The sequence below is a fragment of the Scleropages formosus genome, chromosome 10, assembly GCF_900964775.1.
Source record: "Scleropages formosus chromosome 10, fSclFor1.1, whole genome shotgun sequence".
Taxonomy (NCBI): Eukaryota; Metazoa; Chordata; class Actinopteri; order Osteoglossiformes; family Osteoglossidae; genus Scleropages; species Scleropages formosus.
Window position 1 is genome coordinate 31,256,512 of NC_041815.1, and position 70,808 is coordinate 31,327,319.

Below are 70,808 nucleotides of genomic sequence, written 5' to 3' on the forward strand. Positions count from 1 at the left end.
CGTCTGTTAGTATTACTCAAAAGGGTAACGCTGCCGTTCCCAATCCATACGGGTTTGAATTTTACTGTATCAGTTCAGGGTAAGTCCTTTGGGTAGTACAGCAGTAGTAGAGCAAAAAGTGGGATTCGAACCCAGGTCCTTCAGTAGCGGGGTTCTAACCATTGCACCACCTACTGCTGGCCCAATGGAAAGAAAAAATGCGGACAAATGGTCAGTGTGAAGGAATGTAGACTGGAGCAGGAGCAGTTAAACTAGCGCCCCACACACTTACACACACACACACACACACACACACACACACACACACACACACACACACACACCAATTACCATAATCGCTTCTAAGCACAACCTTTCAGCTCTACCCACTATGAATTAAATATGAAACAGATATGTGTCCAAACGAGCTCTTTCATATGGATATTTACTCATTAACGGCACTACGCAGAGACCTCTCGTCCATCTTATTCTCTTAATGGAGCAACAGCTGACACATGAAAGGAGCTGAGAGAGCGGCCGACACACACACACATACACACACACTGAAATGATACTTCACACACATCAGCCATCAGCTCAAGTACAGTTTGCTCTTTTTCATGTTCGCTTCTTGCTATGCACAGGACGTGTGGAAAGGACACACACACACACACACACACACACACAAGTGTCCGCTCATTCTTAAGCCACCTGCAGTCTGATCTCATGTGACTGACACACTGGGGGGTAGCAGTTGGATGGGGGGGGGTAGTGCTCCAGTCACATGATGATGAATGTCAAATTGTTTAATTTTTACATAGTAATTTAATCATGTTAGACGCAAACAAAATGTTTCAGGAAAACAAGACAATAAAACTGGTTAATTTTTGTAAATTATTTGTATAATTTGACTACAATGCAAGTAAATCAAGTATTTTTTTTTAAATTATTTTTAATCCATTTTTTCATTTTTTTGTGAAAAATGTATCAGAGAAATAGTGCAATGGACTACAGGGTCTGGTCACTCCAGCGTGTGGTCACCTGAGCTCCTGCGGTCCTGAGGTTTGGTCACGTGTCAGTGAACAGCAGCTCACTTTCAGTGATTGTGAAAAACAACATCTCACCCCCCCACCCCACACACCCACACACCCACACACAGGTAAAAATAGCATGTTGGCCCTGGCTGGCGTAAGGTGGAAACGGGAGCTGTTGCCACGGTGAAGATGTCACGCTGCTGGCCGTCACCGCCCGGCGCCACGCTGAGCCGGACCGGAGCAATTTGGAGGTGCCCCGGCCCGTTTGGCTCGTCGGGCCCTAATTGGCGTGCGAGCGAGCGAAGGGCGGGTGGCGCCGAAGAGGCCCCTTCTTGGCCTGTCCGAACGCGGCGCGGCGGCCCCGGTGACGGCTGCCTTCGTTAGTGCCGAGGCCACACCTGAGCACCGGAAGGGGGCGCGCTCGCGAACCAGGTGCGTTCATGTTGAAGGGAGATTCATACGGAGACGCGAGCACCTCCACCGCGCTCCGGTGCCAGCGGCTGCCGAGAGAACCAGCGTTTCCAAAAGCGAGATGCGCCGCTGCGCAAAACCGCCTTCATCCAACTCACTGCCACAGTGTCTATAGCTCCTGTGTGCTGAGTGTCGCCCATCAGCGACAAGATGAGGAACGTTGAGCACGTCTTTGAGACGAATCAGTCATCAGTCAGCCCTGATGAAGAGTTTGTGGACACACTGTCTTTCTCATCTTTTTAGTTTGTAGGTATTGCAGCTACATCTGTGAATAAAGTGAGGGGTGTGTGTGTGTCGAGCCTTTCGCGTTAAGGTGACTCAGTGGTAAAAGTCATCTGTTAGAGTTATGAACAAAACAAGTTACGAACATGGATATCCACGCCCAGGTGCGCCCAAGTGTGTGTGTGTGTGTGTGTGGGGGGGGGGGGGGGGGGGCAAGGGGGCGTCCTCGAGTGACAGGTCCAGCTCATTCCAGTGAAGTGCCAACAAAACTCTTTTGTGTGATTTTCTTCACTCAGCGAAAGTGTGTTTTGCTCTCTAACCCAAAGCCTCGCTCCTGCCGCTCCGCTCTCGCGTTTCCGTGTCTTTTTCGTCTGGAGCGGCAGCGTGCGACCCCACGGCGACCCCTGAGTGACCCCCGGAGTGACCCCCGCTGTAGCTCACTTCTCTTTTATTAGACAGAACCTCCAGACTCAGCAGCTGCCTTGACTGCTGACCTGTGACCTTCGACCTCCGGGGGCCACAGTCCGCCTGCCTCAGCAGGGATGTGTCAGTCTTCGACACAGGGCTGCCGGACTCACAGGAAGACTTGTGTACCGCGGTAAACACACTGAACCTGGGTTCGAATCGCACCTCCTGCTGTAGAACCCTCGATCGAGGTGCTTACCCTGAAGTGATGCAGTAAAACAAATTGGTAATTCAGTGTAAGTAGCCTGGTGTACAAACCTTGCGCTGTAAGGACCTTTAGAGAGACAAGTGCGGTGAAGGTAAATGTAAGTGTGTTTGTTTGTCTGTGTTTCCATGGCAAATGGTGCCTGGTGGAAATGGAAGGTATTTTATGTATCGCTTGAAAATATGCAGCACGTCAACCAGTTGAACTCTTTATTCCCTCTTGAATTGTTGCGAAGGACTGCTTTCTTTTCGAGAAGCACACACTTCTGCGACAGGGAACGTGTACTTAAGATGTCGTTGCTGATGGGAGAGAAAAGAAAAGAAAAGAAAAGAAAAGAAAAGAAAAGAAAAAGGCACAAACAGCCCAAACTATTAGTTTTTCTAGAGACGCTACATAGCGGAGCCTCCATGAGCTGCTCATTAGATTCCCAGAGCAGCGCTCGCCCCCCCGGTGTCTCCGCCCCCTGCCCCCCCTCCGACCCAAACGATTGCCAATTAGAGCAGAAATCAATTAAGCGCGTGTGATAAACGGAGAGTAGCGGAGCGTCGCGTCGCGTCGCTACGGGCAACAAAGTGCCGCCCTTTGCTCCGACAGACAGGTCCGGCTCCCGGATCGGCGACTCTTTATTTATCGCCGACGTTCCGCACAAACCCAAGAGCAAAGGTGAAAAGAGCCCAGAGAGAAAGGGAGAAGAGAGCGAAGGAGAAGCAGCTGACAGGTTTGACCACAAGCGATTCCTTCACGGTGCAAAGAAGCGGTCGCCACACCCAGGACACGCACGTGTACAGGAGCGTGTTCCCTCGGGTCAAACGCTCGTTTTCCACGTGACGGTAAACTGTTGGTCCACGTGGAGCGACTGAGCTGTTAGATCAATGACCAGTTCCTGGAAAACAAAGAGAACAGCGAACGTCTCCCGTGAGCAGCCAGAGTGTGAAGGTGCGCGCTCCTGCATCTCCGTGAGCGTTCGGTGTTGTTAAAGAGCCGTCTCACACACACACACACACACACACACACACACACACGCACGCACCAGGCCCCTCTGCGCTCGGCTCTCTTACCTGTGTTTGCAGGTTGTGTGAGACGGCGTCTTCGGGCAGCGGCTTCGCCGGATCCCCGCCCGCAGCCAGCGTCACCTCCTTCACTTGGGTGCTCCCGGCGCCCCACACCCTCAGCTGTCCCATGATGAGGCGGTCTGCTGTGGCCAGGCCACTGTGAGCCACGTTATTCTGCAGGGTGTTCTGGAGCGTGAGGCAAGCAGACGTTACAGGGTGTTACACACTGCCTTACACACACACACACACTGGGAACAGAGGGAACGCATATACAGCTTCTAAAGAAGAAAAAAATTACAGATTTTTCATTTATCAAAGCTTTACTTTAAATCTAAGTATAAAATAGTGTAAATATGATTCACATTTATTAGAGCATTTTGGATAATTGTTTGCTGTAAAAATACAGTAAAATTGGAGACGTCGGGGGAACTGTCCCTGTGCTACGAATCTCGAAGAGTCTAAATGACAAAATGTCACTGAACGAGTGGATGGAAAACCTGAACTCTGAACTCTCGTGCTTATGAGCATCGCAGCGGAACGTCACACGTCTCCAGCTCCAACACGTGCTCCACATACAGGTTCGCATCTTTCGTTAATCACACGTTTAACGTGTTCAAGCCGACACGCTTTGTTGCTTTTTGCAAATGTATACAGTTGAAAGTGCGGTGGTTGGAGCCATCGCCTTTAGCCTCAACGGACCTGGCTTCAAATCCCACCTCCTGCTGTTGTGCCCTTGACCAAGGTACTTACCCTGATTGGTAGAGTAAAACTGACCCTGCTGTATGAAGGGCTAAATCAGTGCAAGGAGCACAACAATGTAAGCTGCTTTGGAGAAGATCGCTGAGCTAAAAAGACAAAAGTACAATGTTGTACAACACACACACACACACACACACACACACACACACACACACACACACACGTTCTGTGTTTTCTTATTAAGTCTGTTGAGAAAGAGGATCTTACTAGTTATTCACATTTAATGTATTAATGTAGGATGTTGCTGATTACAACTGGGACATATTTTCAGGCCTTCATTTCAAATGCTTTTCAATTCGCTTTTTGGCCTACGACTGGACGGAGCTCAGAGCAAGTAAATGAACGAATGATCTGTGGGGGGGGGGGGTGTGTGGCGTAATAGCGTGGGGGCGGCAAACTGCGGAAATAAGCCCCGTTCAGCTCCGTGTCTCTCACACCACATACCTGTTGGACGGAGAAAGATGTCAGGAGGTACATTCCGTTCTCGTAGGTGTCTGCGTCACAAGGAGAGGCACGGCAGAGGGTGCATGAGACGGATGTATGAAATGAGATTCCTAGATTAGAGTCATACTTGAAGGTCGGCGTTTCCATCTCGACAGACGTGCAAACTTTGCGCCAAAGAGCCGCAAACTCGCCCCTCGTGGCTGTGGTACGGCGCGGGGCGACTCACCGATGCCCTGTCCGTCATCCCAGAAGAAGGTGCCCTGGGCCGCACCGGCGTCGCTCAGGGCCACGATGAGCCCCAGCGGGTTCTTGCGGCTGCGGAAACAGCGCGACGTGCAGAGCTGAGAGGTTCGTTTGGACATTGAGACGGCGCGGCGATGCGGCCCAGGAGGGAGGGATTGAGACGAGCGCCTGGAGGAGGCGAGTCCTGTGCCCCCTGGTAGGGCTACTACCTGTAATGGGTCGTGTTCTCCGGCGTCTGCCAGGGCAGGATGTAGCCGCCGCGGACGTGGAGGTTGATGTGCTCCAGAGGAGTGGGCATGACCATCCAGTTTTTGCTTATCTCCACGGCCATCGTCTGGGAGGAGCCAAAGACGGAAAGGAATTGTTTATAATTATTATTATTATTATTATTATTATCCACGTAACCTTAGCCCCCAGTTACGATCTTGTCTCCACCTCATGTCTTATATCCCGAAAGACTGAAAAACCCCGAAACCTCGTTTTTAAATCGGAAGGCCTTCAATACTCTTACCGTGTTGTAATCGTACCAGCGGCCTTCTGGAACGTACGCCGTAACCTCCCTGGCACCCTGAGGAAGAGAAAGATGAGTGATGATTGCTTCGCAGAGTCATCCTCTCGGTCATCTGCCGAGAGACACAGATTGCTTTGGTTTCACTCAGATGAGAATGAGTCGTGGATCCACCGCGTTCCCGACGCGAGCCCGACGCACATCGCTTTATCGATGAGCGCTGGCGCCCGAACCCGGGACCCGGCTGGCGATGCAGGTCTTACCAGGTCCGTGACGGGGCTGATCAGCAGAGCGGGACCCCACAGGAACTGGCGGTAGATCTCCCAGGTGACCTTGTCCGTCACAAACCTGAGAGAAAAGGACAGCGACCCTTCGGTCGGCGGGCTCAAACTCGCGACCGCGCAGTCCCCCGCCACGTAACCAACAGCAGCAAGAGCACGGTGCTGCGGAGAGAGATTCGGGGAAGGGAGGAAGGGGGAAGAAAGGCCAGGGACAGGAAATTAAGAGAAAAGGCATAAAGAGCCGGATGGGATTAAAAACAGCGGAAAAGAGGCAGAGTGAAGAAGCCGAGGAAGAAGTTCTCCTGAAACGAGTGACAATAAGAGAGATTACGGCAGAGGGAAATGTGAACGAAAGGGTGAAAAGAGGATTAGAGGAAAGAAAGAGGCGCGAAAGGAAAGCGGGGTTACGCCGGAACCGTCGGAGAAGAGCAGCCGACCCACCCCCTTTCCGAAGCGACGCTCTGCGGCTCACTCACTCGTGCAGCAGGGGGCGCACCACCGTGCTTCCTGTGGCGTGGGCCTCGAACATCAGCGTGTATAGGTAGGGCAGCAGCGTGTAGCGGATGTTGAGGACGTTCCGCGAGGCCTCGGCGAAGGTGCTGTTCCAGGCCACCGGGTCCTGCCTCTGCGAACGCGCACAAACACGCACGGACACACGCGGGTCCAATGACCTAGCGTCACTTAGTCCCCTCTCTGGATTTCCGAAAGTATGAAAAATGCAGTATAAGTTTACATTACATGCAGCACCACATCATGTAAATGAGGTGGACACTGGGTGCGTAAATAATTTTTTAAGAAATTATTATTATTATTATTATTATTATTATTATTACAAAGCACAAGAAAGTCAGCAGTGTCCGTCTCACAAGGTTTTTTTAAGGTTTGTGTAACGATTTCTTAGACTTTTAAAGCCGTGTTATTTATTTATTTGTCGTTGTTTTCCCAGGGCCCCGCTGAGAGCTCTTTCTCCTCGTCGGCGATGCGGAGAGAGACACGGAGACCTTTCAAAAGCGTCCATTTGCCTCCACATATCAATAGCGAGTCGAAAATTAACAGCGGCCGCCGGTCGATGCGGGACGCCAAGGAGGAGGAAGCGTATCAAAGACGGCGCTCGCTTCACTTGACACGGAAAGGCTTTCATTGTGTGCGGAGAGAAAGAGCGTCGCTCCAAAATGCACCGCCTCGCAGGCGGCCCTTCTGACCTTCCCGCCGCCACTTTTTCCCTCTCGAAATTATCCGGCCAAGTCCAGAAACGTTTGTTTTCTCGGCACGCCGAAAGAGCGCTCCGCTCGAGCGGTTATCGCAGCGAACGCTCTTCTGCACAAGAAGTCGTAAGACATCTGCTCTTCCCGCTGGGGTGGCAGGTGGCTTAGAGGTTAGAACCATCGCTTTGCGGTCGAAGGGCTCAGGTTTGCGTTCCGCTCCCGTCGCAGAACCCTTGATGAAAGTACTTACCCCGACGCGATCGAGGAAAATGACCCTGCTGTACAAGTGGGCAGCTTAGCGTACAAACCTCACACCGTAAGTCACCTTGGAGAAAAGTGTGAGCGGAAAGAGGAAATAATAACGGCAACGGTTCTCCGCTGCGCGCTAATATGGCCACATGCTCGTGTTCTCATGCGGCAATGTACACGCCTGCTAGCAGCACCTGCTCTTTCCTTTCCGAGAAGAAAGCAAGTGCTGCTGGAGGCAAGGAGTAACTCGTCCCGGCCGCTACCAGGCCGGAGGAGAACCGCACCGCTAATGAAATCCACCGGCGTGCTGAGATGCAGCCCCCTCCTCTCCGCTCCGACTTCCCTCGGCTTCCATCTGCTCGCATCCCGGAAGAAACGAAAACGGCTTCCCGGCATTTGCATATTAAAGCCAACGAGCGATCGGTCAGTTAGAGGAGCGGCCAGACCGGAAAATGAACACGGGAGAAATTATAGCGCTTCGCCGCAGGGCGCAGGAGCACATTAGAACCGAAGGGGTGCGTTAACGACCGAACCGAACGGCTGCCTCCGGCCCTGACCTTCAGTTTACCGTGTTTTTGCCCTCTCCATTACAACATCGCCGTGCCTCGCGGCAAAAACTCACTGGATGTAAAGCAAGGACCGAGCCGTACTTGCAGGTGACCTCATAACTGCCGTCTTTGTGCCCCGCGGCGTTTCATATACCCTCCTGCAGCACAATGTTTATTTTCCTGTAGTTTAAGCATCTATTTGCACGCCGTTATGATTTTATTGGAATGAAAGCACATGCAAGGGTAACCTTGAAAATTCAATTTTGCATGCGCCTCCCGTCAGAGGGGTGGTCGTGTCGTATTTCAGCGAGGAAATTTAGCAACGCCGTATCGATCCTCGCAGTCGGGCTTATTGGATTTTAGACATGCTCCTGTGGCCCTCAAAGGTCAGGCTTTAAACGAACGCCACGGTGAATACCTGACAGCCGACGGGCAACCGAACACCAGGATCACTTTGCTAATGACTTGCCGTGGGGTGGAATTTAGATTTTATTTATTCCGCTTCCGAGGGGGACGGCGAGGCCGCGGCAGCGCGGTGACCTTGCCCCTTGAATGTTCGACAAGATGCGAACGAGCGCAGCCCGTACCCCCGGGAGAACTGTCACTTCCGGGATTTCTGATAAAAAGTGTGCAGCAGGAGCTTTAAGGGTTAATGACGACGCGTAAGCGCTGAGAGATTTATTATCCACTCGGACAGCCTTTGGGGAAAGCGCCAGTAGTTCGTCCTCCGCTCTCTGCCCCGTACTTGCGCCCAAGCGGATGACGTTTGGCATGCGGCCGGCAGAGACGTGGTCTGTTCGGGCTCCGCCGAACAAATCGCTGTGGGGAACATCACCATGCGAGCGGACGCTCTCTGCTACGCACCGGGTTTCCTTTGCCGTTGTGGTTCCGGGAGTAGGGGTAGAAAGCGCCCAGCTGCATCCAGCGGAGACACATCTCGTACTCGGCCGAGTTGAAGAAGCCGCAGATGTCGGCGCCGGTCTGCAGGCGGGAGCATCGCAGTGAAGTGCAGACAGAAACCGCAGCATTGAAACATCCCCGTGTTTGCATTTACACTCATATTTGTTCAGTGGTGGAACAAAGCAGCTTATAAGGGGCAGCAGGTGGCGTAGCAAGCAGAGACACGTCCTCGCAGCTGACACATCCAGGCTCAAGTCCCCGCTCTGGCCCTAGTGCCCTTGATCGAGGGACAAACCCTGAATTGACACAGTAAAATCTTAACGCGCTGAACAAATGCGTGAAGCAGTGTATGTAGCTTCGTGTAGAAACCTAATGTTGTAAGTGGCCTTGGAGGAAAGAGTCAGCGCAATGAATACAAGTACATGTAAATAAATAAATGTACAGTGCAGTGGAAGTGCTGAACTTACATAGGAGATGCCAAACAAGCTGAACTCCAGCATTCCTGAGAAAAGAAAGAACACAGAATTCACCATATTTCTGCACGGACCGTTGAGATGCGGTTTTGGAAAAGACTTGTGTGGAGAAGCACAACGCACACATTATTAACAAAGATGTACGTGCGATGGGTACAGTGAGGATGGAGAGAAGCTCCGCGTACCGATGATGGACTTAAAAAGCTGGTCCCAGCCGGAAGTGTTGTCTCCGAGCCAGTGTCCCACCCATTTGCCGCTGGAGGGGTACGTGGAGCGCGACACCACCACCCCTCTCTCCCCGGTGACAGCCAGCAGGGCACTGATGGGAGGGTTCAATCATTTAGAAGAGAGAAAAACAGGGGCAGCTGGTAGCGCAAGGGTTAGCACTGGTGCCTTTGGACCCAAATGTCATAGGTTTGAATCCCACCTCCAGTTGCTGCACCCTCGAGTGCTGTACGTAGCCTAAATTGCTCCAGTAAAAGTTACCCAGCTGTGAAAATGGGTAGATCACTGTAATTACCTTAAGATTGTAAGTCACTTTGGAGAGAACCATCAGCTGAATAAAAAAATCTGAAGAAACAACAGGAGAAGGACACAAAACTGCTGGCGGTGACTGAGCGCTGTCTGCAGGTCCCCCCGGTACTCACTCGTAGGTGGGCTTGGCGTGGGACCATCCGTAGAGATTGTGAACGTCGAAGTGTTTGACCGGGGTGCCGTCAGCCAGGAACTGCTCGCTGTTCATGCACAGGGTCTTGTGTTTGAGGCCCTCGTTTTTGGACTCCAATTCTGGGTGACGGAGGTTACGGAGAGGGCAGTATTAGCGTCCTTGTCCCGGCAGCGTGGAGCGTTCACGGCACTCGTCGGCTGCGGGTCCTTACGTGGCATGTACGGCGGGTAGTCGTACTTCTCCGGTCCCAGACATTTTCCCCCGACGGTGCCGTGAACGAAGCTGGCTGGCTCATTCATGTCCTTCACAGGAGACAAAACTCAAACAAGGCAATGTAGACCCACAGCAATTTCATCAGCAGGCATCAGGGCAGTGTTTGCCGTAGATTTTACACCCCAGCGATGTGTGCCGAGCCCCAGATGTGAAATCCCGTTTACTAAGAGGATAAGTTCTCGCAAAGTTCTGCTCTAAACTCGCTGCGTGCTCATCGCTGTTGTTCCCGCTCTGGTGTCGCACACTTTCGAGCGCAGATTGTCGTCCTCTGCACTGTGACCTGCGTGATGTGAGGTGAAGGGCGGCCTGAACTCCGCTCACAATCCACAGGCCGTCAAACTTCATTTTCACGTAAAACTCTTTGATTTCCTGCAGCCACCACTCGGCCGTCTGGTTGCGGAAGAAGTCTGGGAACGCCGTGTAGGCCCTGTACAGCTGCAGAGACACAAGGGCGGTGAGTAGGAGCCCCAGAGCTCAGCGTTCCTCTGTGGGGGACAGCTGTCAAAGAAGCATGAGGAGATACCTCCACTTGTGTGTCCCAGTCCAAAGACTCATCTACAGTGACATTAGGGAAGTCTGGCCACACCTGGAAGGCACATCACCGTCATTGTCATCATCACACACACACATTTTCAGAACCGCTTGTCCCTTACGGGGTCACGGGGAACCGGAGCCTACCCGGTAACACAGGGCGTAAGGCCGGAGGGGGAAGGGGACACACCCAGGACGGGACGCCAGTCCACCGCAAGGCACCCCAAGCGGGACTTGAACCCCAGACCCACCGGGGAGCAGGACTGCGGTCCAACCCACTGCGCCACCGCACCCCCTGTCTGTCATCATCATCATAATGATAATAATCATCATCACCAGCACCCGCGGTCTCATCAGTGATATCAGGACTGTCTTCTTCATCATCATCATCCTGTTGACTCTGTTGGTCCCAGAAAGCCCAGACCGGTACCTTTCCCCAGACTATGTCATCCTCCAGCTCTAATGGCCACTTGATGAAGACGTCCTTCTCGTGCCCACGAGTGAAGGCAGGGTAGTCAGTCTCATTCCCTGAAATTGCAGGGTCCTAAACGAGACGAAGACACACAAAGCTGACTGATCGTGCTGCATTGTGTAGCGTCACTTAATGAGAGCTAAGAACGGATATTAGCAGCATCGTACCTTCGGTATCCAAAAAAGTCCATTTTATACAACAGCTGGGAAAAACATCTCGCAACTTTCAGAGTGAGAACTAATTTCAGCAACAGATTTGAGTAGAAGACTCAGATGAACTAAGGTCCATGATATCAGGCATGACCTGGACCTCACAAGTAGATACCCCCCCCCCTTCCAGAGTGCACTTAAAGTTACAGAATTTCAGAATATCGGTACCACACTGAAGGAAAGCTGCTGGGACGAACCAGGATGAAGATGAACCTCATGCCCTCACTCCTCATCGTGTTCACCAGCTCCGGCAGGTCCTGGAAGTCTTTGTCAATAGTGAAGTCCAGCTGCCTCTCCATGTAGTCAATGTCCGCATACTGGATGTCCTGAGTGAGACAGAGGCTCGTGGTCATTTGTGCTCCGATGGAAAGCCATGCTGCAAAACAAATGTAAGCCCTGTGCATGTTTCCTCTCGGGAGAGACGGAGCGGCGACGCTGTGCTGATCTATTCAGTTGAAAAACGTGTGAAATTGGACCATCCTTATGCTGAGTGACTTCCATAGCCACAAATACATAGATTACTACATTCTTCATTTCACCGGCACATTTCCTTAAGCGTGTCACGCTTACTATGTTGACACCGCAATTTACCAGAGAGGGTGACTGAGGGGGGATTGACGCCACTACCTGTGAAAAAGGAACGGGTGTGCTGGATAGGGACGGCGCTTACGTAGGGAATCCCGGCGTTTCTCATCTCGTTGTACAGGTTCTCTATCTCCATGGTGTTTTGGTAACCATAGCGACAGAGCTGGAATCCAAGAGACCAGTAGGCTGGCAAAACGGGACGCCCGACCAGCTGATGTTCCAAAGAAAAAACAAACAAGCGATATTACGATATATTTTTAACAGCTTCAGCTCACTCATCTGGAGGACCCACTGCAGAACACAGCTGAGGCCCTCGCTCAGTCCTCAGTCAGCACACACACGCACGTGTGCGTGTGCGTGTGTGTGCGCGTGTGCGCGTGTGCGTGTGCGTGCGCATGTGTCATGCTCACGATGCTGCACACTCACCTCCGTGTACTCCTGCACCACCTGCTCCGGCGTGGGACCCATCACGATGAAGAAGTCCAGGATCCCGCCCACAGTGCGGTACGTGAGCGCTGGGGTCGGCTGAAGGGTCACGTCTGAAACAGGACAACATGAAAAGATGAAGATGATGGAGGAGCATGATCACTTCAGCACATGGTGGTGTGTTTCATGCATTTATTTTGTCTTTACTGTTGTTTCGTTCTCTGCATTAAAGGCTGAACTAGTACCTGTACGCTGAATACCATGTATGTATGTTGCGTGTGTGAGTGTTTAAACATACGGTGTGTGGGAACTTGGAAAGAGGCAAAGGTACACAAACATTCAGTAGTAATTATAATAGCAATAATGGCAGTATTGTAGAGTCACTCACAAAGGGAAACTGCACTGTTATGTTGTGCTCTAATGTTACCTACTGAAGTTACTGTATCCATTTTAATGGGTTTTTCTGACATTTTACCATAAATGGGTGTCACTTTGGGGCTCAGGAACACACACAAACTTTTACCTTTGAAACTAACAGTAATTATGTCTTTGCGTTATGAGAATCCACTTCACGATTTTCAGGATCGCTTTACCCTCATAAGGTGGGGGAACACAGTATAGACAGATTCTGGGAAATGCAGACATTCTGGAACATTCCAGCGTAAGAGTGTAACACGCAGAAGTACTGCGCAATGTATAAAGACAATCGGCTGTATTTGCAGCTGTACTGCATACAGACACATCTGAAAACACGCTGAGACCCTTTGTAACACGAAGAGACAGGCAGTGTCTGTAACATGTATGGACATCGTGGGACGTATGGAGAGCTTCGAGAACATTTAAGGACGTTCCAGTGGCCCGTTGTTGCTCTGGGCCCATATGGCGACCGGCAATGCAGTTTTCTCGACACCTGCACTCAGGCACTTCGTAGGTCCTCACCCATGGCATTGCTGTTCAACAGGAGCACCCCATGCGCGTCCATCGTGTTCTCCAGGCCCATGTAGAAGGGCTGCACCCCGTAGCAGTTCATCTTGTACTACACATGGGGAAAAAGAAGACGGGGTGGGGGGGCATCACTGAGCTGAGACTTTTAGGTAAGAACTTACCTATTTATTTGCGACAAACGGAGGCATTAACGCGTGAAATATTGGCTTCAAGGCGCCTGTCCTTCTGGAGACTGAAGCTGACAGATGGGTTGAGTTCGAGGAAGCGGTTGTTAGCTTGTACGCTAACTGGGGCTGACAGCTAATGACAGCAGGCGTTCGACGGCGCTCCTCGGGGAGCCTCGCGCACTAGTCGAGAGGAAGGAGAGTTCCTTCTGGAGCTCGCCGTTCCCTGCTACAAACCCTCCGTCCCTGGGCCAAATAGCCGGGTTCCAACGCCGCAGTGCTACTGCTCGAGATCCTTTGCGCAACTGAGAGAGTGTAAAAATGACACTGTTGTGTAAACGGGTGAATCTCTGAGCAGTAAGTACAAACGTGACACAGCGAGTGACTTAGAAAAGAGAGGCGTGCCACAGAAATGAATATATAACTGTGCTCAGCGGCATCTTGTGTGAATTGAGCCTCAGCTACTCATTGGCATCTTTTTAGCATCGACGCCACGGCGGAACTGCTTTCGCTGACCTTTCCGCCACCTGCTGTTATTTATTTCCATAGCTGTAGCAGCGTCTCCGTAGCCGGGAGCCGCTCTCTTAATGGGACATGTGTCCACCGGTAGAGGGACTCCCACAGAGGAGCGGGAGCACAGCCAAAGCGCAGAGGCGCTATAAGCAAGCAGTGTTGTTCTTTACACTGAATGAAACGGCTGAGTAGGTAAGAGCGCTCGCTGTGGGATGGAGAGACGGAGACAGAACAGAGAGGGATTTAAGGCTCGGGGAAGAGTGCCGAAGTGGGAGTGTGAATGGAGGATTAGTGACAGGGGACATGGGATTACAGAGAGCAGGAACTGACAGGGGAATTTGGAGCCCATAGCATGAGATGCAGCCGTGAAGGGAAAATGGCAGATGAATGGAGGCACAACTTAACGGCGGACGTGTGGAGGGATGCTTCGTTGAAAGGGGTCTGAAAGGTGTGCGGTGATGCTGCGGGGAGCAGAGAGGAAGGGCTGAGACAAGGGGCCCAGTGGTGAAGGAACCGCCGAAAAGCGTGTGGGCCAGCAGATGAACCGCAGAAGGTCAGTGAAAGAGACCGGCGTTGAGGATTAAAGATCGATCCCGGGGTACGGGGCAGAAGAGGAGCAAAGCGAGGAGGGGAGACGCTGGCTTCCGGGAGCCGAATCACACACCCCGGGTGGCTGGTCTTTGCTGAACATGCCCCACGTATGCCAGTTGAGGTCATGGTGGTAGCTGCTGTGTTCTGTCTCCCCAAAGCCGTAGATGTAGTTGGAGGGAAGGCGGGTGGAGATCTGGATGAAGAGGTCCGAGAACGTGAAGCCTGGGAGCGTCGAGTCCCATCTTGGAGAAACGAGAAAGGGAGACAAACATGGCTCTCAAAGTCCGTCGTGCTGGACTGAGTTGAATTGGACAGGAGGAGAAGAGAAGAAGACGCATCTGTGGCCCAGGGCAAGACTTCCTGCTCGAGACACGTTTACCGAGAGGAAGACCGTGGGAGACGGAGCCGCGGTGCTGGAACTCACATGACCGTTCCGGTGCTCTTGCGGATCACCTTGATTCCGAAGGGCTGCTCGTTCACCTCAACGTCGTACAGCCTCTTGTTGGGGTCCGCCTCAGGAGTGGGCGGGATGTTGAGGGGCACGGGCACTTCGTACCGCTTGTTTGCAGGATCGTATATCTGCAGAGGGAGGAAGAGAAGGGCCACGCGGCAGGAGCTCTACTGAAAGTGGCAGGAAGTGAACAGGAAATGCGCCAGAAAGCAGAAACGGAGAAACGCACCTTAAACTGCAGCATGTCAGCACTGAGGTACTTGATTTCCACCCGAAGAGTGTTGATGTCGGGCGACTCCAGTCGCTGGCTGCGATACCTGGCATTTCGCTGGATTTCAAAACTCCAACCGGTGGTGTCTGGTGTGGGACTCACTGCCTTGTAGCCGTAGTCATTGGGGTAGAAACACCAAGGCACACGAGGAGTTTCCGATGGCTGGAAAAACCCAACAATTTGCTCCTGGTTACGGAAGTAGACGAGAAGTGCGGCGGCGACAACACGAGAGATGACCACTGGGGAGCCACGGGGGAGCCAAGACCAGTGTCCCCTATGCCAGCGTCTCTCCTGGGAGGACGTTCTCACTCACGTTCCAGATGCAGCCTCTGGCCAAGCATTTGTCTGCATCGCTACCCTCCTCGGGGTGGCAGTCGAAGCGCTCCGTCTCGGATACACTGCCATTCCACTTCACTGTGTAGTTCTGCCCCAGCAGCAAGGTCAAGTTTCTGATGTAGAGAACCTGCAGAGGGACGGACGTGAGCGTGGTCATGTGGGCCGTGGGGGTTTGGGGTGTTGGGCTACGCGTGTCAGAGAGACAGTCCTCTCACTGTTGTCACTCACCTTCTTGTCACCGTTATACCAGATGTTCTGAGAGGGCACCGGGGTCTCCACGCCTTTGTGGGTCACCACGATGGTTGTGGGCATCGAGTTCGCTCCCAGAACTGTGATGTTCTCGAATCGGAGATCATTGGGGTCGACGTAGGTGCTGTGCAGGGCGTTCATGGTCAACAGCCCCTGCAGGACAGCAGTGTCAGGAGACAGCGGGTACAAGTGTGGGAGCAAAGCGGGTGGGAAAATGGCGTCATGCAGTGGAACGCAGTGTCACCGTTCGTGTTCAGTGGTGCATTCACACTGAGCTCACAGTGAAAATGGGCTCTGGTCGCATTCCAGCATCGTGTCTCACAATCAGTGTTGATGCAACATACTTACAGAAACCACAAAGAACTTGTAATGGATGTGATTTCCAGAATTCACTGTATCTGCAAATGAGAAATACATAGTTATTATAATCCGCCTTGGTGAGAACAAAGGGGACATTTCCGACAAAGCCCTTCATCTGCATTGTGACAGTAGAACGTTTTCTGAATTTTGGATTTCACCAGCATCATATATTGCATGAAATACAGTATATATTTCATAAAATATGTTATATAGTCCATATTTATATACCTGTGTATACAAATGGGGACAAGTGGCAATAAGTGGGGACAGCAAGTAGCGTAGTGGTTAGAGCTTCTGTCTTTGGATCGAAAGGTCGCAGGTTCGCACCCTACCTCTGGCTGCAGTAGCCTTGAGCAAGGTACTTACTCTACCTATGAGCCTAACCTGTGCACATATTGCAGGGTGAAATGTGTGTGTGAGCCCACCCTGTTGGTGAGAACAAGACCACTGGGAGAGAAAGAGCCCCCCCAGGGACTGAGGAACAACATCTCTGACAAATATGAGTCAGGTGAGGGATATAAGACCATTACAAAGGGACAGAAAATCCCAAGGAAAATGCTGGGAAATGAAGGACATGTAAAAGTGCCCAGAACCCTTTGAGAAGAGGCTCTCCCCCAGGAGCTCGGCAGGAAGGAACGAGTCCCGCTTTATGCAGCGTGTTTCCGCTCGCTGAAGCCCTACTTGGGTGCCATACTGCCGGCTGCTGCGACCGATTGGTCTAAAGGAATGTGGCTCGTCTCATCTGTGTTTGCTCATCGAGACGTGTTTCTCCAAAGCACTGTAGACCGGGAAGAGTCCCCTACAAGCACATGTGCCTTTATGAAGCGGGGTATTTTTTACCACAACAATTGAGGGTAAGTACCTTACTCAGGGCTACTATAGCAGAAGGCAGGATTTGAACCAACAACCTCTGAGCCCTAGGACGGCGGCTCCAACCCCCGAACGCTTACAGAACACTACCCCCCCGTAAAAATGTGGTGGCGGCTCCATTATGTTGTGGGGTTGCGTTTCATCGACAGGAAGTGACAGGCTCGTCAGAGCAGAGGGTTGTGGATGTAGGACAACAGTAAGGACTGCAGTGTTGACATGAAGTTCTTTAAAATAAACGTTTAAGATTATTATGAAACAGAGATGTGGACTTTGACTGTAAAACACCGTTTCTGTTGCGCAGACTTGCTGTGTCACAGTAAATGAGCTGAACTGTGAACTTCGTCCTCTTAATGACTCCTAATATTGCACCTTTATTACCCTGTTTATACCTTTCCCCATGCGGGTAATAAAACACCAGCGAGGGCAACGCCACGGAAGGATCAGCCTTGCACGTGCACACACACACGCACGCACGCGCACACTCACACTCGCTAATCTACCTCGAGACTCTCCGTCGTCCCAGAAGAGCTCTCCGGCGGCCTGCTCGTTGTCGTCCAGCGCGATGATCAGACCCATGGGGTTCTTCCGGCTGGGGACACACAGCCACACACCACTATTTCACACTTTTCACACCAGTTCCTCCCTTATCGTGTGCGTACCGCCTACGGTGTTGTTCGGGGATTCTGAGCAGAGACACACAGACCTAAAATCAGCTACCAGGGCCTTCTTGTAGAATCACCGGCAGATGTAAAGAGCCTTTATTTTATTTTTGCACATTTAAGAGGGACACACATTGTTATGAAGATGGTAAATATACAGTACAGCGGCAGCACCGGGTTGTCCTGTACGGTAAACACACTCCTATGAACATGTGTGAAATTGCACACCTCTGGATAAACACACTGCCTTGTGTACCTGCGCACAGCGGTTACGCTTCGGGTTACAGCGGTGCAGTGAGATCGCGGTACAGGGTGCGCCGGGTACCTGTACACGGTGGTCACCGCAGGCCTCTGGGTCGGGAGAATGGCGCCGCCTCGGATGTGCAGACCCAGTTTGTCGGCCGGAAGGTACATGTTGATGTACTGCCTGCGGGTGGTCATCTTCTCCTCCTGGTCAGGAGAGGAATGGAAGCTGATGGAAACCGAAAGTCACCCCTCCTGACGATCGATGCACAAGAGGAAGCGGACAGCTCTCTTTCCCCCTGATTGGAGGAAGTCTCGAAATTGACAGTGTGCCTCCTCTCCTGACTGGTGGAGAGGTGTAAATTGCAGGTATGCATTGCAATTAGCCTGCTTCCACTGGCGTGTAGATAGCGACAGCGTCATCAACGCTTTGGAAAAACTGCAGATGGTCAGAGTGATCACAGCCACTGTGGCTCCTACTGAGCTTTAAACCCCTCAAATTAATTCACACCCTTTGAGGGAAGGATAGAGGAAACTTTTTCATTTCAGGTGAACAGGTGCTATAATAATAATAATAATAATAATAATAATGATAATAATAAATGAGTTAATGTGGTTCATGGTACCACTTGCCCTTATCCTGATACGAGGACTCGGGAGATCAGGGAAATGAGGGTAGAGCCATTATCTTTATTATCTTTACACCCCCAACCCATTCACTTGCAAACCCAGAATAGCCTCCAGACATCACTCGGCTAAAATATGTCGTCGGCAGCAATTAATTTCCCGTTCCCTGTGGGCGCTCGAACTGGAAAAGTAACAGAACATTTTGCAAGTGCTCTTTCCCTCTTGGATTATTGTTGCCCGTGGGGGAGAGGTGGGAGCTGGGGGTCGGGGGGGGGTTGGGCGTTCAGAGCAGGTGAGAGGCCCTGGCAGGACCAGAGACGACCATAGATGACCAGAGACGGCTGCCAGCCACATCCCTGTGCGTCCTGGCAGGACCCCCAGCGCAGCAGCCGAGACTAGAGGAAGTCCAGAGCTCTTCCCTCAGACCCTTGCCCTCGTCACAGGACTGTGTAGCGGCACACAGTAGCCAGGATGCACTGGGGCCCCGCACACACCCCCCCTGCATTCACTTGTCCTTTGGCCCCCACTGGCGAGAACAACTCTGCTCTTCAAACAGAACAATCCTTTCTGTCTGTTGTTCTCCTGCTGTTGGTTCACTTCTTCGGGGAACATTGGGTGTCTAGAAATATTATGTTAATGAGGCAGCCAGGAGCAAAATACTACAGTTTGTGTTCTTTAAATGTATAAAAGTGTTTTCTTCTCTCCTCTTGCAGGAGTGTTGCTTCTTAGGCCACTTGGGGAGGTTTCTCGCAACGTGTTGCTTTGCCTCCCGTTTCCTCAGGGTTCAGCCATGGCCAGAGGATGGCGCCGCCGAGCACACGTACCGTTTCGTAGTCGTACCACGGACTGTCTGGGATGTACGCCGCCACCGTCTCCACACCCTGCAAAGAGACAATCATTTACATTTATTTACTTATCAGATGCTTTTCTCCAAAGCGACTTCCAATGAACTCTATGTAGTGTTACGAGCCCACACACCTTATTCACCGCGGTGACTTACACTGCTAGATACACTGCTTACAATGGGTCACTCATCCATACATCAGTGGAACACACACCCACACACACACACACTATGGGGGAACCTGAACAGCATGTATTTGGAGTGTGGGAGGAAACCAGAGCACCAAGAGGAAACCCACACAGACATGGGGAGAACATGCACACTCCACACAGACTGAACGGGGATCGAACCCACATCCTCTCACAACACCGAGGAGCTGCGAGACAGCAGCGCTACTCGCGGTGCCGCCGTGCCCAATCAGCCACTCAAATGTGCGTACACCGGTAAGCGTGGCATGGCCGGGACATTTTCCCCAAGTGGACGCTGAACCTCAACGACAGGTCACCGGGGGTTGGGGCTACGAGATCCTCCTAGCTTACAGCGTCTGAGATGTGAGACTAGCTGCTCGAGGCCACCTGGGTGCTGCTCCCACTTTCACTACTGTCCCTGTACCACCGTTTGCAGTAAATCTCGAGCTCACTACTGTGCCGTGTGAAAGGAGACCCTCTTGGAAGGCCACACAAGAACATTTTAGAACATAGTTAAGTGACTATAAACTAGGCTCTCACACATCTGGAGGATGCTGAGGGCTTCCGCACGTCTCTCCTGCGATAATCCGTTTCACCGTCAGTCACCCATGTGTCCGGCGCTGACTTGTTCCTCCCACAAACGTATGCTTGTCAAGCCATTGCGGAAAAGGTGCGGTACAAACACGGTATCAAGGGGTTCCATTGTAGCTCCATGTGGACGAGAAGCCCCTGGCAGCGAAGGAAAGGGAGCACCAGCTGTACAGCGACCGCAGCCTGGACCACGGTCAGCGCAGAGCCGCCCCGCAGCGTTCCCCTGTTCTCCACAAGGAGCCGGAGAGCCCGTGAAATGAGCAATTAATCAAACACTTTAATGTAACGTCACTCCATCTCCGCTGATAGCTTCTCGGTAATGAGGTCGGTGCTCTCATTAAAAAAATAAGTTTTTTTAAAGGAAAATAAAAAAGAAACATTCTGAGTGCAGCGCCGGGGCCTCTGAGGAAGCAAACGGGACCCGCAGGAGGAGCGTGAACTCGACCGCACTGGGCTCCGCCGCGGAGGGGAGAACTCTGAGCTGTTCAGCGGGCGCCGGGTGGCGGGAAACGCGCTGCTCTCTCCTCGTGGAGGCAATTCCGTGCGGCACGAGAGAGGGTATTCATGAGTTCCGTACATTATACATGCGTCGTGCGCTCCTGTGTTACCAGTTTAAGTGGAGGAAATGCCTTTTAGGGACACTTGGCTCTTCAAGGACAGACCCCACGTGGAGAACCTCAACCCCGTGTGGACCGTGACCTGACTGGACCCCTCCGCTGCGCTCCTTAGCCGGCAGGCCCCCTGTTGGATAACTATGTCAGCATCGACCAGGGTCCCATCGCAGAGCGAAAGGGCACCGCGGTTACCGACGGCCCTCTTTCAAGACAGCTGGACACCCAATAGAAAATGCCTGTCGCCTTCCTACCATTACTCAGCATTTTCCCTGTAGGGGGTGAGGGGTTCGGGACCCAGCACAGCGAAACAGAGTCTTCTGCACAGGTCTTTATTGCCAATGCACCGCACCTCGTTTTTTACCCCGACTGACGCTCTGTCCATCATCTGTTCACACATATCAGAAGGAAAACTGTCCTCGAGAGCCTTTCCTGTACGTGAGAATGGTGCCGAGGCAGGACTTGTTCAACAGGAAGTGTGTGTGTGTGAGAGAGAGAAGGTGTGTGTGCGTGTGTTTGTGATTCCCGGCTTTACCCTGCACAGGGGACACTCACGGGGTCCAACACGGGTGTGATGAGCAGGTACGGACCCCACAGGAACTGCCGGTCCACGGCCCACGTGGCGGAGTCAGAGTAAAACCTGCAGCACAGTGGTGGACTCATCAGTCTCCTCGTGTGAAACTCCTGCGGAGCCAAGCGGAGCGTAATGCTCACGCCACGCGGCGCGGTCCCAGGGCAGTACACGACAGCACACGGCAGCACACGGCAGCACACGGCAGCACAGCACTCACTCGTGCATCACGGGTCGCACCACCGTATCGCCGTACGCATGGGCCTTGTAGAAGAGTGTGTAGAGGTAGGGCAGCAGCGTGTAGCGGATGTTCAGGTAGTGCTTGGAGGTGTTCACCAGGAGGGAGTCCTCCCCGAACCAGGCCGGGTCCTGCGGCTGGGAGACGTAGCAGTTAGAGCTGCAGCCACGGGACTCCTGGGTCGCAGGTTTGAGTCCCACCTGCCGTTGCAACAGGCCTGCGCCAGGCACCTACCCTCAATGGACTCACTGCAAATGCCTGAGCTGCGCAAAGGGCTAAATCAGAGTCGGTTGTTTGGGAGAAAAGTGTCCGATAAATGAATAAGTGCGAGTGGTGCGCTGAAAGGCCCCGGCACTCGGGTGACTTGCACCGTGGGTCTGTGCCGTGACGCAGGGGAGCTCTGGCCCGTACTGAGCGATGAGCAGGAACGGAAGAAGCTCCGGCTCATCGTGTGTCTCTGCCTGAGATGTGCGAAAGCTGCGGCGTTTGCGGTCACTCTGAGCGGCACGAGCGAAGACCTACCTTGTAGTTTTGGGCGTTGTGGTTCCGGCTGAAAGGGTAGAAAGCGCCGACCTGCATCCAGCGGCGGCACAACTCCTCCGAAACGTCGTCGAAAAAGCCACAGATGTCGGCGCCGATCTGGAAAGTGCCGCAGAAACGAGAGAGGCTCAGCGACACGGTCGGCATTAGAGAGAGGACCTGAACCCCCACGTTCAGGTAGTGCGCACACAACCTTCAGGGTAAGAGTTTGACAGCCAGGTATGCTGACACGCACAGGGAGGCTGACACGGTCGTGCTCCTCAGACACGGTAGCAAAGAGTGAAAAGAATAGAGTAAATGAACACGGTGCAAAAGGTGTATGAGCATTACTCATTACTCTTAGTTCAGAGCTGGGTGCCGAGAGCGGAATCGCGCTGTCCCTTCGCTCGCTCGCATATGGACTCTCGCTTGACATTCACATTCGCGGGGGACACGGCTGCTTCTGAGCCTCAACGGGACACGTCCTCGTCCCGCATGGAAGATCGTAGCAATGCCGGCACTGCGTGCGCGTGTGTCTGCGTCTGTGCGCGCGCGCGTCTCCCTCAAGGCCGAGCGTACAAGCAGAGAGTGGCCGTAAAGCCCCCTGGGGTGCGATGGTGCTCACGTAGGGCACTCCAAAGAGGCTGAACTCCAGCATCCCGGGGATGGCCCACTTGATGTCGTTCCAGGTGGCGGCGTTGTCACCCAGCCAGTGACCGGAGTACTTCCCCACGCCAGGGAATGAGGACCTGGTGAGCATGAGGCTGCGGTTGTTGCCAAACACCTTCTTGAGAGCCCTGGGTGGAGCAGAGAGAGATGGATGAGATGAAGGAAGGAAGGGAGGAAGGAAAGGAGGAAGGAAGGAAAGGAGGAAGGAAGGAAGGGAGGAAGGAAGGAAGGGAGGAAGGAAAGAAAGGAGGAAGGAAGGAAGGAAGGAAGGAAGGAAGGAAGGAAGGAAGGGAGGGAGGAAAGAAAGGAGGAAGGAAGGAAGGAAGGAAGGAAGGAAGGAAGGAAGGAAGGAAGGAAAGGAGGGAGGAAGGAAGGAAGGAAAGAGGGAGGGAGGAAGGAAGGAAAGGAGGAAGGAAAGAAGGAAGGAAGGAAGGAAGGAAGGAAGGAAGGAAGGAAGGAAGGAAGGGAGGGAGGGAGGAAAGGAGGAAAGGAAGGAAGGAAAGAGGAAGGGAGGGAGGAAGGAAGGAGGAAGGAAGGCAGGAAGGCGGGAGGGAAGAGGGACAGAGACCAGTGCAGCGGTCCCCGCAGTCGGTAGCACGGACGCGAACGTACACCTCCGTCGCGAGGACCATGGAGTATCCGTAGAGGCTGTGGACGTCGTAGTGGCTCCCCCACGTCTGCTTTGCGTCCATGCACAGGGTCTTGCTGTACATCAGGTTGTCCAGGATTCCTTGGAGGCGAACGGGGAAGGACCGCGGCCGGTTACGCGGGGTGTCGGTACACAGGACCATCGCCGGTCGCTGTGTTCGCGGCACTTACTTGGAGTGAAGGGGGGGTCGTTGAGGTTGTTGATGCTGCAGCCGTTCACGGAGCCCTTCTGGAAGTTGGACACCTCATTCATGTCCTGTGGGGGGAGGAGGAGGCGCAATGAGCGCGTGTTCCTTCGGACCGCCATCCAACGCACCTATTTATACGTTTGTTCGCGGAGAAATTCATTTAGACTCTTGATTACAGTTTAATTAATGCTTTATCAAATTAGAAGAAAGAAGGTATTTATCACCGGGGAGGTTGAGGTAATTTCACACATGAAAACGCTCTTTGTTTCTGAGAATGAAATGATTTACAGACCCTTTAAACAGCACATTGAGAACTTGAAGACGTTGTGATTAAAACACAGGATCGGAGAAGCGAGTCACTTAACACGGTAAAAGGGACCGACAGTGTGTGTGTGTGTGTGTGTGTGTGTGGGGGGGGGGATGGGACAGATGGAGGCAGATGGAGAGACGGTATGTGGGCGGGGCTGAGTGGCAGTGGGCGGGGCTTACAATCCAGAGGGCGTCGTGCTTCACTTCCTGGTGGAACCTCTGGATCTCGTCGACCCACCACTCGATGCAGGCCGGGTTCGTGTAGTCGGGGAACACGGCCAGCCCGGGCCACACCTCCCGACGATGGACCGGATCACACACACACACACACACACACACACACACACAAGGGACAGCAAACTGAGAACATTGCTTTATTATGAATATGTTGGTATAAGTGTTTCATAATCACACTTATCAGGAGTTAATATTAATCCCGAAATTCCCAGTGGCCTTGTGCTCGCTCACTGATAAGTTTCCAAGGTAAACGGACAATCTGAAGCCAAACGCTGCACCGTGTAACCATACACACCCACACACACACACACAATATAAAGCTGCCATTTGCCAGCAGAGTACTTTTACAAATGTAACAACGCACTGTTTTGGCAGAAACGCAGCACTTCCATCTTGCACTGGAAGGTCGGGGTTAATTGCCTTGTTTCCATTTGCCCCCCCACTTGAGGTGTACAGTAAAAATTATGAAATTATGTCCTCTCAAGCTCAAGTCCAAGGATGATGGTATAATTCACTGGACGTACAAACCTGGTCTGATACCATGTTACGTAACGTGATTTTCATCCATCAGGAAACAATGTGTCATGTTCTGTGTGTCCTGATTACACTGATTTACCCATTTATACATCAGGGTATTGTTACTGTATCACTTCTGACGGAGGGCAGAGCTCACGCCTCCTCGCTCGTCACCACCCTCCCTGAGCCAGAGCCCCGAGACGAGTGCTGGACGGGGACGTCAGTGTCCCGGGGACAAAATAGGCCTCATGGAGTCTCTGTCCACTCCAGTCTGTCCAGTTCCTGCACGTTCAGGGCCTGCAGTGACGAGTCTCTCTTTGAAATCCCCAGAGCACAACTATATGGTCACTAAACGGGCGCTACACGAGCACCATATGGGCACTATATAGACATCATATAGACACTATATGGACAGTACATGGACGCTGTATGGGCTCTATATTGGCCCTATATTTACATTTACATTTATTCATTTAGCAGACACTTTTGTCCAAAGCGACGTACATCTCAGCAAAATTACAATGTATGCATTACATTGAGAGAAGAAGACATAGCTGCAGACATGAAAGTCTCAAGCAAACCTAGTTTGTTCCCTACCACTTGCAGCACCGAGGTTCATCGTTCAAGTACGTGCATAAAACACAGGATAGATGAATCCTGATACCCTCCGACCAATTTTTTTTTTTTATTTAAATATTATAAGATACACAAATGAGCAAGTATGTGGACACTGTATGGGCCCCATCTTACAAACGCAACTGGGAGCAGAAATCTGTTCACAGCTCAACATGTTTGCAACTCCCACATCGCTTTTACTACTAAGTCACAGCCAATAAAGGGTTAATGGCACAGCTGTCCCTCATTTCATGTTTTAGGTGATCTGATAAAATCTGTGATGGAGCAATAATAAATGAAAAACACCAGATGACTTCTTAATATTTGTAATAACTTTGCACCACATTAAAATCAGGACTAATTGAGAGGCAGAACGTCACAAAGCGCACAAGTGCAGAGAACGCAATTAAAAGTAAAAAAAAAGCTGGAAAACACAAGTCGAAAAATGAGCGATTTGTCACACGAGGAGCCCGTTTTCTACCCGCGGTCCAACGTGAAGTGCTCTTTCATGGCCTCTGACATTGAAACCACACCCCCCCTCCCAGCCCGACATCCTCGCGGAACCATCTCCACGTCCGCAGTTATAAACGCTGCACTTGTTATCGGAGGACTTTGGGCCGAGAGCGGCGGGACAGACGGACGAGCTGCGTGGCGAGTGAACGTGGTGGCCGAGCGGCACCATTGAAGCCATATTCACAGCCGACCTCGACGGCCACCTTATCGCAGCAGCCAGAAATGCTTCACCCGCCAGAGTAATTTACAGTGCGGTAAAAGCATAAAGATGCCTCTGGCCGCACCGTCTCCACCGCGTCGTCCCTCGTAAAAATAATTAATTTATTTATGGTGCAGCTTTCATGCAGATTAGCGGAGCTCAAAGTGCTGCGCGCTGCAACGACGGGGGACGTCGTCCGAACGAGCCGGGGGACACGGACACGGTGCCCGGGGGGTCGCTTCCAGCCCCCTGAGGATCGTGTCGCCACAAGGGGCGCTATCGGAGCACCGCCGCAACCTGCTGGTGGACTTCCTCTCATGGGGGTTACCATAGTCCAGACCCAGGGTACTTACTTAGACCATCCACCCCCCCCCGTTTGTCCCTACGTGTACCTCTCCTAGCAGCGGTGTCTCTCCGTCCGCCTCGGTGACCCAGGCCTTCTTCTGGGTGCCTCGATCGTACGACTCGTACGGCCCGTTGATGCGGGGCTTGTTGGAGATCGCCGGGTCCTGGAGAGAGAAAGAGAGCAGGTCGTTACGGTGACCTGACACTTTTCTCCAAAGTGACATAAGTTCAGTGGAACAATTGAGAGCAAGTCCCTTGCTCGAGGGTTCTACTAGAGGTGAGATTTGAACCTGTGACCTTTGGGTCCAAAGGCAGTAGCTCTAAGCACTGCTCTCATTCACATAGACAATGTTTTCTACACAGTGACACACAACTCAGAGTAAACAAAGTGCGTCAACAAGAGACAAAGAGCTTTACACACACACACACACACACACAGCTTCTGTGTCTCACACCACGACGTTGCTGGTTCACATCCCTCCAGTAGCTCCTACAGAAGTGACATTCAAATAGAAAATTCATGGTTATAGCAGATGGTGTCAATGGGAGGAATTCAGCAGCTCTGAGGGACACAGGGAGCTCGCTACCCCACATTGGGGACAGAACTGAGAACCAAATGTTTTTGGTGGTGAAGGTGATGAGTTTGGATTTGAGACCCTTGAATGTGGAACGTCAAAAGGCCTTTGTGTTGGATGTTGTCCAGAACACGCCTCCTGAAGGACAGGCCAACGGAGACCAACACTGTGCCATGTCATAGCACAGACCTGTGGTGCCGTACCAGTATGAGGATGTACTTCTGGCCGCCCGCGTGCATGTAGTCGGCAAACTGCGGGAGCTCCGTGAAATTGACCGCATTGTACGTGAAGTCCTTCTTGTCCTCCATGTAGTCGATGTCTGTGTACTGGACGTCCTGGGACACAAACGCACGGTAAATGAGGATTAGAGCCTTGGGGCTGTGTGTGTGTGTGTGTGTGTGTGTGTGTGTGTGTGTGTGTGTGTGCGTGTTTGTAGCACAGACAGGAACGCACGCAGTTTGTCTTATTTGCTCTGAACTTTTGCTAACTGCCCCCCCACCCCCCCCCCCAGCACTCGCCAGATGGTCACACATTCCTGCCAGTTTCTAGCAAATGTTAATGAGTGAAGGATGTATCAGTGTGCTGCGATTACGCCCTCTTCCTCCCAGCTCATCAGTATTCGCCCTCGAATGTATGATCACGCAGTGTGTAATGAGCGCACGACGCAGTGATGCTCTCGGCCTCTTGGTGGCGCCCTGTGGCCCAGTGGCATCTGCAGCCTGCACTTCCTACACAGGTACCTCCTTATACAGTCGTTGTCACCTTGATTTGTGCTCATAAAGATGCACTTTGTTTAATACAGTTACAGTGTGGGTGACACACACACACACACACACACACACACACACACAGTGTGTACTCTGTGTACACGCAGAGGAAAGGGTGCTTTTCTACTAGTGCTGATTGTCCCACTGTTCTGTTCAACTGGTAGCTCATGCTTTTGCTGGTGCTGCTGCTGCTGCTAATGATGATGATGATGATGATGGTCATGTGATGATGACGATGGTGGTGCCGTGATCATGATGGTGATGGAGATGACGGCGGTTGACGGTGCGAACGCCTGTCTCGGGAACTCTTCATCGGGCCGTACTTACGTAGGGCAGCCCGATTTCGCGGTTGCGCTCCACTGTCTTCTTGACCTCCGTCAAATTGCCGTAATCCCAGCGGGAGAGCTGGAAACCCAGCGACCAGTAGGGGGGGATCACGGGCCTTCCGACGAGCTGAGACGTTGGGGTGGGGGTGGGGGTGGGGAAGGGGGAGAGACGGAGGGAGGAGGGATGGTGGGAATCAAAATTGTAAACTGGGCTCGAATCCGTGACCCCTGAGCAGCTGCGCGCACCTGCTCGGGCCACGGGACACCTGTCCTGAGCCAGAAGGGTACTAGCAGGGAGTGAATCGATGGACTCGTTCACCGCGTTTTACAGGAAACCGATGCATTTTTAACGAAGGTGGAATTTTATGCACTCGAAACCCCGGAGTGACGCTGCGTGCAGGACTGTTCTTTACTCTGCCGAAGCCCTTGTTTATGACCTGTTCCTGCTTTACCTGATCGGCTTTACACTGATTTAGCCGTTCGTACAGCTGGCAGCTTTTACCCTAACTGTGAGCACCTTGATTGAGGGCACTGCCGCGGGAGATGGGATATGACCTGAGAACATTCAGGTTTCTGTTCAGATGTGATTTCAAACACACGGGACATCTGAGAAGACAGAGGTTAGCGTTGCTGCTAACAGACCCCATGGTTACAGGTTCGAATCCCACCTCCTGCTGGGGCCCTCCCCGAAAGGGCTCCGGTGAAATGACCGAGCTGTGACACAACGATTGTCAGTCGCTCCGGAGAACTTTGATTAATGTCAGTGATCAATAATTAATAATTCCAGTCATTAGGGGTAGTCATGCTCCTCCCTCTCACCTCAAGGAACTCCTGCACCACGGCCTCGGGGGTGTCTCCCAGCAGGATATAGAAGTCCAAGACTCCCCCGATGGTGCGATAGGTGACGGCCGGGGCAGGCTGGAGAGTGACCTCTGCAGGGGGCAGGTTCGCGGTACGAGAAGACGAGAGAAGGCGAGACGTCAGGAGGCGTCACGCAGCCGTGGACGAGCCGTCCCGAGTTCCTCGCTGCAACTTGCATGTTCTAGAAGTTTGCTTTTTAAATGTCACTGCGCTTCACTACACCCAACAGATAACCCCCCCCCGGCCTCTCGCATCAACTCAGCACATGTCCACATGTCCACACAGTACTCGAAACACGTCCACATGTCCGCTCGGCACACGGCACTCGCTCATTAAGCGGGAGAGGAAGCGGAGCCGGTGGTACCCATGGCGTTGCTGTTCATGAGGAAGACGCCGAAGGAAGCGCCGCTCTCGTCCTCCAGGCACGCGAAGTAGGGATAGTGTCCGTACAGGTTATGGGTTCCCTGTGGATCAGGAGGAAGACGACAAGGAGTTCCGCTGTCAGCCAGCTTCCACGACCTGACCTCTCACTAATGAACTCCTCCACCAGCGTGTGTGTGTGTGTGTCGGTGTGTGTCGGTGTGTCTATGTGCGTGTGATGTGCTGCTTGTGCAAAGGGGCGGAGCCACAAGGGCTCACGTTGGACTTGGGTGCTGGGAGGCAGGGTCTGTCACTCACCCCGTTGGGGAAGGAGTCCCGTGTGAAGATGGGCCACGTTTTCCAGTTGGTGTCGTGCCGGAAGTTCTGGTGAACGTGTTCTCCCAGACCGTAGATGTTGTGCGAGGGCAGCTTCGCGGACAGCTGCAGGTACTGATCGGCGAACACCAAGGGGCCCACGGTGGTGTCGAACCTGCGCGGAGCGGGCAGAGCTCACTGAGACCGTCGGGGTCCTCGCAGGCCGACCGCCATCTGCTCCACGTTAGCTGGTCCGAGGGGCCTTCGGGAGCGAACGTCTCCCGGACACCACGGAGCAGACAGCGGTCGACCACAGCGGACCGTCCGCTCTACCGCGTGGGAGAACTCCTTCATTTACTGACTTGGGGTGTGCTTTCAAGATGTCGCTTTACAGCTGGAAGTTCTCAGTTTCCATCCAAGGTTCCCCTGGACAACACGTCCTCCCAGGACACTAATGGGCTTTTCGCTAAGTTCACCGGCACGATCTCCCGGCTGGTTGACCCGACCGCAGTTCACAGGGACAGACCATGGCACCGCGGTGCTTGGCCTCAGTGACAAAACGCCCCCCGATCCAAATCTACTTTACGGTGAAAGTCGAACTCGGTGGGGGGGTTGAGATGGGGGGGCTGTGGTGAAAATTAATGAAAGAGTCATTATCTTCTTTCTCTTCATAATAATGGTTAATTGTTGGGGGGGTGCGGTTCTCCACTTGGTTTGAGAACTAATTGATTTCTGTAATGACAGACATCCACGGACTCGTCCCTGGGAGACGCAGCCGTAATTATGTCGTCTCGTTCAACCGCTGACAGACACCACAGACGAGAGAGAGAAATAAATGTCTTTCTTTTAAAGGATGCATAATGATGAGATCAATTAAATGTAAAGAAAAGATTTTTGAAGGTTGAACTGCTTTGAACATCATATTAGAGGCGACTTTCCTGCCAGTTTGGTTTCCCCTTTCCTTTCTGTTCTGTCGGGCACGTTTACGGTAGAGGGTCGAGCTGCGGTCGAGTCCACGGCCTGCGGCTCGTATGACGATGCGGCACAAGGTGCTTCCCATCGCCAGGGGCTCTGCTGGGGTGACACGCGGAGCCCCAGAGGGGCAGCTGGCTACGTAGGTAGGGTCAGGACCCAAAGGTTGCAGCCCTAACGTGTCTAGAGGTGGAGCACCGTGCTTACCCCAAATTGTACGAAAATGGCCCTGCTGTAGGAACGGGTCAATGATCGCAAGGACTTTAACGCTGCCAGTCGCTCTGGAGAAAAGCGTCGGACGAATACAACAGGCAACAGGAGAAGGTGCGGATGCTCCGACATGCGGAAACAGGGATGTCGGGGTCAGGCGGGGGGAACGTACAGCAGTTTTTTGCTGGAGGCCCGGAAAACCCGCAGGCCGAAGGGGATGTGGAGCAGCTCGAGCTCGTAGTTCAGGGCTCCGCCGGGGGGATCCGCGGGACTCGTGACGTGTTCGTGGGGAACCTCAAACCTGGAGCGCTCGGCGTCTGTGATCTGAGGGGTGGAGACACGAGACGCGCGGTGAAGCCGCTCGGCCGTGTCGGTCGGCAGACACGCGCCGAACTCGCTGTGCTGAGTCCCGCCCTCCTCCTTGAGACGGGAAGACGCTCGGAGGAAACTCGCCGCCTCCGCAGCCATTAAACACGCAAACATGTTTTCACGTTATCTATTCATTCATACTGCAGTTTCTCATCTCTTCTCTCAAATTTCTGCTTGCGGTGGAGAGAACGCAACGTGTGTTTACCCTCCACGCTGACAGGTGCCAGTAAAGAGCAGACAAACAGAGAAGGAGCGTGTGACCGTCGCAGTTCGACTCCCTTCCACGGTGTTTACGGCTCCTGTCTGCTGTTCCCGAGTGACAAGGGGAGGGAAGGTGCACGCGTTCGCGGAACGATTCGGTCCACAGGAGCAGCAGGAGGACGCTTTCATTTCCAGCCATTTGAAATTGGTTTAAAATGTTGATGGACTCTGAAGTGGAGGGAAGAGTTAAAAAGTCTCACGTGGGATTTGTGCTCATTATACCTGCGCTATATATTGTACGCGGGGCGGTTGTGGGATTCGGACCAGCAGATAAATCCAAGCACATCTGGGCATCTCCGTGGTTCAGCGACTTGGGATTACGAACGAAACGAGTTACGAACGGACGTCCTGTCGTGGGCGAGCGGGCCCCGGCGGTTCGTTTGCGTTCGGAGACAGCGTAGCAGGTCGGCGGTCCCTGGCGACGCTCCGCTGTGCTGGAATTGGTGACCGGCGAAGCTCTAATCACAGGGTCTCACGTCGCGCATCATTACACACCTCAGCTTGTCAGTCAGGATAACGAACAGCTACTCGTGCGGTTAATCACGCGTCGGGGGGCGGGGGGTCCAACCTTGAATCTCAGGCGGTTCTGCGTCTGCATCTCGGCCTGGAAGCTGAGCTGCTCGATGTCGCCCCCGAAGAGAGTGGGCGCCGGCCTTCTCTTTAGCACGGCCTCCAACCCTGTGCCAGAAACACACACACGGTAAATGCTCTCACTGGTTTTACGATGTGTGCGTGTCTGCCGAAGTGAAGAATGTCGACAGGCACAGCATGGTGTAGAGTGTAGGAATACCGCTGTACACAGTGCAGGAGTACCATGGTGGAAATGTAGGACTTTCACAGTGTGTGGTGCACGAATACCATGGTACGGGGGCGCTAGCGAGCTGCACTTTCTCAGGTTGGGCTGGCAAGACGAGGACCGCGGTGCTCTTACTGTGGTCGTTGGGCTTTTGCACGCTGGAGACCTCGTAGTTGTGGTTCAAGGAGAAGAAGCACCAGGGTATGTTGATCTCGTCCACCGGATCCCAGCAGCACCCTCTCTGGAGACACTTCCTCTGGGAACAGAAAGGGGGTGTCAGAGCGGCAGAATGCCCCCCCCACCTCCCCCGTCCACCCACCAGACTGCGCAGCGGACTTGATGCGTGACAGTGACGGAAGAGCAGGGCTCACCGGTGACGCCCCACCGTCCGGGTAACAGTCCACCTTTTCACTCGGATCAACTTTTGGACATTCGGGGATGAAGTCGTCGGTCACTCCGGAGTCTGTCCGTAAGACACGCATGCTTTGTTCAGACACACACTCGCCACAGAGCCACACACCGTGTCACTGGAATTCTGCGGTATTTCATTTTCTGAGTACGGCACAGAGATGCCCCCCCGCCCCCACCTGCCACTCACCGTTGTCACTGTTCTCACTGGAAGTCGACTGGCCTGTGGCCAGCAGCACCACGAGGACCACAGCCACCACGGTGACCAGGAGGAAGAGGACAATGAGGGTCACCTCCAGCCCCGAAAACTTCCGCTTGCCCATCTGGGGGGGGGGGGGGGGGGGGGGATGACACGTGACAACAGTCAGCGTTGCGGGTTTCTCCAGCAGGAGGAGCATCACAAGCACTTGTGCCACTCGGCGGCACGTTGAGGAGCTTCTGCGGAGCAGCGAGACGAGTCATGGAACCTGGGTCAACAGGTGGAACCCCGGAATGCGGATGATGCAATAACGGCCCGAACCCGAGAGCTGAAAGAGCCACGAAACCCCAGAGGAGAAATAAAATGGTCTGTTCTGCTCTTAAATTGGCTCCTCTTCAAACTTCCACCAAGAACTAGGAGCCAAAAACTGCGAACACTGAAGCGAGAAGAAAAGACGCCCAGTTTCCTTGCTGGGGTTTTGGACGCGGTGCGAGTGGCTCTGCAGCTTCCTCTGAAAACATCTCTCTTGCTGTTGTTATGTGGACTGCGGGGTCACCGGGGCGGGGTCAAAAGGTCATGAGAGAGGAGGTGATGGAGCGACGGGCGGTCAGAACAAGCGAAGCGAGCCCAGATTCGCGCTGGTCACGTGACCACCTTGGTTAGAGCCCTGCCACTCCCGTCCGCACCGCAGCAGGGAGGCACCCGGGCGATACGGCCGAGGACTTAATGTGTCATGAAGAGTGCAGGAGGACGCTTCCTTCGGGGGTCCGGATCGACAGCGAGCGCAGCCTCGTACTCTGCCGGGCCTCTCGGTCGTTACCGCGGCGACGCAGCGACACGGTGTTGAAGGGAGACGATGGAATGGGAAGGAGATCCTTCTTCCTGTGTGCTGCTGTAAAGGGGCGCCCCTGCTGCTCATGCCTGTGGTGCGTTACCGCGTTCCAGAGGACGGCGTCCGACCAGCACGTGCCCTGCTGTGCGAACCCTCGTTTCCGGCTTAATTTACGTCACATTAATCGCTTCAACAGGTTCTTATTGTCCCTCCCTGGGACTGGAACCTCCAACTTGATGACTGTAGCTTTTGCTGGAAGATGGTGCACAGACACTCCCCAAGTATGGGAGACACCCGAAAGTCGTCTCCGTGGAGCGGCGGCTCACGCGGACACGCACACGCACACGCGCACACAACCACACACAGAGCTTGGCTTTACTAGATCGACTGCCGCTGGCAAGCGAACCCATCATCCGCTTACCAACAGATTTCAGAATTTGCTAAATTAATTATTTTTTTCATCGTTCATGTGCTGCCGCCAACCCCACACACCATCGACCCTACTGTGAACAGGGGCGCTCAACTCTGGCGTGGGGTCCCGTCCCTCTTTGCGAACATGCCACCTGAGCCCAGGGGTCGCCACCCTTCGCTGCTTCACGCCGATTCGTGCCGAGATGAGCAAAAAGGGTGGTGACGTGCCCCGAGCGCTGGGACTCACAGGAGAGAGTCATTTCGCCACCATGGTGACGCCGCCTCGACCGGACGACCGGTGACATCCACAGTGACAACGCCGAGCTCCTCATGTAATTCATCCACGGCTTGTCTCGCACTCAACGCATTCAGCCGCTCGCCCTGATTTACCCCTTTAGACAGCAGGGTCTATTCTGGAAGGCAGCACCTCTAACCACTGCGCCCCCTGGTGCCAGGTCAATGGACAGTCGCAGGATTTTGGTCCGATTGCTACAGGCTTTAACTGAGAAGAAACACAAATTCGATAAATCACGACAGACTCACTGGGTATCGCGTTGCGCTACGATTCGTCTGCACTCCTTCACTTACCTTTGCGGCTGTGCAGCAGCTGTGCAGTGCCGAGGCGCTCGGTGTGCTCCTGCGGGGGAAGCCGAGGCTTTTATCCCAGAGCTCTCGATGTGCTGCACGTGAGTGTGCGCGAGCGTCTGCGAGTGCGTATCTGTACAGTATCTGCGTTTATGGCCCCACCGTAAAAGGCGGCGGCGTGTGAAAAATGTGGCGCGATAAGCAACTCGCGACAGCACCGCGAGACCAACGAGAAGAGGCGATAGCTTTCTGATGACTTCCAGACGAGCGGTTGTGCAAGAGCGCCAGTGACGGCCCCTTTATTGCTCAACTGCAACGCCCGTCCAGCTACAGCCGAGCGGCTACAAACAGCGCAAGCCCACTGCCCGCAAATCACTGCACCTCTACTCATTGCACCTCTTAGCACTGCTCTTCTTCTCACTGCTCTTCTTTACACCGCACATCTTCACACTGCTCTTCTTCACATTGCACCACTAAACACTGCGCCTGAGCGCCAGAAGCGAAGCAGAAGCGGCTCAGGCATCGCCTTGTAACTGACGTTTGCCGAGAGGCGCACAGGGGCTGAATTCGGTGCATCTCGTCCATAGCAGTGAGATTCCCACACAGCAAACACTGAGCTGCAGTCAAAGCAGCACTTGGACACTTGGACACTTGGACGCTTGGATGCTTGGACTCATCGTGTGTGAATGCGGACGCGCACAGCACACCGAGACGCCAATCGCGATTTAAGGTTAAGGAGGGCAGTCCAGGTGTGTGCAGCTGCTCTGCAGGTGCGGTGACTCCCCGTCTCAGAAAGGTGCAAGAAGGGCTGTAAAAACGAAATGAAGTAAAAGAGAATGTGAGGAAAGGGGCCAGAGACGCAGCGGGAGATGGAGCCTCGACGCAGCGCAGGCACGACGCAGCGGGCCGGAACGCTGCATCGGGAGCGCAAAGCCGACGAGGCCCCTGTGAGCCTCCCGTCTCCGCGAGAGACATTCCGGGGGACACTCGGCCGACACAAATGAGTCTCGGCAGCGGAATACGCCGCCTTTCGTTCCACATTTCGATTTTGTGGTCTCGCTGCACAGCGCTTTCAATCCCACTCGCTGTTCCCAGGATTGGAGAAAAGGGCCTGTTTGCTGAACCAGCTTCTCTCTCTCTCTCTCTCTCTCTCTCTCTCTCTCTCTCTCGCTCTCTCTTTCTCCCTCTCTCTTTCTCCCCTCCTCCCTCTCCCTCTCTCTCTCTCCTTACATCCATCTCCCCCTCTTACAGTACTGCCACAATAACAATAATCATAATTGTAATCAGCCTAAAGGAAGCTTTTGTTGGACCAATTGCGCCGTATCCAGCAGCATTGAGTGTAATTAATGTGCAGCTGAAATGGATGATTTATTTGTTAAACATATGTTTTCACCCAAAGCAACGTACAGGCTTCCCACTCTTACTCTCTACAGGTGTATATCTGATTAAAGGATTCAGCAGCTCATGCGGGACTCTGCTCGCTCAGTCCAATTGCTCACTCTGATTGGTCACTTGGCCATTTCTCTGACCACGCCCACCTACAGCCCAGCAGCAAATAAAACATCACATCAGTTCAGTTTATTTCTCACGAAGAATACCTGGGGGAGCAGGAGTACTGGTTACAGACATCGCCCTGTTTGGGTTCGAACCACACTGGTGCTCTAGTGTTCTTGATCAGTGCACTTACCCTGAACTGATACAGTAAGAATAAGCCAGCAGTGTAAATGGGTAAGGCGGTGTAAACGTGGTAAATGAGTTTGTGACTCAGTGATGAGGCACCATGAAGCTCGAAGATGTTTGTGCAAAGTTTCTCTCCAGATGTTTCCCATCGGGCAGCTGTGCACTTGTGCTCCGGGCGCAGGCAACACACACTCTGATCACTCATATTCCCTCCGCAGCGTGATGGAACCCAGCCAAGGTCTCCTACACTCTCACATTCACGAGTGGAAAAATACGAGTAACCGGGGTGCCTCGTCGTGCCTGAAGTTTCCGGAACTTTCCGCAGTGGCCTGCGCAGCAAAGTAGAACAATGAAAACTGCAAAAAACGAAGAGATACAAATGTATCGATGTACATATCGGAATGAATAATAAAGGCTCTGGTTGGGGAAATGATAGAAGTAAGGAATCGCCGAACACTCCCCGTCGGTACCATATTTCTTGTTACGGTTTATCTGCGTGTTCAGCACTCGTGTGTCTTATCTCTCAAACAAGCTCTCCCTTGTTTTTTGCGGCACGCGGATGGTCCACGTGCCTTGGCTTGGCGCTCGGGACAGGTCCGCTGGCTGCCCTGTAGGGTCCGAAGGTTGGAGCTGCGCCTCGGTGCGCTGCGGTGGTTCCCGTGGCGGGCGGTACGCCCCCCCCGAACGCACTGCTCCTCGGCCATCCCCGCAGTCCGCCGTGGAGCTGCTGATGGTCCCACTAGAAGGAAGTTCCTTTTCAAAGAAGAAATTTGGCTCTTTTATTACCGCCAGCTGTTACTGAAGTGACACCTTTCGTCAAGCTCACTTTCCCTGTCGTTTCCACACTAAGCTGTCCAGACTAGAGCAGCAGGTGGGATTCAAACCCAGGTCCTTCGAGTACGAGGCACCGGCTGTAACCACTACTCCACCTGCTGGTCACCTTTAGAGCATATCTGCCTGTCGAGATGAGAGTGGGATTCCCTCCCCATCTTACCGTAGTAACCTCACGCTGTTTTCTCCAAGGAGTTGGAAGTGGTCTGTGTCCCTGCGCCGATGACTCAGTACCTCCGTCCATCGTCAATACCCGCTGCTCCAGCACAGGGTCACGCTGGTGCGGAGCCCATCCCAGAGGTAGGGTACTGATGTTGATGTTTGTACTGATTGCTGATGTTTAGCCACAGGCCGCATTTCCTCAAAGCCTCCTTCACAGCAGAGTCAGTGGCAGACATAAATAATCAAGGAACACACAGACACACACACACACACACACACACACAACACAACACTTTGCAGTACAATAAGAGAGCGGTGCTCAATCTTCGCAGTAAACAATAATAAAGAGAGTCGGCGGACTGAGCTTCTGTTTATTTCAGATACTCCATGATGAAAAACGAGACTCACATTCATATCCATCAGCATTAGAAGAAGCTGCTAATGTGCAGTGACAACTGACTGCTCTGAGCGCTGTCCTCGCACGGCGCCGGATCCCGCTCGCGCACCCGGGTGCTCTGTGTCATCGCCTCGTCGCCGTCCCGCAGATGCCGTTCTCCTCTTCGCCGGCGACAGCTACACCATTATCTTCCGGGAGACTTAATTAATTCGCTGATGAAGAGCATAAGAGGAAATGTCAGATTGCCGTCGACACCGTTTCCTCTCTCTAATAATGCCGCGAGGACGGAGATCGTAGATGTGTAAAGGGAGGCCTCAGCGACCAAAGGAGACGGGGGCCAGGACTCTGGCGCTGACGCACACCCGTCCAGGTGAGGCCCTTCAGGACAGCTGGAAGAGATGTCCTGATGGATGGAAGCTTCCACGGCGCAGCAAAGAGTCGCCGGGCGACACGGGAAGCCCGGTCCCCGGACCCCAGGTTGCCATGGAAACAGGGTGCTCGGGTGAAAGGCCGGACTCCCGGGACCCAGAGCGTGACGATTCGTTTGGTCGAAAGGCGGCCGACATTGAGCGAAGGGATGCGACCTGATGTGTGTACGTGCGTTTACAGAAGAAAGGGGGGGAGCTCCTCGATGGTTTGAGCCGCCCGGGTTCGAACTCCACCTCCCGCCGCAGTACCTTCAGGAACATACTTGCTGGAAACTAACACGGTACAAATTTCCCTGCTGTACACGTGGGCACATCAGTGTAAGTAATTTTGTGTACGAACCTGACACTGCTAGTCACTTTGGGGAAAAGTGCCATGAAAAGAAAGATTAATAATCACAGCAGTGTTCATTTCCCGCTCTTTGGTCCACTTGGACTCTCTCTTCCTGCCGTTGGACCAGAGTGTTCAGTGCTCAGTGCTCAGATCCCACTTGTTTTGTCAGCGTAGGTCAGTGTCGGTGTGAAAACCACTGTGTGATTTGTGCAGGGTGTCCAGTGTGCCGACACACACACACACACACACACACACAGAGTTACGGGCCACATCTGTGTTGCCATCTTATATTTGTAAAGCTTGGCTAAAGAACTCATCACAGTTCACCTGGAAATGACCGAGCAGCCCCAGCAAAACACCAGATGAAGTGTCATCGAGAGAAAGTCGGAGAAGAGAACGTCAGGTTCTTCAGCACGGAGCTGAGCAGTTATTAAAAGAAAATCTGTGCTAAATTAGACTGAATTACATGAAATTTGAAAAAGTTCCGAATGTTTCCGCCTCAAGACGACTGCCTGTGGCACAGTAAAGCTCTTTGAAAAAGAGAGAAAACTCTGCAAACAGAATAATTATTATTTACTTTCATAAAGGATAATGCAAATTGTATTACATTAGTGCACAAAACCCAGTAAAACGGCAGTGACGTGTTAAAACGTGGTGAATAAACACCTCTGTGCAGTCAGGTCCAGTAGGGACACAGATCACACTCATTAACTGAGGTCCAAGAAGCGCATGGACAAAAGTGGTTCTCTTCCTCTATCTCTTTTTACACCAAATTTACACTGCTCTGGGTAAAGGCAGCAGAAAGACAAGCATCAAAATTTAAATATGAGCAAATGAGCACATTGAAAAGTTTATGTGTCAATAACACACCAGCGCTTATTAATACTGTACATCAGCTGCTACTACGCCTTGCCCGATCACTCAAATATGCTGTGTGTGTGTGTGTGTGTGTGTGTGTGTGTGGATGGATGGATTGGTGGGTGGGTGGGTAAGTGCATGTCCCATGTACCGAGTGGCCACACAGAGAAGGCATCCTTTTTCCTTCTAAGCTCAGAGCTCCATCAAGCCAAGCGTCGCGTTCCCCCTCACAGGTCCCCGCTCCTCCTTTGCTGGTCCCAGGTTCGACTGCTTGGACACACAGAGCAGCAGTGAGAAATCAATGGAAAACGGCCCCAGACACGCCGTGGGACAGCGATTAAGGAGTCATGTGGTGCCCAGCTGTCCTCAGCCCCTCGTGGAAAAGTACAACGAGGTCTGTAGTTAAGAGGCTAAAGGGAGTAGGGGTTGCGGAAGCAGCGAAGCGCCACTGTCCAGCGACCGCGTTCCCGCGGCGTCCAGCTGCGGCTGCGGTAATTAATCACCGTGGCCTTCGTTAATGAATTGACATTCCGCCGTGTTAATTGGGAGGAGGCCGCGGGTCGGAGCCCATTTGCCTGGTTAATCGTGGCCTTCTGACCCGACATGAGGTTCCGTCAAAGAGGCGCATCGGGGATCCGACTTTAATTTCATTCATTTGTCAATTAGTGTGCTTGTTACTGTATCGTGCGTGCTTTTTTTGGGTGGGGGTCAGCGGGGGTTCGGTTTCTTGCCCACATCAGCAAGGTGAAGCTGGAGGACAGGAAGCTACATGGGGGTGAGAGGGTGACTCACAGCTGAGCTTTCAAATGGCACCTTTAAATGTTAGCTTTGTTTTAAAATCCTGCCTCTCTGTTTCACCACATACACACACACACACACACACACACACACACACACACACACTCCCCCCAGCTCTGCCATGCTGTCTGTTGAAGAGACCGGCTGCCCCAGTCCCCCATGGCCAGAGGGAGGGGGGAGGGGGAGCTCAGCTTGACCATGTGCTGCTCCTGTGATCGTCATTGAATCAGTCTAATTCTCTTCACGGTACAAACTCCTTCTTCTGACAGCGGGGGCTTCACCACTTCCCTCGTGTCCAAATGTCACACTGCGAGAGCGAAGGCGCCGCAGCTCCCGCCCTTGGAGATCTCTATGTAGATCATGTTGAAATCTCCCAACACGTAGGATGCGTTCCGCATGTTGCAGGTGACCATAGAGAAGAACGAGCTCATCTGCACTCACCTGTCAGATCTCAGCGAAAGCAGCCTTTTCCTGGGGTCGGACGGGGGATTACGCGCTGACCACGTGACCTCAGCTACGGTGGTGAGGGGGCAGTGGGGTGTCATGCACCCACACCTGCAGAACAGTGAGAAGCAGATCAATAAAGTATGAAAATGTTCGTGGAGGATGTGGTGCGAGAGCAGGCCCAGCGGGGCCCCCTTTCGCGGTGATTCATCGCCGAAGCCTCGGCATGCCGATGGGGGGGGGGGCGGACCGCCGGCTCACAGCGGCACTGCAGACGGCGCAGGAAGTCGAGCTGCGCTGCGTCACAATCCACAGCAACATGAGGTGGACAAAGGGGGGAGGGGAGAGGGGAGAGGGGGAGGAGAAATCGGACCCAGGGCCGACCCAGGGGAATCCGGGAGGAGAGCTGCACCCCCTCGCCGGGAGTGCTGCGCTTCCTGGAGCAGAGGGAGTCTGTGCAAAAATGAATACAGAGAGAAGTCAGTGTGCACCTACCTGTCCGTGCGAATGCGCAGGGGTTCGAACCCCGCGGTGGGACCCCGGTGGGCGGAGCTCTCGGAGCCGCGCTTCCTCTCCATCTCAGACACGGCAGCCTGGTTGGGAAGAGGCCGCGCCGACCCAAAATCTCCCTTCTCACACTGTGTCCCCCAGGGCATCCGGAAAATCATTCGGAGATCCTGCAGAGATTGGCCTGGGATTTGAGCTTCTCCCAACACACACACACACACACACACACACACACACACACACGCACACACAAACAAACAGCAACCCCCGGATAACAGCAGAGATACAATCATAAACTGTGTATGAAACCTCAGCATTCAGCGCTGATGATAAGAAAACACCTTATCAGTACTAACAGGCCACACGTCAGTGCAGCTCATGTACTAATAATACCTGTACACATGTAGGAGCGATAATGGGGTAAATAAACAGCTATTTACCATGAGGAAACACACACACACACACACACACATTTTCAGAACCGCTTGTCCCTTACGGGGTCACGGGGAACCGGAGCCTACCCGGCAACACAGGGCGTAAGGCCGGAGAGGGAAGGGGACACACCCAGGACGGGCATGAGGAAACAGTAACGGTGTAATAAAGATCTTGAACTCAACCCTGATTCAAACGCAGAAATAAAAAGACAGACTGTACCTTGAGCTCAGAATCAAATATAACAGAAAAGACTGACTACTACAAGACAATGCGCAACATATAAAGGAAAACAAACTGTATGCTCAGCTTAGTAAGAAACACATAGAGGAAAAGAGATTCAGCCCAGTATCAAAAATGTAATGTGAAACAAAATTCATACTCAACCCAGTATCCATTATATAAAGGAAAACAGACTGAATAGCCACCTTGAGATCAAAAAAAATGTAAAGGAAAACAGATTCAACTTCGTGTCGAAAATACCACGGAAAACAAAATAAAACAGTGTGTACACTCAATGCAGCATGAAACATGTAAAGGAAAAAATATTTCGTATCAAATGCAGTATGAAGGATATAAGGAAATCAGACTGAAGCCAGTACAGAAAAAAAAATAAAGGAAAACAGACTATAGACCGAAGACGGGATAAAACATATAAAGGAACTAGAGCGTCTACTCGGGCCAGTAGCAAAACCATAAAGGAAAACGGACTGTAGGCTCAGCGCTGCGCTTGAGCGACGCGCTCCTCGGAAATAGTGTTGGTACCATGACAGGCTGCCTCTTTCACGCTACAGAAATTAGAGTGAACTTGCTAACGTCTTGCAGACGCACGGCATTAACATGGACGCAGCGCAGCGGCAGCATGACCGCGCAAGCCGAAACCAAATTATCGTAATTCGGCCGTCCGGCCACACCTAGGAACGCAGACGTGCTGCAGTCAGGGGACTCGCGCTAAGCGGAGCGACACGGTCGAGGCATCGACGGGAGCAGAAGGTGCGAGGAGGGTGGATTTCAGCACCTTGGACAGCGCCGTCGCTCTCGCCGCACGGACGTCCATCGAACCCGGCCAAAAAGCAGCAAAAGCAAACGCGCCGCGCACGTCTGCGTACATCACATGAACGCACTCTCCATCGACCGAGCGGGGACTCGGACCGCGCAGCCCGTCGCACCGCAGCATCCGCAGCGTCCGGCTGCAGCGCTAACGATAATAGTAAGAGTCGCTTGGTTGCCGGATATACGTGTTCGGAAGGCATTCGGCCATGGCTCTGCTGTTCTGCCTTGTTGACTTGCTTGTGTTGACCTTGTGTGGGTAAGCGGCTTAACCGCTCTGTAATGGAGAGAACATCAAAGAGTGGCGTCCAGCCCGGCGGGTCCCGCGCTCGCCTCTCTGTGCGACTTCATTGTTTTTTTAATACGTTTCCAGTGTTCGCGGCTCTGCCGTGCTTTAAATTATCAAACACGATATTACAACTTTGCCTGCTTTTCAGCCACTGCAATTCCCAGCTTATGCAATGACAATGCAATCGAAGACGGCCCAGAACTGTTCGAAGCGAGAGGCGGCGCGCCGTTTCGGGGCCCCTCTGCAACATGCGCGCCGACAGCTGCGGCACACGTGCGCCGCAAGGGACGGCGTTTCCCGCCGAAGCGCAGGTTCGTCTCCTTTAGGGCCTCTGCTTTGCGGAGACGCTCCCGAGGAGTTTGCGGTGCCGCAACGCTGCTTGAGCAAACACGGAGAAAACTGCGGCTCTCCCGCAAATCACTCGGAATATTCCGGTGCTAATTAACCAATGGGGCTTGTGTGCACCGCGCGCTAACGATGGTGCGATAACAGCTCATTAGGTAAACGATTCCAACTCTTTCTTTTTTGTGCGCCTCTTTCCTTGGCTGCTTGGCGGAAACATTAGTTACGGAACGTGTTTCCCACAAACAAAACAAAGCAATACATCATTATGCAATTTAATTATCAGAATGTCAAGATTATACGGGGTCAGGCTGCCATTGTCTAAATTAATGGGATGGATAAGAGAAAATGACGTTCGGAGGGGTGCGAAACACAAGACGAGCGCAGCGCCGGCTGCGACAGGTCTGCCGAACCGCGGCGGAAAGCGCTCGGCAAATAGAACCGCGAGGACTGACGGGAAGGTGCCGTGCGGCAGAGTCCCGCCCCGAGCCAGAGGCACAAGGCGCCGTCAGGCTCTTCCTGGAGCCGGCAGCACCGAGCAGAGGAGCAAATGTCAGCGTCACAGTCATTAATGATGTTCCTGTGTACACGTGTGTGTGCATGCGCTCTCTGACGCACGCACACACACACACACACACACACACACACACACACACCCACCCAAGCATTCAGAATGAAAAAGCTGCCATCACCCAAGAAAAGAAGAGCCCTCAGAGATCTCCTCCACAGTGGCAGATGGGACTGATCAGCACTGCTGCATTCTGGGTGCTGGAGGATCAAGCCTCTTTAGCACTGAAGTCGTTCGGCGTGCGAGTGTGTGAGTGTGGTAGTGGGTGTGTGTGGTTAACGCATCCCTGGATGATGCAGGAGGCTGGATTGCAGCTCTGTTGTTATTTGTGTGAACAATAGAGCCGCTTCGGGGGGGCGGGGGGGGGACTGGGTGGCAGTACATTTACATTAAATGGACATTCATTCATTTATCTGACACTTTTATCCAAAGTGACTTCAAGACTAATTATCTATCTACGACCCATTAATACAGCAGAGTAATTTGCACGCTATCAACTCAGGGTAAGTATCTAGATCGAAGGCACTACAGCAGGAGGTGGGATTTAAACCCACGTTCTCCGAATCCTAAGACAGCTGTAACCACTGCGCCCCCTACTGGCCCACAGAGATGCAGATAACACACGAAGGCCTAATACATGAGGCTGTTGGGGTGCGAGTGCCAGAGGACAGCGGCTTGTTTCAGTCTAATGCTGCAGGACCGCACTGACAGGCTCCCTTTGAGAGTGTGAACGCACACACGCACACACACACACACACACACACACACACACACACACACACATTGACAACTGAAGTGACGCTCCCTGAACACAGTGCAGTCGCGCATTCCCTCTAACATACCCCACCGGTTGCCCCTCCCTCGTTCTGACCATCCGATGGACCGACAGCAGATGTAGATGAGGAACCCGAACAGAAGCGAGCCAGAAATGGAATAAAACACAGCAGAGCTGAGAACACAGTTACACACACACACACACACACACACACACAGTGTCCAGGGTGACAATGACAGCCACAACACGACCACAACCCTGAGGTCCCGAACATCACCACGTCTTTGCAGATGTCGATACAATAAATGTACGTTTGTGCAGAACTGCTTTAACCTTTTCTTTACAATGTCTCATACTAATGAATCAATACAATAATCATGACCACACAACAACAACAACAGCAATAGTAGTAATAATAATATTGGATCATTTCAGATCGTTCTGGAAACACAGACCATTTCGCTGTGTGTAGAGAAAAGAAACGTGTGTAACAGTCAGAAACTGAGTACAATCACAGTGCACCACTCAACGCTACATTACTGATATCATTTCTTTCATATGTTATGTTGTAAAGCGCCCCCACCCCACCGCCCCACCTCTACCTGGCGAGAAGTATGAAAAACACAGGAAGAAGGGCAGCGCATGGGGGATTATGATTATTTTTTCTGCAAGTTCATTAACAGTTTCTTTTCTCTACTAAATCCACATGTTGACACATTTGCTCTCCCACTCCTCCACCCCTCATCTCTCTCCCCCACCGCTCCACCCCCATCTCCCTCTCCCACCCCCCTTCTCTCTCTCTCCCAGGGACCATCTCCCTGTCTACGCATCACTTCACTACTCCCCTCTCCCTGTGTCTCTTTCAGCAGGTCACCGTGGAAACCGCTGGAACACAGATGGCCCCCGCGCCGTGCCGAGCCGCGAGGGACTAGGAGACGGTCTACTCTGATGTTTACCACGCCCTTTGCTCTTTGAGAGAGAAGCCACAAACGGCCCCTCGGACGCGACCGTTGCACGGTGACCCGTTTGCCACAGGGGGCGCTCCTCTCTTTCGGGACCCTGCGGTCCACGTGATGCTGTGTGACATCACAAGGCAGGACCGTCCATGACGGAGCCCTTAGTGGCCGGACCCCTGGCCATTATTGCAATGCTGCAAGGTAAAAGCGCGGTGCAGGTGGGAGCGCTCTGTTCCCCCGCCACAGAGCCCGTGTGACAGACGGAGACCACGCTTCTACAGGGCGGTGGCGAAGGGGGGGGGGGGTGAGGGGCCCTCTGTCGCCCTCTCCTGGACCGCAGCGCAACTGACAGAGGAAACAAAAGCGCATCCCGAGCAGCGTCTGAGCAAAGACACGAAAGACGATGATTTTAAGGCTATGAAACGCTCACTGTTACATGTTTACATGTTTGATAAAAGCATATATTTATTGAATATCAGTCATGTCTATTTTCTCCTATGTTCCCCAGCACTCCACGACGGGAAACAGAGCAAAATCCGAAATTGTACTTGAGACTGTTGGAACAGCAGGTAAAGGACACAAATGACACCGCAGGTCAGTGAGAACCGGGGACTTTAAGGGCTCCTCGTTCCTGCAGCTGCAAATGAGACACATATTCTGCACTTTACCTACCATGATACACTGGCATAGTAATATTATTTCCATGTTACTCACAAATATTATATTTTAGCACCCTTTATTTGATTTAATACTTTTTATTAAGAAGGCTATACCAGACGCATAATCACTATACATTGATTTAACATTACCTTTACAATTAAATTTTCACTGAAATAACAGAATAAATATATGCACATTTTTTCTTCAAATCTTTGTGAGAGAAAACATTAAAAGTGCTTTTCCTACAAAGCCGTTAGTGATAATATCCAGAAGCTTGTTTTTAAGAAAGTGCGTTGAACTCCATAAAATCTTGAGCGTCATAATATAATATTCACAAAGTGTGGATCCTCAGGAGAGACAGACGCTCTGCTGTCCTTCGCCACATATAAAACCGAAGCGGAGACTCGGCGTGTCTCTCCTACAGGTGACTCATAGTGTTTTTGGAGCGATACCCACCCCTGCAGTCGAATGCATGCGGCAAACTGCAACAAATGTACAAAAACCGCGCGCTGCTGCTGCCACCACGGCGCCGGGCCTCGCGCGTCTCCTCCTCCGCCTCCTCGCCCCTCGGCGCCTCCTGCGGGACGCCAAATGTGTTCCGTACAAAAATAAGGATCGGTAACATTGCTGGCTACTCTGAAAAAGGCACTTCATTTGAATATCTGAGTATGGCCTTTCCTCCAAAAGCGACTGGGGAAAAAAAAAACATGGTTTATATACGTTTATTTGATCATGCTGCTATTTTCCCTTGCTCTTTTTGGGCTCCGGAAAGGACGGTGTGTCTCGGGGGTCAGAACCGGTAGGACTTCTCCAGCACTTCGAGGTAATCCGGCTTCGTTTGGAGTTTGGCCCTTAACTCGAGGTATTCGCTTTGGGTTTGGTCGGGAAAGCCTTTCCCTGCGCCGAAGAGCAGCGTCTCCTTCAGCCTGGCGTCCTGCTGCAGGTCGGGGTATTGCATTCCTGGCGGGTGCGCGTGCGCCACGTGCATGTCCTTCAGCTTGGGCACCGTGCCGTACAGGCAGTCCACGAAGCCCACCGTGGGCGTCGGCCGCTGGCTGTCTATCACCGTGGGACAGAGCCCTCCGTTCTCGTGGAAGGCCGCCACGTCCCCGGACTGGTTCATGGTGACGATGGTGTTGAGCTGCGAGTTGGACACTGCCATGGTCCACTCCTTCTCCTTCTCGATCAGAGTCCGGTAGTTGGAGTTGTTCTCCTTCGCCTCGGCGAACTGCTCCTCGAGCTCGCCCTCGCGCGGCTTGTAGATGGGGTTGTTGCACATCTGAGTCACGGGGTGCGGGATGTAGTCGTACACGTGGCCCGGGGCCTTCTCCGGCGAGGCGGCCTGCTGGGACTCGAACATGCCGCACTGCATGGGGATGCCGGTGAGGTCCACCTCGTGGCGCTTCCTGAAGGGCAGCTTCTTGCGCCTCCTCAGGACGTAGGCGAAAAGCCCCGCGGCCACAAACACGGCCGAGATAAAGAGGATGAGCAGGCTGAGGATGAGCACCGACAGCGGCACGTTGGCCCTGGATGGGGAGTAACCCAAGCCGGAGTCACTGGTGGACGTCATGTCGTCAGGGACGCCCGGGGAAGGTGCCGAGAACTTGAGCTCGGGGCAAATGAGCTCGGCGTCGAGGGAGCGCAGATCCTTCCCGAAGACGAACTCCGGGGTCTTGCAGATGACCTCGCCGACCACGATGACGGAGCTCAGCTTCTCCATCCACTGCTTGAGCGGGATGATGTCGCAGGAGCAGTCCCACGGGTTCTGGTGCAGGTCGATCTGCACGATGGAGTGCAGGTGCTCCAGCACCCCTCTCACGGGCAGGTGCAGGAAGTAGTTGTTGCGCAGGTTAAGCCTGGACAGCGATGTCCCGGCGAACGCGTCCACGGGCAGCGTGCGCAGCAGGTTGTCGTTGAGGAACACCAACTGCAGGTTGGGCATGAGGCTGAAGGCGGCCGGCTGGATCTCCCTGATCACGTTGTACTCGAAGTACAGGTAGCTCAGGGTCTGCAGTCCTCGGAACATGCCCGGCGTGAGCCTCTCGATGTCGTTCCCGTTCAGGTAGAGACTCTTCAAGTTGGGAAGATTGATGAAGGCGCCTTCCTGCACGTAGGAAATCCGGTTGTTGCCCAGGTGCAGTAAATCCAAGCTGGAGAAGTTCCAGAAGTCCGACCTGTAGATTTTCTGTATCAAATTCCCGCTCAGGTAAAGCTTTTTGGCGTTGAGTGGTCGGGGCAGCAGCTCGGAAATGTTGTGAAATCCCTTCTCCTTGCAGTTCACTGTCAAGCCCAAGTCGTTGATGTGCAGATTGCACATGCACCCAGTGGGGCAGATGATGGGGATGGGGGGCCTGGTCTGGTAGGCTGCGATGGGCGGCTGATTGGGTCCCGGGTAAATGCTGCGCGGCGTGGGCGGCATTTTGTGGACCCGGGGCCGTTTCGTGGGCTTCGTGTGTTTCTCCGGATACTTAATGGAGGACGCCGTGTTGTGCACGGACGAGAGCATGGAGGACGGCTTCGTGGGCCACGTGTTGTCGTTGCCGAAGGGCAGCCGGGGGATGCCCAGGCTGGCCTCCACCTCGGCGTCGGAGAGCAGCGGGCACAGCTCGCTCCGCTTGATCTCCCGCAGGTCCTTCCCGTGGAAGTGGAAAGGATGCTCGCAGGTGATCTCGCCCACTAGCGCCGTGTAAGGTATGCGCTCGAGCCACGTTTTGAGCTGCACAATGTCGCACACGCAGTTCCACGGGTTCTCCTCCAGCTGGATCTCCATTAAACTGCGACCGATGTACTCCAGCGTGCCCTTGTAAGGCAGGTTCTTCAGCCGGTTCCCGCGCAAGTCCAAGTGCGTCAAAGACACAGACCTGAATAAAAAGTTGGGTAGCACTGGTATCAAGTTGTCGTTCAAAATGAGAACGCGCAGTTTGTTCAGGTTCCGGAAGGCCCCGCTCTCGATTCTCTTAATGACATTGTAATCTGCCTGGAGATACTCTAAGCTCTCCAGTCCCAGGAAGGTGTCGTTGCGGAACACCTCCAGCTTGTTCTCGTGCAGGTACAGCCGCTTGAGGATGCCGAGGCCGTTGAAGGCGCCGGCGTGGATGTCCTGCAGCGCGTTGTTGCCCAGGTTGATGGACACGGCGTTGTTCAGGTGCAGGAAGCTGTTGAAGTAGAGCCTCCGCATGGAGTTCCTCTGCAGATACAGCTTGAAGGGCCTCGACCAGGACTGCGAGATCTGGCTGATGTTTGTAAATCCCTTGCTGTCGCAGTGGATGTGGAACAAGCTCTCTTTCACTTCACAGTAGCAGGGGTCGAAGCAAGGCTCGTCGATCTCCTCCGAATCCTCCAGCAAAGGAATCGGCGTAGTCCATCCCAGAGCTATTGTGCTTAGAAGAGTAACCCACAGCATCCTTCCTGGCAGAGCTGCCCAAGCGACGGCCGTCAGGCACTTCGCAGCGCTGCAAAACACAGGAGGGGTTAGAGAGCAGCCGGGACGCGGCGCGCCGCCGCTTCACCGCCAAGCCTTTGCGCCATGTGCAGAATGTGCCGCACGCGCCACACGTTCGGCATGTCCGATGGCTGTTGGACACGGTCAAAGGTGCGACGCGTCCCTCACGCGCAGCGTGCAGCACGAAGCAGTTCGCGGCGCGCGACACCAGCACGTCGCTCTCAGCCTGGAGCGCAGCGCTCCGGTCCTCCGCTCCAGTCCGTCCGCACGTGCGCTTGCGAAGCGATGAATAAATTAGCCCGTTTGTTCACGAGCTGCGGCTCATCGGCGGCCGCGGGGGCACCTGCGCGCGCGCGTTACATAACCGCTCGATCATGAGCTCCGCAAAATCCTGCGACATCTGAGGCTTCGCGCGCGGGGATCATGTTCTGCTCGCTAATGACCGAGCGCTTTTCGGGATTCATCATCTCTCTCATACAGTAATGGAAAGGAGGCCGCGTGCACGCGCGCGCGCGCGCGCGCACGCACATCTGCATCTCTTCCTCCCGATCGCACTATAAAATCAATGCGTTTTTTTACGGCTGAAAGCCCCTATTGTCCCGCTGCCGCCCACCCGACTGTCCTGCGCGCGCTCCAGCGCCGCGCACCCCCGCCAGAGGAACATTTCCGATCCAACGCTCGCTGATGATGGCTGTGATGATGAACATTTAAAACGAAAAGCGTGTGAAAAGATGCGCACCGATGACCGCTCCGCTACGCCGCGATGCGGCCCCCCCCCCCTTGCTTGGGGGGCGAGCGCGCGCGACTTGCGCGGACCCCGGTGATGCGGAGATGCTGAGGTTGATAGCGGAGACTGATCCGAGCAGCGATCCGCGCGCCCTCGTCGGGACCCGCATCAGCATCAGCATTTTCGCCCATCATCATCATCATCATCATCATCATCCTCAGCGCCACACACATTAAAAGTTATTTTTGCCCCCGGTCTCCCTGACACCCCCCCCACCCGTTCACAGTGTGATCAATAGGACACTTTGTGCTCCGCTCCCGTCTGGCTGCCGATGCGCAGCTGAAACCCGACGGGCGAAGCGCGCTCCCGCCTCCCGCCTCCCGCACGCGCCCCGGTTCCTATTCATCCCCCTTCGTCAAATTAATGGAATTAATGGAGTTAATGGAATTAACGGGTACCTACTGGGTTCAATGGGCTCCAACTTCACATCGCCTCCCCCGCGTGGAAGAAGAGACAGTGGGGTCGCGCAGCTTCCGAGAGGAGCCTGGAAAAGAGGGGGGGGGGGGGGGGGGGGGGATTTGTAAAGGAATGATGGAGAAGAAGAGGCTGCAGGCGCGCGAAGGGAGCGTCGGAACATGGAAGGACAATAACAATAATTAATAAGAATGACGACGGTGATGGTGATGGTGATGATGATGATGAGGGCGATGACAGGTGGCGAAGAGGGCGATGGACATGGAGCTGGACAGAGTGTCCACTGTGTCCACTGAGAGCCACAGTGAGAAGATGAACGAGCCAGGAGGAGATCGCTCAATGAGATGCTGGCGCTGAGTCTCCGCTCCGCTCCTCCTGTCGGTCCTCCTGCTGTCCTCCCACATCCGAGCGCGGACCCGAGATCGGGAGCGCGCCTCACTCACCTCTCCACGCTGGAATTCGGCGAGTCCAGATAGAAACGGACCGGTTTGAGGACCGTGGGACGCGACCCTCGTCCTCCGGCGAGAACGTCCACTCCCTGTGTCCAAGGAGGAGAGGGGAGAAGCGCCCCCCCCCCCGAAAGCCCCCGAAACCCCCCAGGACGTGACTGGAATGCGGGCTCCCGGTTCTGCGGCTCCGGGTACTGCAGGGTGTTGGTTCCCGGTTCTGCGGGTTTCCGCCGGTCTCTGCGCGCTTCTGCTGGAGGTCTTGCGGTGCTGTGCGCCACAGCGCGTCACCGGGACGCGGGACCCCCGCGGAGCATCGCGACCCTCCGACCGGCTCCTTCCGCACGTCCTGGAAATGATGAGCTGGAAGGAGAGAGACGGGGGGGGGGGGGGGGGGAGGGAGGGAGAGAGAGGGAGAGAGAGAGGGAGCAGAGAGGTGGGTGGTGGAGGGATGCTGGCGTCGGTGCTGCTGATTGGGGGAGGAACGGGAGGCTGAGCGCGCGCGGTGCTGCGGCGGGAGCGCGCATCGAGGCTTTTAAATGATTTTTTAGTGTGGAGGGGAAACAGTGTATCAATGCAAGGCACCGCGGGGGGTCTCCTGTTCCTCACAGACCCGTGCATGAGAGACACACACAGGAGCAGTGGGGTGGGAGCGGAGGAGCCGGTGCGTCGGTGTGTGTACATGAACCAAGTGTGTCTGAGTGTGTAAGTGCGGTGTGCAGATTTGCGTGTGGACTCCTTGCCTTGTGTCTGTACATGTCCTGTGTGTGTGTGGATGTGTGTAGGTGCCGTGTGTGTGGGTGATGCGCCTTTTCCGAAGTTGTGTGTAACGATGTGTGAACATGATGTTTTCAGGTTGTCTTTCTAAATGTGTGTTTTAGATTCGTTGCGTTTGTAGATGGTTGTGTGTGTGTGTGTGTGTGTGTGTGTGTGTGTGTGTGTGGATGATGTGCGTGTGCGAGTGCGTGCGCGCGCGCGCGTCTCTGTGTGTTCCCGAGACCCGTGTTCACAGCCGAGTCACTCTGTCACTCAGGACGCTCGTGAGCCAATGGAGCACCGCCCTCACGTCCGACTCTCTGCAGCGTCACGCGCTCGGGGGGGCGTCCTCGCGTGCGGACCTCGGGACAGGGGTGGGTTGGGGGAGGGGGTGGAGGGGGTGGAGCCCTTTTCCATATCATCCATATCATCTTTATCTCATGCTGAGAGTCCGGGGTGCGAATCGGAGCGGCGCGGCTTTCAAAGGACGGGCGCGCGCAGCCTGCAGGGTGAACACGGACTTGAACACTGATACCACCCATCACACAAAGAGCGCTGCAAGTCTCAGTCATGTTACAGTGCATCCAATTAAACTTTTATATTATATTATGTTATATTACATTGACTACTCTGTCTAAGGTGACTTACAGTTTTTTACAGATAATTAACATGTTTTACCCGCTTCTCCAGCAGGGTAATTTTTACTCCACTGCTTAGGGTTACTACCCTGATGGAGCTACATGAGCAGGACTGCAGGGCAATGGCCCAAACCACTATGCCACCTGCTGTCTCCAGTACTACCGGTACATTGTTCTCACCGCACTCATTTTCTCGTGTTAATTTCTTCGTTGGTGATGGAGGTACAGACACCTTCTGTCTCCCGTGTTTTGCTATGGTCTTCAAAATCACTATGGATTTTCACAAGGGACTCTTTCAGTCCAATAATGAACACACGAGGTCAGGAGGCCCGTGAAGGACGACGCTGTTTTCGGTCCTTGCTCAGCTCTCCCGCGCATTTTCCGCCACTGCGAATGTTTACAGTGCTTCGAAGAAATATCTGCCCCCTTTCCGATGTTCTCTGTTTCGGCATCTTTTTCACCCCAAACCTGCGCCGATCTTGCAATCAGTTCCGTTCAGTCACGAATGGAACCCGGGAGAGGAAAGCGACTCCAGTGTTGTTCTCGCGCCATTTCCGTGGTGTGGAAGGTGAAGAAAAGTTCAGTCGTGGTCAATATAAAGTCAAAAAAGATGGAAAAGTGGAAAGAGGGCAAACAGTTTTTCAGCGCGCGCTGTGAGCCACCCCCTCCTGCTCTCTTCCTGCTCTCTTTCCTCCAGGGTCTTCAAGCCACACAATGGTCACAGAAGCAGGCGGCACTGTGCCTGCTGCTGTCTCCTCACACTCTGATGGCCCAGGTTTGGATCCCGCCTCCTGCTGTAGGTCCCTCGATCAAGGGCCGTACCTGAAGTGATACAGCAAAACGTACCCTCTGTGCAAATGGGCAAATCGCTGTAAAGCTGATTACCTGCTACACTCGGTTACCGTGTGTAAAGGGGTCACGTAAACAGAGGACAGTGACATTAATAATAGTCATCGCGTGTCTTCTCTCACCCACACGCGAGCCGTCACCTGGGTTCCGCTGCGACTCATCCCTCACCTGGAGCCTTCACCGCAGTCATCGTTCTGACATGATGCTCTCGAGGACAGCGGTGTACGGCAGTGCGCGTCCACCCGCGTCTCCTGTCCAGTCTCACAGGGCCACGTGCCGCATGGCAATGAGTGTGTTCTCCTGTGTGTGCGTGAGTGCACACACCATTACTGTGGTGGCAATTCAAAGACGTTGCCGGAATGGTTTGTAGGCCCCCCTCCCCCGCTTAGTCTATTATTGTTTTCATAATCAGAAGAGTCCCGTCGAAGACATTACATCCCGGAGTGTTTCATCTCGGCGAGAGGGAGGAAAATTAGTCCATTTCCGAGTGTGAAAAGCTAAGTGGATCCTCCCTGGTGATTTACCTTAGCTTTACCTTACTTATAATGTAACACTGTGCAGGTAATAAGTGCATTTTATTTATTTTTCTTTCTCAGTGCAGCATCGGAGGGCTCAGGGTGCCATAAAACGCTGCTGAAATAAGGCTCCGCCGGAGGAACAGGACCCACGTTCACCGGGCTCTAAACCGCAAGTCGCTGTACTATCAGCTGCTGCCTGCGGAATGTCCTCTGGGCTTTCGACGAGGTTTTGTGCCGGAAATGAGCGGCTGGAGGGTCTTTCCTCAGCTGCAAACATCCTTGCGCTCCACGTGCGGCCACTCGAGGTCGGGCCCGGCCCGGCCCTGCCGCTTCGCCCCGCCCCCCCCCCCGCGGGGCCTGCGGCGCTCCTGCCCTTCCCCACGCTCTCGGCGGCTCTCGGCGGCTCTCGGCACGCTCGTCACCGCAGCACTGTCTCCGTGTCTCATGACATTTCTGCGGAAGCGAACTTGGCCGGGGAGCCGCGAGCAGAGCTTGAGCGAAAGGGCACCAGCCGACAGCTCTTAAGCAGCGCGAGCGAGGCGCGACGCCACGCGAAACTGCGATGGGCGTGATGGCGGCGCGTGTCCGGTGCGACAGCAGTGAAGCAGCAGCACACGGCGAAGAGCGAATGCTGTGAGAGAGCAGAGCGGCTCGTCGACCTGCTAAGCTAAATTTGAATGACTCGGAATAAAAATGTCTCCTGAACAAACTCCTGTTCAGTGCTGACTGTGGACAGACTGATCCCATGAACACGCACAACGTTCCTCGTCTTGTTACTGATCGGCGACACTCAGGAACAGCAGAGGGGTGCTGTGAACACTGTGGCAGTGAGTTGAATGAAGGCGATTCCACTCTTCTGTCTGGGTGCTCTTTACTGCCCCCTATTGGCTCGGCAGGTAAACGCTGGCAGAAATTCTAGGAAATACATCAACGAAGAAGAAAGATACAGTTAAAAGAAAATATATAAGGTGTGTGTGTGTGTGTGTGTGTGTGTGTGTGTGTGTGTCTGGGGGGGCGCGGTGGTGCAGTGGGTTGGACCACAGTCCTGCTCTCCGGTGGGTCTGGGGTTCAAGTCCCGCTTGGGGTGCCTTGTGACGGACTGGCGTCCCGTCCTGGGTGTGTCCCCTCCCCCTCCGGCCTTACACCCTATGTTACCGGGTAGGCTCCGGTTCCCCGTGACCCTGTATGGGACAAGCGGTTCTGAAAATGTGTGTGTGTGTGTGTGTGTGTTAGAAAATGCATATGTTGACTGGCTGTAGACCCAGTGTACAACATTTCAGCATGGCTGGTGATGGGCTGAGGTGACAAGTGTTTCACTGTCCCTCATGACTGCAGTGAGACCACTTTTTCAGCCCCACAGTCCATCAGATGCTCCTGAGCATCTACTGCAAGGTGCAGCCACCATTATGTCATGTGACCAGTAACAGCAGCCACGTGAGTCTCCTTCACAAGCACGCAAAGGGTTAAAGCTAGGCGTGTTCCATTGTCTGCTCGGAAGTTTCCAGAAGCTGACCTAAAACATCAAAGCGCTCCAAAAATACAGTGCACAGCTCTTTGGGAGAGCTCTTTGACGGGCTCACACTGGAGCCTGAAGGATGGGCAAAAACACACACACACACACACACACACACACACAGAGCCATTGTATCGCAGACTGCCCCAAACCACCGCCCAAATGCCACACGTCTCATTTCACCCAAATACATATTATTATTTTTCAAAATGTCCTAGGTTGTTAATTTCGATGACTGACACTTTGGAATTATGTCTTCGGGCCCCTGGTGGGCACTCAGCCTGAAGACCAGTGGAGCGAAACCCCGCCCCTGTGCGCAAACGCCCGTGACAGACTAGCTGGGTCAACCGCGTCCGGCCCGTTCATTTGTCTTGTGCCCCGAATGCAGGTATTGACACTCCTGTACCTGGACTTCGCAGCTGCAGAGAGTGATACTCGATTTGGAAACCAGGACTGGAGACCAAGACCGGAGAGCAGGACCGGAGAGCCGGACCGGAGACCCCATCTACACCTGACTGACTGATTGACCAAACTCCGCAAGAGAGGGACGTGAACCATACAGAGCAGGAACACTCACAGGGTGATGGGATCAAAAATTGTCCCTCTGTCTTCTTGTAGAACTTCAATGAGGTCAAACGACACAGACTGGGTTTGCGGTCATGGTGAGGAGTGCCGAGGAACTTGAGGAGTGGACCGAGCTTAGCGGCGCCTGGTGCATTCCTGTTCCTCTCACGCTGCCGTGTTACATGGGAGACGATTCCGCATGGGAGAGCACGGCTGCCAGTCAGCGCCACTTCCCTTCCCTTCCCTTCCCTTCCCAGAATTCCGTGCTGTGTTAGTAACTCCACGTCCAACACTGGGTTGGCGAGTGAACCGACTGGGACCTCTGACTGTGTCCACGCTCTCCAAAGAGCACTCTGTCCTTTGCTGTCCCACTTTGGGTCCATCTCCTTCTCTCGGTTCGATTTCCAGATCGCAATGTTCTCCTCTCTCTGTTACCACGGTAATTAGGCCATGGTAATTTTTGAGTGGGGGAGGGCGACCCTGGAGTTCATCTGCGAGTGGCTCTCGCTGTTGAGCCGTTGACTGCGTGTCCTCTGAGCGCTCCGTTGATCCGGGTCATTGTACTAGTGGCGCTGGACACCCACACACACACACATTGCAGACACTGTTTTGTGTCTTTTGCAGGGCTAAGAAACAAGAAGCCTAGACGCTGACGTGAGCCGGCATTGACCCAGCAGCGGTCCGCAGGAACCACCCCACGGATTCCACTTTACCTCCATTCAGAAATAAACGGAGAAGCAGTGAATGGTTGCAGGTCACAGGCGGGCAGCAGGTGGCGCAGCGGTTAGGGCTGCAGTCTTGTCGCTATAAACCACACTGGAGTGGCAGAGATCCCACCTCCTGCAGTACAAATTGCCCTGCGGTATAAGTAGGTAAATCAGGGTAAGTAGTCACCTTGGAGACAAGTGTGCGATAAATGAAGACACGATAAGACAATAATGTTGATGATAATGTTTATTATGAGATGATCATCTTCCACTCCCCAGATGCCTTGCAGCCCTAAGCTGCCCAGGTACCACACTGCCAGGTAAAAATGCCCAAAGAGCAGCATCAATAATAAATGACACAGCAGTTAATCGAGTGGGTCATATTCATAAAGCATCTCCACACTGTTTCATAATTGTTATTGATGAAATATTAAAATGATCTTAAATACAACCTTGTTTTCCTTTTGTTATTTTTTTTTTCAAAAAGAAAATCAGGTCTGGACTCAGGAAGAGAAAAAGTCTTTTGTAGCTTCAGTAACTCGTGAATTATTAGTGTCCTCAAGATGTAATGAGGCGTCTATTAACTTCTCTGCAGTTTTCATCCACTGCTGCTTATGAAGTGAAAAAAGGTGGAACATTTAAGAGGACGTTAATGTTTCATGAATATCCATCCGCTACAATATAGATGAGCCTCCATGCAGTGATATTTTCTGTCACACAAAACATTGCTCTTTGTTTTTGGGAAGTTTTCGAGAAGGACGCGCATCCACTGCACCGAGGGGTCGGGACAAGTTTTCCACCGCTAAGTACACTGGGCCGCCATGAGCTTCCGGAGGCTGCAGAACCTGTGTGTGTGTGTGTGTGTGTGCGTGCGTGCGTGCGTGCGTGCGTGCGTTCGACTGATGGAGTAATGAGTCAGCACGCAGCTGTCGCACACAGACGTGGTGTGAGCACCTCCTCGTTTCAAACACACCCCCAGCAGGCCGCACCCCTCGACGCACAGGCAGCGCGCTGCTATTTTTAGCACGTGTCAGCGGGATCCGATACTCATTTCGTCGCTCACCTTTTCCCTCTTTTCTAACACGGAGCGTCTTTTCCGAGGGCTCGGGGCCCCGTGCGCCTACATTTGGCACCGTGTAACGCCTTCGCACAGCAGACGGCACAGACCGTGTGAGAACACACTGACAGCACACTGACCGCACACTGACAGCACACTGACCGCACACTGACCGCACACTGACAGCACACTGACACAGCTCCTCTCACTCTGCTCAATAAGCGGTGGGGCAGGCGGGCCTGTCTTACCATTAGTATTACCATTACACTACTCCACTCTCTGAGGTAACCATCAGTTTTTACACAGAGCTACTCCACCCCACAGTTTACATCGTTGTGCTATTACACCGATTTACCCATTTATAGAGCTGGGTCATTTTACTGTGTGAGTTCAGGGTAAGAGTCTTGATCAAAGTTGCTCTAGCAGGAGGTAGGATTTGAACTCAGAACCTTCCGGCGGTTGCAGTCCCAAACACCGCACCCCCGGCTGCCCTCCCCGTCCGAACCGTGACGCAGCTCGCAGTTTTCCACTTCGTCCACGAGGCGAAGCGGCCGTACCGTGTCGTACGTGTCTTGCTCCGCAGTTTTACTGCACCCTTCATCTTGGGTCTCGAACCACCACAGCTGCAGTGACTATAAGTGCGATTCCTTGGCCCCCCTCACACTGTCATTAATTATAATTGTCCTTTACTGTATCCTTGTCCTTTAGCCAAAGTGACTTCCAGTGTCAGATAATCAGTTTTACTTTGACTTACCCATTTATAGAGCACGGTAATTTTACTGTACCAGCGGAGGGTACAGATCAAGGGCACTGCAGCTGGACAGCGAGCTCTTCGGCCGTAAGGCAGCAGCTCTAACCGCTGCGCCACCTGCTGGCCCGATCACGTTGAAGTGAGCGCTGCTATCGTTGGCCTCTTGCTACAGATGGTATTGGAGTAGAGCAGTACGAGTGTTTTTCTCCCTCACCGCCAAGGGTGCTGTGTGTGTGTGTGTGTGTGTGTGTGTGTGTGTGTGTGTGTGTGTGTGTGTGTGTGTGTGTGTGTGGGGGGGGGGGGGGGGTCGTTCTTTCCCAGGTTTCAGTGAGCAGTTCTCACAAAGTGCACTTTGCTGTCACTCAACACATATGTTAATGGTCTTTGAATTCCTGCTTTGGTTTGGCTGTGTGTGTGTGTGTGTGTGTGTGTCTGTGTGTGTGTGCGCGCGCGTGTGTGCGCATGTGTTTTCTCCACTGTTTGCGCACTCTAATGACTCTCCGTGCCAAGTAATTGGTTGATGCGGGACGCAGTTGGACTCCCATAGGAGTGGGCCCGGCGAAACAAGGAGGCCGCCTGCTCGACGACGGGGGGGCACCTGCCAGTGCAGCAGTGCATCCTGGGTACACCATCCATCCATATGGCTCGCCAGCACGGTGCCCCTAATCACTCCCCATTTGTCTCCTAATTACTTATTCATTATCCTCCGGATTCCCAGTGCCTCGAACGGAGGCGTCTGCATTACGGCTGCCATGGAGACGGTGTCTTGGGGGGGGCCGGGGGGAGGGCGGAGGGGGGAGGGGACGATCGTTGGCCTTTCGCTCCTCTCCTCCATCCAGCCCTGGTGTGTGTCACTTCTCCATCACAGTGGCTCTCGTAATATTATCTTTTATAAGAGCTACATTCTGAAAGAAGTCAGTTAAACTTTTAGTGAGGATTAGCAGCACTTTAAATCACACTCATCCATTAATTCACCTGGATTTAGCTCTTTGTTCACTTTTATTTCAGCACCAAAATCCCCCGGATGATGTTACGAGTCCACATGAAGTACTTCTCTGCACCGTGCGTCAGTCGGGTCTTCTTGGGATTCAACCTGGCGACTCTTCCTGGCTGCTGTCGGATGAGTTCAAGGCCCCATAGGGACCCAGAGGGACCCAGAAGGACACCCCCCCCCCGGTCCTCTCTGTACATCAATGCGCTCCCCCAGCGATTTGAACCCTGGAGCTGCATGGATCTTTTGTCATTTCCTTTATTTATTTATTCATTTATGTATTTATCCGACTCTTTTCTCCAAAGCAACTTCCTACCTTAAACTACTTATAGTTATTTCCCCAGTTATACAGTTGGGCGATTTTACTGGAGCAATTCAGAGTAAGTACCTTGCTGAGGGCTACTCCATCTAGGGGTGGGATTTGAACCTGCAACCTTTGGATCAAAAGGCAGTGGCTCTACACACTACGGTACCAACGGTCCCTCACGTCCCCTCTGACGTGTCCTGTGATGATGTGGAACGCGGCCCAGCAGTGCGAAACCGTGCTTACAAACGCTGTAAGGTGATCTATGAGGTCCGTTCCCAGTTCGCACCGAAACGACCCGGTCGCTGAGGTTTGTTCCTCATCCCGAGACATTTGGCTGAGCAAAGCGGCGAACGCGGCCCCCCCCTCCCGCCTGGGACATGGGCTGTGCCTTGAAAAGCACATCTTCTCCCAAAGGGCTGCAGGCAGACGCCGCTTCCAGACGATGGGCCAAGCTGCGAAGGACAGCTGGAGGCGCTGCAGACAGCCGAGTCCTCAGTGGGTGGAGCGATCCGGTGACCCGCACTGGAGAGGGACGCGAAACAACATCCATCTCCCTCAGAGCGAAATAACTTGTCGCTGTGTAGATCTAAATGCATCTCCATCTCAGGTTTAGGAGGAAACTACTTAGCAGAGCATGTAGGAATAAAGGCGAGCCCTTCACACACACACACACACACCAGTGTGAAGTACTGAATCCCTACCTTTGTGTTCCAGCTGAAATCAGAGCCTGAGAGAAGAAGACATCACTCTGGCACTTTTTACTGTAGATGTCATGGTGTGTCACGTCGGAAAGTTCTCTGGAAGCACCACACACTAACACACACATCTCATTTCACAAGAGAGCCACCCAGGGAACTTGGGCCAGGGAACATTCCAGAACATCGCTGCTGTTGTTCAGTGCACCTGAGACCGTATCGCTGACAGAGTTCTTCCAGAAAGTTCTGAGCTCCGCTCGTGTCCTTAGTGTTGAAGGGTTGTGTCCACTGTCACTGCGCTTCAGTCCATCCGTCTGTTTGCTCCTCTTCCTCTTCCTCCGGAACCTTCTCCCATCATCACTGTCTTTTCGAGGCAATTTCCAAAGTGTGATGATCTGTCTCGCCATGTCTCAGCCTCACTTGTCCTGCTTCTCCAGTGTCCACCTGCCCCCCCCCCAGTGCTCCAGAACACAGCTGTGACTGGACGGTGCTCCTCTTCCTTCTTGCAGATCCATCAGCACTTTTGAGGACCCGCAGGTCATGGAAAAGAGGCTCTGCCAGGCAGGGCTGTGACTTCATCTTCACGTGTGACCGTGGGGTTATACCAAGAACAGCTAGTAGTGTAGTGGTCCGAGCCGCTGCCTTTGGACCCAGACATCACAGGTTCAGATCTGGCTCTAGCTGTTGTGCCTTTGAGCAAAGTACTTACTCTGAATTTGTTGCAGTAAAATTGCCCAGCTGTATAAATGGATAAATCAGTGTAATTTGCTATAGAGGAAGGTGTTGCTGAAGGAATAAATGTAAACGGTGTACAGGATCAGTGTCCTTAAAGAGCCCCTGGTTGCTGGAAATGTTCTGCTCTTGTTTCATGTGTCCAAAGGTGCAGGAATGACTCCCCAGGTTGTCTCATGAACAGGATGCTATCTGCCACTGACCCCTACTTAATCAATTTGACATTCTTTGCTCGAGATGAGTGAAATTTAAAATATTCAGCTTGTGGTTGCAAGCTTCTTTCCGTCTGTGGCTGAAGTCCTTCATTCTCAACACTTTGCTCACCGTGAGGCTCCTGAGGATTTCTGTCTCCTCGTGTCTCCAGGAATAAACCCCTGGACTTGTCCCGTTGCAAGTGTGTGTGTGAGCGCGCACATTTGAATGGTTCCAAAAGCAACCCGAGACCTGCCATCCACCAGCTCGAAGCGTTCTCATTCGCTCCACTTCACGGTCGCTTTTGACATTTGCGTGTGTCCAGACTGATGCCCCCCCCCCACTGCTCCCCATCGTCAGCCCCTTGCTCCATCTGTGCAGCGAAGCACTGCTGTATGGGTCTCTGGGGGGAGACTCAACAACACATCTGATGCCATAGGTTAGCGGTCAAGGAGATGGGACGTTGAGCGAAGTCCCGTCGGGCTTCAAGCCAAGGGGCGGCAGTGGCGGGTCCCTTCTGAAGGGGCGCTCACCTCCGCGCTCTCTGTTTAAAGTGGGTCACTGTGTAAACACTGCAAATCTTCCAAGCAAATAAATGTCATGTAATCCTGGGTTTTAGCTGCTGGGAATAGGGTGGACAGAGCAATGCACGGGGGATGGGACGGGATGGGACGGGATGGGATGGGGTGGGGGTGCTGCATCGCAGCATCGCAGACGCTGCCAGGTGAAAGCCAATAGTCAGAAGACAACTGGGCTCTGGGAATTGCTCGTTCGTTTGTGGCCCCTGGGGGGCAGACGCCTTTATCCGGGACTCTTTTTAGAGCGTAGCCACGTGCGCATCATGACACATACCGAGCTGCAGTCACACCCAGGGTTAGTACATCGCTTTGGCATCGCCACAACGGGGCTCCATCCAGCAGCTTCGGGCCCCAGCTCCGTGGTGACGGCATGCACCGATAATTGACTTGACTGGAGACAATAATCCGACTGCGACGCTTTTCGTTGGACCATGAATTATGGAAAGAGGCACCAAATGCAAATGGAAATAGATCCATGTCTGGCGACAAAGACCTGGAAGAAGTGGGGAACTCGCCGTGGATGTGTGTGCGTGTGTGCGTGTGTGTGTGTGTGTGCGTCCCAGTGCGTGCAAACCGTGGATGAATCTTCCTGTGTTAACCCTTTACCGTGTTTTGTGGTACCTGGCTGCCCCGGGCACCATCACCCCTCCAGTTTGGGCACTGGTTTTTCGTTGGACTCTAAAAGCCTGGGTTCAAACCCCCATCTCGCTGTGGTACCGTTGATCAAGGCACTCGTCCTGGACTGATGCAGTAAAACTGACCCAGCTGAGTACGTCGGTGACGCATAACTCAGAGATAAAGGGAGGATGTCAGCGACGTGTCGGAGCACCACTCGGAGGAATAAAGTGTACATGTTACAGGCGACGATGAGAGAATTCTCCGCACTGGACTCGCAGTGCATGCTGGGAAGCGTAGAGTAACCATGCAGTGACACCTGTCGAGCGTCCGTCCCGGTGCCACCTGGATACATTGACACAAGGGTGTCCTTCCGGAGTGAAACGGCGCCCCCCCCCCCAGCGTCACGGGCAGCCAAGCGGATGGAGGACTGAGGACTGCGGTCCAGGCTCAGCAAGTAGAACCCGATAAGAAGGGAAGGCGAACGGCGACGACCGAAGGTCCCCACGCACCCTGCGCCCCGTGGTTTCATGGCCACCCTGCTCTCCTGCGCCCCCTCCCTCTCCCCCTCCCCGCAGTGTCCTCCAGAAACTTCCCCACATTGACACCGTGCTTCTCCAGTGTTCCTATTACCTTTCGGCCAGGAGAAATTCCCCTTTTGGGCAGAGCGGAGGGGGAGCGAAGGCAAGGCGAGCGAGCCGACCCCGATGGCCCCGCCCCCGGCTTTCAGCAAACAACGCGCGTCAGCTTCATTTTCCTTAATGGCGAAATAAAGGCAGAGGAACAAAGTCATAAAAAAGACCATAAAGTGCAAGAATGATTACGTGATTATTTCCATGCAGAGTCACCGGCGCAGACGTCTGAATAAATAAATGATACATCGCTGGGTGGGGGGGGTGCCAGAATGCTGATGAAGAGCCGGGGCGGGGGGGGAGATGTTGGAGAGATCAGCATGGAGGATCCGGGTTCTACTAACGGCTCTGCTCACCGTCTGCTGGAGCTCCAGTGTCCAGGGTCAATCCCCAGCTCGCGCGTGCGCGCACACACACACACACACACACACACACACACACACACACACCCCTTCCCCAGGCAGGCCCCAGATGGCCATTCTACAAACAGTCTCACTGCTTCACTTGTCCCATTGCACCACGCCACCGGTAGGGGAGCCCACATAGGATTATGGGAAACCACCTCTGAGGGGACCAGTATTCTAAATGACAGAGCAGCGGGGGGGGGACACCACTCATTTATGACTGTCACACCTGAGTAGTCAGAGTCACTGAGGGACCACAACCAGCATATGCTAATGGAGCAGTGTGTGTGTGTGTGTGTGTGTGTGTGTGTGTGTTTGTATGAGGTGGTGCACCACGGTGCTCCGGGGAACCGAGCGAAGGGTTCCCCAGCCCCCAACCCCCAGCCCCCGGCACCCCCAACCCGGTGTAGCTCATTCTGCTGGAGGTCCGACCACAGGGACGGCCCTCTCCTGTCCTCCCAGTGTGTCTGCCCACCCCCTTCATGCCACCGTCTCTTCGAGCCTTCATCCTCACGTGTCCCACGGAACACAGCAGACGTGTTTCTCAGCTTCTGCACGACTCTGTTTACAGCTGGGACTGAGGCTCGCGGTCCATGTCCACGATTCCTGTGTTCGTGGACCGCGAAATGTTTCCACCTAACAGCGGGAGTCGGGATCCCCGGCGAGACGGAAAGATTCCCACAGGGCCCAGACACCCCGTCGCCTCATATTTGCTGGATGACCGGTGACAGGTGAAAGTGAGGTCCGAGCCCACCCGAGCACTGCGGCACCCGCACATCTGGATTCGAATCCGGCTGCCTGTGCCTTCAAGGCCCTGTCTCTGGCTCTGACCGGCGGCCCCCTGCCGATAGTCCTATTGTCCTCAGACTTGCTGCCCCGGCAACACTGACTCCGCCCCAGGTAGACTCAGCCCCCGCCGAGACACCTGGCACCTGTCGTCGAACCTCTGTGATGAGTGTTCAGCGCGTTGGACCGATGTTCGCCGCTCGATGAATGAAGTCGTGGTATCAGTGCTCTTCAAGGCATTAAAAACCTCTCTCTCTGCATTGCTGGCGAGTTCTGCGTGCGCGCGCGCACACACACACACACACACACACACACACACACACACACACACACACACAGACACATGGCAAAGAGCACAAGTAATAGGCTGTGTGAGCACACAGAGCCCTGAATGTTTGCTCACGTGTCAGATCTCCTTCTCCTGCTTCTCTAAATGTCAGCCTCAATTGTGCGGCTCGTGTCACTGCAGCCCGCTGGTGAAACTGACATCTCCGAGCGGCGACCGCGTGGTCTGGTCTCGCCCCCCCCCCCGGGCTGTCGGAGCGAGCGAGGAATGAAGAAGCCCCCCCATACTTGGAGACAGCAGGAGCAGAAGTATGAGGAGCATCAAGACATGAAGCCGAGAGCCGCAAGATGAAATGAGAGTAAAGGCTCAGCTGGAGGAAGGACCTGGACATCGCAGACAGAGGACAAGGACAGCTTACTGGTGGGTTGGCACACACACACACACACACACACACACACACACACACACACACACACACACACACACACACACACACCGGTAACTCATCCACCAACAGCACACTGTCCCAGGGTGACTGCTCTGTGATCAGTGACAGTGTATGAGTTGGGTATAGGGGCAACAGTGAAGGTTCATTCAGGCTCACCGCTATCCAGCTGAGCCACTCTGAGAAAGACCACATGAGTCCAGTAGGACAGAAACATCACTATACAACACCAGGGTTCGACACGATGCCCAGAGCATAGCAAGTCACTTTTCTCAAAAGAGGAAACCCACACAGATACAGGGAGAACATACAAACTCCACACAGACCGAACAGGAATCGAACTCACATCCTATTGCACCACCCAGACTCCGTGAGACACCACAGCTACTCATCGCGCTACCATGCCACATGCATGCTGAAGGGTTCGAGTGCTGGGCTCAGAGGGTAACGTGGCGCTCTCCTTGATGCCAACACACAGTGTGTGTCACTGGACAGTGTATCGAAGGTATCTATCTGTTTTTGTGGCCAATGGCGGAACCTCCTTGGGCTTCGGAGTGAACGCAGCTTTTGGTCCCGACCTCACGACCGACATCCACGCTACGCCCCGGTCAGCCCTCAGAAACACAACAAACCAAACAAGTTCTTTCTGCCATGGTAAGAATCTCCTCAGTTGGGTGTCAACAGAAGTGGTGGTGTGTCTGTAGCGTGTGCTTGGTTCAGCCCTGAACTCAGCACACAGCAGGCAGGCTTGGGAGCTCCCAGTTCGCTGTGCTCGGTTCAGTTGGGTTCGGTTCGGTTCGGTTCAGCAGCGCAAACCCCAGAGCGAGAAGAGCACTAACAAGAGGTGAGGCGCTCTGCCATATTCCCGTACGAGTCTCTCAAATATTAGCACATGGCACTACCACTTCAAGTGCTTAGTGGACACACAAATGTGGGAAAGACACAGCAGCTGGACGGTGGTATGCGAGTCGCGACCCAAATCCCTCATTTTCATATCTCCCATAAACCTTTAGCGCTACCAGTGGTGAGAGGGCTCCTCGTTCCGGGCCGGACCCCACCAAGAGGCTCGGTGTGAGGGGCGCCAAAGACCGCAAAGGGAACGCGGTTCACCTGTGTTGACCGTAGTGGCGCCGGGGGGGTCGTTTTTCGGGCGCAGAAAGGTTTCGGACCACGGCAAATGACCACACACCTACCGGAGAGCAGACGAAGCGCCAATTCTGAAGCTCGGACCTTCAGGAGTGTGTGTGTGGCAGGATCTCCAGGCAGAGCGCGGTCCGGAGCACCTCAGCTTACACACAGCTGTGTGCAGAAGTTTGTTTGTTCAGAACTGACACTTTCCCCACTAAGTCACAGTGGGTTAAAGCGACTGAGTCACTGGTTACGCTCGATAAAAACCTCTGATATGAGTGTAATAAATAAGCGCTCTTTAACACTTTCATTATAATGATATTGATCTATGAGCTATTTTAAAACTAATGGGAAGTCGGAGAACACAAAACCTGTTTTCGCCACAAACTTGTGTTCAGTGCTGATTGTTGACGATTCGGCCCATGAACCTGTGCTGCGTTCCCCGTGTTCTTATTGATCACTGACGCTCAGGAACAGCAGAGCGGAGCTGTAAACGGTGTGGAAGTGAGTTGAACTAGGTGGCCCCTCACCCCTCTTCTGGGCAAACACAGGTGTCTTAACTCCTGCGACAGGCACAACTTTTAGGGGACAAATGCAAAGAGAAGAAAAAACAGTCAAAAATAACAGAACAGCGAGCACCACGACTTCGACGACGTCCTTTTTGCCTGAAAAAAAAGTCTGCATTTCAAGTTTCGCAGCAAATGACAATTGAATTTTCTGGATGGCTGAACTTGTGATGGGAGCGGATTGGTGGGGTGGAGTGCAGTGTGGTGCGGCGCAGTGGGGTTGGGGGTGCAGTGGGGTTGGAGCACGGTGTGGTGCGGCGCAGTGGGGTTGGAGCACGGTGCGGTGCGGCGCAGTGGGGTTGGGGGTGCAGTGGGGTTGGAGCACGGTGTGGTGCGGCGCAGTGGGGTTGGAGCACGGTGCGGTGCGGCGCAGTGGGGTTGGGGGTGCAGTGGGGTTGGAGCACGGTGTGGTGCGGCGCAGTGGGGTTGGAGCACGGTGCGGTGCGGCGCAGTGGGGTTGGGGGTGCAGTGGGGTTGGAGCACAATGCTACAGCAATACACCTGGAGCCCCAAGAGAGGGTGAGAAGGAGCTGAAGCTTTTTTCTTCCTTTTGAACTCAGCTGTCCTACATAAAAATTAAGATTAACGTTACTATTAACAACTGAGCGCAAACACACACACACACACTTTGAGAGGGGAAGTGTGTTTCTTCTGTCTTGGTCGCACTTATGACAGCTGCCAACTGGCACGTTTTGAAAGAATTCGGCATTCAACAGCTTGGCTGCAGAGATCCCTTTGTCACGAGCTACAGAGTGCACTGCATGTTCAAAAAAACTGTATTAGCACTGTAACACTATAGAAGTGCAACACTGTAACATCATAGAACTGTAACAATGGAACACTATAGAATTGTAAGACTATAGAAATGTTACTCTCTAACACTGTTGCTCTGCATACACACACACACACACACACACTGTCTGAACCGCTTGTCCCATACGGGGTCACGGGGAACCGGAGCCAAACCCGGCAACACGGGGCCTAAGGCCGGAGGGGAGGGGACACACCCAGGACGGGACGCCAGTCCGACACAAGGCACCCCAAGCAGGCTTCGAACGCCGGAACCACTAGAGAGCAGGACCCGGTCCAACCCGCTGCGCTACCGCGCCCCCCCATTGTTTTACAATTTGGGTAAAATATGTGTTTGGTCATTTTCGGCTCTCTTGGTTGGGTTCTTGGAGGGAAGTAGCTCACTGTGTGTGTGCACGTGTATCCTTGTGTGTTTGTGTGTTCAACGGGCTGCGGGACATGGACTTTTCATGCCAAAGTCTAGCGAGGAGCAGTGAAGCGCGTACGTGGGCACACGTTGCCCGCCGGTGTGCACAGGACCCCATTCTTTCTATGAACTCGGGTCTGTGGCTCACGTCTCGGCTCCCCTCCTGTTCTACGGCACTGAAATATGATTTGTGATAAAAATAAAACAGCGTGAGTCAGACTTGTGAAGCTTGGCTCCCCGCTTCACTCGCCGCCTCCTAACTCTCTCCACGCTCAAGCAGCTGACCGTACAGGACCGCCAACTTGCTCCGTCCCCTTTCTTTGGCCTCACCTGGAACCAGGAAAGCCTCCGTCACTCCGGCCCTGGTGCCACCAGTTCGGGGACCGGCTGCCAACTGCTGAGAATGCGTGTGCTTGTGTGTGTGTGTGTGTGTGTGTGTGTGTGTGTGTCCATGGTGAGGGAGGGACATGGTGCTCACAACAATACATCGATATTTTGTTGCTGATGAAATGAATCTCCATTTGGCCAAAACTGTCTAGTGTGTTTTACTCTGCTTCATTTCCTCACTCTTGTTGCATGAACTTTACATGAGCTTTATTTGTTGAGCTCACACACACACACACACACACACACACAGATGCACACGCACCTTAGTCTGGTCCCACCCACCTCCTCCTACAAGTCCATCCCCACACTTCTCCCTCTTTCATTATTTATGTGACACTTTTATGCCCATCTGCTGGATGGAGGGGTTCGGGATGGAGGAGGTGCACTTCCATCACCCCTCAGGACCCCCAGCATCTGCACGGCATCCCCCTGTGGGCTGTGCTTTCCACTCAGCCGGATGGCCCTAATTGGGCACTGGGGGAGCTTGAGTGGGCCGTTGTGGGTTTACCTACCCATGATGCACTGGGGTTGGGTTGGGGTTGGCACCATTCAGTCAACAAAAGCTATCGCTAGAACTAAGAAATCCTGCCGACAGGAAGCTGTGTCTCTTGCCATCGCACAGGATTCTATCCCCTCCGTCCTGTCCCGTCAAGACACTGGTTTACCCGTTGAACACACACACACACACACACACACACACACACATCGCTGTCCTCTTCGGATTGCTGCGACCGCAATGTGACGCCACTCTCCTGGCGCTCTCATTTCCCAACACCCCGTCCCCTGTTTCCCTCCTGAGTTCCCAGCCCCTCCTTGCCGAATCTCCCACAGGCTGGGTTTCAGGTGTGTTTCAGGTTTTCATTGGTGGGAGGAGCCTTTGTGTGTTTTTACCATGACGGACACAACTCACACATCATAATCAGACAAACACAAGTTGCTGTTTTGACAGTTTCAGCTAAAAAGACGAACCTGCGAAGACAAAACAGTGTCCCTCCTCTTCCTGCTGGCTAGAGACACACTTCCTGTCCACCCACGTGAGACTCCAGGTTTGGACCCCAAACCCAGTACAATGAAAGCGGAGAGGGGTCTCAGGTCCCCTGCCGGTGTTCTGCACATCATGTTCTGTTGATGGATGATGAGACCATTCCCTTCTCGGCTTTACTGACATTGTCCAAAGCAATATGTGGTGCTGGACAAGGAGCTTTACTCTGATTTACCTATCGATACGGCAGGGTGTTTTTACTCTATCAACTCACAGTAAGAAATTTAATTAAGGTCACTACAGCAGGAGATGAGATTCAAACCCAGGACCCTCCGATTATAGGACAGCAGCTATAGCACTACAGCCCAGCTAGGCCTGCGTTGTGAACACTGTACAGCCAGGTACAAATACGGTAATAAAGACATGTCGGCGTGAATGAGGTTTGCGGCACCAAGAGCAAATGTAGACGAATATTCCGAAACGAAACACTGTATGAGCCGGATTTAGAGGCTTAAGTGATGCATTATGCTCTGTTTTCATGGTAACAGATTGACGGCTGACACAGTTAAACCGGTGACCCAGACGTCTAGCGCCACATCTTTACCGAGGACTCTGACGGTGCGGTCGTGGCTGCACACAGCTCCCCGCGCTGGAGGGGAGGACCGGCTCGGCTCGGGTCGATCTCGCCGAGTCGTCCGGAGCTCCTCCAAGTGCCATGGAAGAGGCATCATCTCTGTCTCGAGACACCCGCCGCAGGGGTCGTGCTGTCATTTCGCCACGGAGGGAAAATTCGGTTCAGTCCAAATGACTAGCGCACGACGCTCTTCGCAGGGAATTACCGAAGAGCACTTTACGGCACAGCTACACGCAGCGGAACCGAACAACACGCAACACATAAACGGGAGAGACGACACGTTAACGCAGAATGGAGAATTGTCAGAGGGGGCCGACGAGAGTAAAAGAGAGGACTTGGGAGAAGGCAGGAGCCCCCGCATGGCGCACCTGTCCCCCTCGCCCATCCTTCACTTAGCGCTGTTCACAGAGCGGAACCGGCACTGCGGCGCGCTGCAGCTCCCTGACCCCACCGCTCGGTTCCTCATCCTGTAATTGCTGCGGTGCTCAGTGGCCTCAGGTATCGCCCAGTTATTACCCAGTTATTACCCCACGGTCACATGGTGAGAATGGCAAAGACCCGGACACCCTCTCTGCTCCTTTGTGAAGGTGTCCGCTCCGGGGAGAGAGCGCATCACCTCGCCGGACACTGAGTCCCGGATCGCTGTCCTCACAATGACCGCTCGAGAGTGGAGACGGCGCGGAGGCCAGGATGACCGATGACCAGACCGGAGACACGTTCCCATTCCCTCCGAAGAGCTCGCTGGAGGGGTGGG

At 53.5% G+C, this 70,808-nt stretch overlaps 2 protein-coding genes across 2 annotated transcripts; both read right to left on the reverse strand.

Moving 5' to 3' along the window:
• Positions 1-2,403: 2,403 nt before the first annotated feature.
• si (sucrase-isomaltase) lies at positions 2,404-34,762 on the reverse strand. Its single transcript, XM_018736195.2, has 48 exons — positions 34,532-34,762; positions 32,692-32,824; positions 32,465-32,556; positions 32,229-32,349; positions 31,866-31,975; positions 30,840-30,991; positions 29,489-29,660; positions 29,175-29,274; positions 28,769-28,881; positions 27,951-28,076; positions 27,060-27,191; positions 26,329-26,445; positions 24,037-24,150; positions 23,531-23,615; positions 23,324-23,441; positions 22,668-22,839; positions 22,046-22,162; positions 21,506-21,660; positions 21,270-21,354; positions 19,305-19,361; positions 17,936-18,060; positions 17,452-17,540; positions 16,070-16,119; positions 15,701-15,874; positions 15,450-15,599; positions 15,095-15,298; positions 14,839-14,993; positions 14,488-14,656; positions 13,141-13,237; positions 12,202-12,314; positions 11,861-11,986; positions 11,388-11,516; positions 10,940-11,053; positions 10,502-10,564; positions 10,300-10,413; positions 9,917-10,007; positions 9,686-9,824; positions 9,224-9,357; positions 9,033-9,067; positions 8,530-8,646; positions 6,140-6,288; positions 5,646-5,730; positions 5,386-5,442; positions 5,084-5,208; positions 4,858-4,946; positions 4,632-4,681; positions 3,435-3,614; positions 2,404-3,259 (listed from the first exon to the last, which is right to left on the reverse strand). Exons 2-48 carry the CDS (start codon positions 32,822-32,824, stop codon positions 3,182-3,184), a joined length of 5,472 nt encoding a protein of 1,823 aa, XP_018591711.2. The 5' UTR covers positions 34,532-34,762; the 3' UTR covers positions 2,404-3,181.
• Positions 34,763-45,942: 11,180 nt separating this feature from the next.
• slitrk3a (SLIT and NTRK-like family, member 3a) lies at positions 45,943-51,489 on the reverse strand. The gene is made up of 3 exons (XM_018736116.2): positions 51,123-51,489; positions 50,668-50,749; positions 45,943-49,488 (listed from the first exon to the last, which is right to left on the reverse strand). Exon 3 carries the CDS (start codon positions 49,437-49,439, stop codon positions 46,827-46,829), a length of 2,613 nt encoding a protein of 870 aa, XP_018591632.1. The 5' UTR covers positions 49,440-49,488; positions 50,668-50,749; positions 51,123-51,489; the 3' UTR covers positions 45,943-46,826.
• Positions 51,490-70,808: the final 19,319 nt, after the last annotated feature.

Bases quoted from the DNA above. Each gene is read 5' to 3' on its own strand.
- si (XM_018736195.2), bottom strand. From the start codon at position 32,824: ATGGGCAAGCGGAAGTTTTCGGGGCTGGAGGTGACCCTCATTGTCCTC. The intron at 22,163-22,667 runs GTGAGCACCATC...GGCACTTTCCAG, and splicing joins GCCTCTTTGGAGTGCCCTAC to ATCGGCGCCGACATCTGTGG. The intron at 14,994-15,094 runs GTGCGTTTCTCC...CTCCCTCTGCAG, and splicing joins CTGACATGCTGCAGTTTAAG to ATATACGATCCTGCAAACAA.
- slitrk3a (XM_018736116.2), bottom strand. From the start codon at position 49,439: ATGCTGTGGGTTACTCTTCTAAGCACAATAGCTCTGGGATGGACTACG.